The 70,916-nt window shown below is 51.4% G+C and overlaps 1 protein-coding gene across 11 annotated transcripts; it reads right to left on the bottom strand.

Moving 5' to 3' along the window:
• Positions 1-12,268: 12,268 nt before the first annotated feature.
• On the bottom strand, positions 12,269-69,732 carry LDB3 (LIM domain binding 3; the record flags this gene model as incomplete). 11 transcript variants are annotated; one of them, XM_079696673.1, is made up of 15 exons in its annotated part: positions 12,269-12,358; positions 17,695-17,810; positions 22,962-23,082; positions 23,698-23,878; positions 25,070-25,484; positions 31,139-31,281; positions 46,929-46,965; positions 47,461-47,630; positions 50,146-50,160; positions 52,191-52,394; positions 53,482-53,504; positions 59,058-59,133; positions 59,616-59,767; positions 69,409-69,524; positions 69,617-69,732. In XM_079696673.1, the coding sequence occupies 14 exons, from the start codon at positions 69,499-69,501 to the stop codon at positions 12,269-12,271; spliced, it is 1,836 nt and encodes a 611-aa protein (XP_079552799.1). The 11 variants fall into 11 exon arrangements, with proteins under 11 accessions (XP_079552799.1, XP_079552797.1, XP_079552798.1 ...); XM_079696671.1 differs by lacking the exon at positions 69,617-69,732 and adding an exon at positions 34,427-34,609 and having other exon boundaries at positions 69,409-69,501; XM_079696672.1 differs by lacking the exons at positions 50,146-50,160; positions 69,617-69,732 and adding an exon at positions 34,427-34,609 and having other exon boundaries at positions 69,409-69,501.
• Positions 69,733-70,916: the final 1,184 nt, after the last annotated feature.

The raw sequence follows: 70,916 nt of genomic DNA, 5'->3' as shown, positions 1-70,916 counted from the left end.
GCTTAAAGAACCAGCTTTTTAAAATTATTATTAACATTATATATCTATATGTAACATTATATATTACATAGATATAGATATAACACTGCATTTTATTATATAACATTATATACCTTTCAGGGCATTTGGGGGAAATGAAAGTGGCAAGATGAATATTTTTTAGAATTAAGTCAATTAGAATCTCATATAAGATGTGTAATTAATCAAAATGTTCATTTATTTGATCAATGTAAATGCTCAATAACAAAACTTATTCTGTTGTTATACTTGCAATAATGCATCATGCTAATCAAATTTTATATATATACCAGATTTCATCAAAACTAAGATACCATTAATTATAAGCACTGTTATTTTATGTATGTACAACTAGGAAAGAAAAGCACTGCCAATTAAACTATGTTACATCATTAATTGTAAAACATCCTAATTTCAGAGGTGATAAAATGTCAAAAAATGTGCATCTAAGAATTGATGAAATACAGTGTGTATTAATGCATCTAAAAGGCAAAACAACACCATGCAGTCCAGTAGTTTGAAACGTTAGGTTTCTGGGGTTTTGACATGTAATTTATTTGTTTATTATGCATGATTCTCGAATAGCCACACTATGAATGTTAACCACAAGAGCAGAGACAGTACAGTTCAACTGCATATAGACACATAAATCAAAAGTGAATAACTTATGATTCAGTCACATAAAGTTTAGAAGAAATACTAGCATCAAGTCACATGCTTGGATTACATTACAAATAAAAAATTAACTTTCGGACAGCTGTTTATACTGAAAACGTGCAATGACAAGAGGAATGGACATGTTTTTATCTTTGGAAAAAGTCAAACTAAACAATCAGAAAAATCTCAGCGGTGCAGTAGAATGACTTTACATTTATTCTGGAAGTTGAACAATAGTGCTTGCTGCTTATGGGGCCATCAGGAAAAGCCAGCTGTGGATTTCTTTCTAGCACAATTAATTGCTTCCGCTGTATATAAAATCGAAAGAATCGGGTGCTTTAGTGCGGAAAAAGGATATCCTGCTACACTGCTCCTATTTCCTCACAAAAGCTATTATTGAGCCTTTTGCCATTAATTCACAAGCATTGGATTATCCTGTGATGAAAGAGACCAAGTGGCTTTTCATTTTTATAGTCTCTTATCTCCTATTTATTTGGCACCTCTCTGGAGATACCAGCTCTTCTCCCAAGACTGGTTAATTGCTAGGATGTTAGAAGGTAGCTAATGACTGACTTCCTTTTCTGAGACTAATTGTGAGCCCATCTCTATACTTTTTCTTGGAGTGGCCTTTCTCACTGCTGAGAAAAATTCCGAGTTCTGTTATTACTTGAAATGACAGAGGCATTTTCAGTGCCAGCTTTCAATCCCTGCCCACCGTTTACTTTGAGACCAGCAAGTGACTCTTTTGTAAATCCTCTGTATAGACCTGCACTGTCCAGTATGCAATAGCCACTTGCCATGTGTGGCTATGTAAATTCTGAATTAGTTAAAATGAAATTAAAATTTTAAATTCAGTTTCTCAGTCTCGGCTCACTAAGTGCTCAACAGCCACATGAGGTTAGTGGCTACCATATGCGAAGGGTGCAGAGATAGAACGTGTCCATTTTCACAGAAGGTTCTATTGGACAGTGTTGCTATAAACTGTGACCTGCTCTGTTCAGGCCTCCTGAACAGTATCTGAGCCCATCTCCTGAATTGATATTTCTTTGCTCACCATTCAAGACAAGTGGTAGAAAGGCTACTTTCAGGATCATCGGTACAGTTTGTTACTTGAGAAGTTTCTCTGAACATGTAGAGTACCAGAAATAGGGGGGTTGCTGTTCAACAGGTATAAGGTTACAGTTATGTAAGATGTGTTCTTACCACAATAAAATAAATAGATATATATGTATATTTCTTAACGGTAGAAAACTGACCAAAATGTTAATAGTGTTTGTGGCATCTCCAGGTAGTGGCACCATGATTACTTTTTTCTTCTTCCTATTTATATGTGTTTTGGGGGGGTTTATTCAATAAGCACATATTCCTTTCTTAATTAGTAAAAATCACAATTAAGATACTTAAACCCATTCATTTTTTTTGTCACCAGTTTCAAACTAAGGTGGTTTTATCCAGCCCCTGCCTTTAAAGAGAAGAAGTAGTCATTTTGAGCAACTGTTTCTTTAAAAATTAAACTCAGCCAACAGCTTTTAGTTGCGAGATCTGTATTCCCTTCTATCCTAGCATGAAAAGCATCAGAGAACCTGCCCTAGAATCTTGCCAAATAGAATCACAGAACATCCCTCTGGAAGAGATGGTTCACGATCACTAGCAATTGTCTCACGATCACTAGCAATTGTCTCACCCAGGCATTTCTTGGGCATTTTGCCAGGATCCATGCATTTCTAGACTATAGTTCAGAGTCTCAGAATCAAGGCCCAACAGGTTAAGGAGGCTCATGGAGCTGAGGAGAGCTCTATTTTTACCACTGAAAAGAGAACCATAAAAAAGAAATCCTTGTTTCCTAAAAGTTCAGGCATGATCATACAGGTTTAATTAAGAACAGCAAGCTGTTTACAGCAAAGTATAAACTGCATAAAGCAGACCTCAGTGAACACTCCCAAAGGATGTCCCACAAACCCTTACTTCTCCAAGTCCAGATTCAGCAGATCTGGCTTGGTGAGGTAGGGTGCCGCAATGCCAGCCAGAGGAGTATCCCAAAAGTCCCCTTCCAGAACTTTCCATGACCAAAGGAGAGGGTCAAGAGATCATGGAAAGCCTCTGTTTTTCTTCCCTTTTGTCCTTGAAACTTGAAGCCAATCCACAATTTCCTTGACTGCTACTGCACCCGCCAAGTAGAGAGACACTTCAGATACAAGCTAAGCAACGTTATATGGTGGGAAGAACACCAACTTTGGAGTCAGAATTCTGGCTGAACTTCCTAATTTTTGACCTTGAACAGTTTGTCACCCTCTCTGAATCCCAGTTTCCTCATCTATAAAATGAGGATAAATAATACCAATCTAATGAGGCAGATGTGAGAATTAACTGAGTATTCGGAAAACAGTTGGCACAGAATCCACACTCAATTAATTTCACTTACCTTTCCTTTTCGTTCTAGGAAGTGATTGGTCCATTGGTGTTCTATTGAAGGGGAAGGAAAACAAACTGTAAAACTCTTAATGAGCCTTACTTCAAACACAGCCCAGTGCCGTTCAGTAATTAGTATATGAGTTCTGCTTCAGCTTGGGCTGGGCTCCAGTTCTTCGTTCCAGCCTTGGCTCAGGAATTTCCTTCTCTAGAAAGCCTTTGCTGCCCACTCCCAAGCTGATTAAGTGTCCCTCCCGAGTAGTCCCGTGGCCCCCCAAGCTTGTTTCTGTCCTATCATTTACCTTGCATTCTACTTCTCAAACAAGGGTACCCAGCATTGGGCATGGAGTGTGGGATGTTATAAGGCATCTTCTCCACAGCATCAATTTTATCTAATAATAAATAAAACAAAGGGCATATATATATATTTTTTTACATTAAAAACTTTTTTAAATTGAAGTATAGTTGATTTGCAGTGTTACAGGTGTAGAGCAAAGTGATTCAGTTATATGTATTTATATTCTTTTTCAGATTCTTTTCCATTATAGGTTATTAGAAGATATTGAATATAGTTCCCTGTACTATACAGTAGGTCCTTGAAGAATTTTCTTAATAAGATGTTTTGGTTTTTTTAATAGAATTAGTTCATGAAAAAAGGAACACAGAACCCAGCTAAGCGATAACAAGGATGGCATCCTTTTGTCATTTTGGTTCTAAATCTCTCCAATCTAATGCCTAACTGTAGATGGAGCCCTCATGATCATTATTACTCAGATAACCTTTAAAATGTATTTTGGAGAGGTTTAAGTAGGATCAAACAGTGAAGTTCATAGTTTAAAAAATACACTGTTTTAAAAAGAAAGCAAATCTCAGAACAGTATATATAGTATGATTCCAATTAAGTAAACACAAAGTGTGTGTGCAGTTTGTGTGAGTGTATATACAAGAATAGGTCTGTGTTTCCCAGATTTCAGAAAACAACACTGTGCTGTATCCACACAGAACTAATGTTTCCCAGATTTTAGACACTGCATAACACCGTTTTTTTTTTCTTGGCCATGCGTCGTGGCTTGTGGGATTTGAGGGATCTGCGGGATCTTAATTCCCCCACCAGGGATCAAACTTGGTCCCCCTGTAGTGGAAGCACAGAGTCCTAACCACTGGACTGCCAGGGAATTCCCTGCATACAAACTTTGCCCGTATTCATCCAGAACTGCTTGATGAACAGCTTTGACATTTTTTTCAGAAGTCTTATAGGAAAAATAAAATGTATTCTTCTCCCAAAAATGAAGTCCTTCACTTATAGTCAAATATTTATTTCATCTCTTTGCAACTGGCAGGCATTAGAAGGCATCATCTGGCCTGCCTTACCACAGGCTCCAAGGGCCTCTGTGCTCTCTTCCTCCTCTCCCGCTGCCCTCTCCTCACCTCTGCTCTCAAGCCCCGTGCCTTCACTGTGCCCAAACTGTACCCTGAAAGCCTCCTCATTTCTCTTACCCTCCACTTCAAATTTTGGTGTGGTTGGTTTCTGCTCAACATTCAGACCTCAGCCCAAATGTCACCTCCTCATCAGGGTCTTCACTGACCACCCGACCAAAAGTAGCTTACTCCAGCCCCCAACACATCGCTCTGTTTTATGTTCCCATAGCACTCACTAACTTATAGTGTATTGATTATATACTACTTGTTTATTGCTTGTCTCTTCCCTTTAGAGGGTAAGCTTTATGAAAGCAGGAACCTTGTCTGTATTGTCATCTTCCATCCCTACAACAAAGCCTAGCCATTTAGTGAGTGTTTGTGGAATGAAAAGTTATACTTCTGTAATATTATTCAATGCTAAAAAGAAATGAGCTATCAAGCCATGGAAAACTGTGGAGAAGAATGAAATGTATATTGCTAAGTCAAAGAAGCTAATCTGAAAAGGCTATATACTGTAGGATTCCTACTATATGACATTTTGGAAAAGGAAAAACTATGGAGACAGTAAAAAGATCTGTGGTTGTCAGGGGTTAAGGGGGAGGGAGAGATGAGTAAGTGGAGCACAGTGAATTCTTAAGCAACTTTATATGATATTATAATCGTGGATACATGCCATAATACATTTGTTCAAATCCACAGAATGTGCAACACCAAGAGTGAACCCTAATATAAACTACTGACTCTGGGTGATAAGATGTGTCAATGTAGGTTCACTGATTATAACAAATGCACCACTCTGGTGGCGTATGTTAATAATGCGGAAAGCCATGCATGTGCGGGGACAGGGGGTATATGGGAAATCTGTTTACCTTCTGCTCAGTTTTGCTATGAACCTAAAACTGCTCTAAAAATAAAGTCTATTAAAAAAAAAAAGGTATATTGCCCAAGTTGTTGATGGTTTAACTAAGTGTAAGTGGAACGTTGAGAAAAATTATTTGACATTAGGATTGTCCTGGGAAAGTCAGAGCTCAGGAAAGCCTAAACCAAAACTTTAGGCAATGTTTCCCAAATTGGAGTTCCATATTCTGTTCTCAAATAAGTTAAACAGGTTTCTTTATTGAGGGACTCAGCACCCACACAGCTCCCATGTGTGTTGTGAATCTCTAGGGTGAATAGCATATGCAGCTATTTCCTAACATTTGATCCAGAACCCATTCTTCATGCCATGTTATAATTCACGAGCTTAAGTCCAGCTGAATGCCAGTGCCACTGGGCAGAGCCACTTTAAATAGTCAAAATATTTCTCCTCAGAACTAACCCAAAATAATTTAGTCATTTACCTAAATTATTAGATACATAATTTGGCTGATTCCATTCCATGAGAACAATGTTTTCTGTCTATTTTATTCACTATCACGTTCTCAGTGTCCAGAGCAGCGCCTGGCACACATTCGGTGTTCAATAAATATTTTTTGAAAGAATGAATGAACAAGCAAATGAATAAACATTTTTTATTATTTAAGTTTCAGGTGTACAGCATTATGATTCAACATCTGTACACACTACAAAGTGATCAATATCACAAGTCTAGTTGCCATCCATCACCATACAGTTGACCCCCTTCACTTCTTTCACCCAGCCCCCCAATCCCCTTCCCCTCTGGTAACCACTCATCTGTTCTCTGTGTCTGTGAGTTTATTCTCTTTGTTCATTTGTTTTTTTTTATATTCCACATATGAGTGAAATCATATGGTATTTGTCTTTCTCTGTCTAGCTTATTTCACTTAGCATATATCTTCAAGTTCCATCTATGCTGTTACAAATTGCAGGATTTCATTCTTTTTTATGGCTGAGAGTATTCCATTGTGTGTGTGTATATATACAAACACACACATATATATGTGCATATATATCACATCTTCTTTATCCCTTCATCCATTGATGGACACTTGGGACACTTAGATTGTTTCTATAGTTTGACTATTATAAATAATGCTGCTCTGGCACTATTTACAATAGCCAAGACACAGAAATAACCTAAATGTCCATTGACAAATGAATGGATAAAGAAGATATGGTATATATATATATATATATATATATATATATATATATACACACAATGGAATATTACTCAGCCATAGAAAAGAATGAAATAATGCCATTTGCAGCAACATGGATGGACCTACAGATTATCATACTAAGTGAAGTAAGTCAGAAAGAGAAAGACAAACACTGTATGATATCACTTATATGTGGAATCTAAAATGCAACACAAATGAACATATCTACGAAACAGACACAGACTCACAGATATAAGGAACAGACTTGTGGTTGCCAAGGGGGAGGAGGGGTGGGGGAGGGAAGGATTGGGAGTTTGGGATTAGCAGGTGCAAACTATTGTGTATAGGATGGATAAACAACAAGGTCCTACCGTATAGCACAGGGAACGATATTCAATATCCTGTGATAAACCATAATGAAAAAGAATATGAAAAAGAACATATATCTGTGTGTGTGTGTGTGTGTGTGTGTATAAAATAACTGAATCACTTTGCTATACACCAGAAACACAACATTGTAAATCAACGGCACTTCAATAAATTTTTTTTTAAAAGCTGCAGTAGGGGCTTCCCTGGTGGCACAGTGGTTAAGAATCCGCCTGCCAATGCAGGCGACACGGGTTCAATCCCTGGTCCAGGAAGATCCCACATACTGCAGAGCAACTAAGCCCGTGCGCCACAACTACTGAGCCTGAGCTCTAGAGCCCACGGGCCACAACTACTGAGCCTGCGTGCCACAGTTACTGAAGCCTGCGTGCCTAGAGCCCATGCTCCACAACAAGAGAAGCCACCACAATGAGAAGCCCACGCACCGCAACAAAGAGGAGCCCCCATCACCGCAACTAGAGAAAGCCCGCGCACAGTAATGAAGACGCAACGCAGCCAAAAATAAATTAAAAAAAAAAAAAAGCTGCAGTAATGAAAAAATGCTGCTGCTGTGAACATAGGTGTGCATATATCTTTTCGAATTAGTGTCTGTGTTCTTTGGATACATACCCAGAAGTAGAATAGCTGGTTCATATGGTGGTTCTACTTTTAATTTTTTGAGGAATCTCCATACCGTTTTCCACAGTGGCTGCACCAATTTACAGTCCTACCAATGGTGTACACGGGTTTCCTTTTTTCCACATTCTTGCCAGCATGTTATCTCCTGTCTTTCCCATAACGGCCCTTCTCACAAGTGTGAGGTGATACCTCATTGTGGTTTTGAGTTGTATTTTCTTAATAATTAGTGATGAATATCTTTTCATGTGTCTGTTGGCCAGCCATATGATTTCTTTGGAAAAATATCTATTCAGATCCTCTGCCCATTTTTTAAATGGGTTGTCTGGCTTCTTATTGTTGAGTTGTATGAGTTCTTTATGCATTTTGGATATTAACCCCTTATGGGACATACAGTTTGCCAAGTATGGCCTTTATTATGTTGAGGTATCTTCCTTCTATACCCACTTTGTTGACAATTTTTCTTATAAATGGATGTTGAATTTTGTCAAATGCTTTTTCTGCATCTGTTGAGAGGATCACATGATTTTTAGCCTTCCTTTTATCAATGGATTTATCATGTTGATTGATTTGTGGATGTGGTAACATCCTTGTATCCCTCAAATAAATCCACTTGATTGTGGTGTATGATCCTTTTAATGTGTTGTTGGATTTGTTTTGCTAATATTTTGTTGAGGATTTTTGCATCTATGTTCATCAAAGATATTGGCCTATAATTTTCTTTTTCTGTGGCGTCCTTGTCTAGTTTTGGTACCAGGGTAATGCTGGCTTTGTAAAGTATTGAACAAGCAATTTTTATTTGGTCCACAGTTCCTTGGTGAAGAGGGCAGAAATTTTGGTACCAGGTAATTATACCAAATTCTGATTCACATGGTTCATACTTCTGGGATATTTGTGGAATATTTATTCTTGCTGCTGGTTTTCCCAATGTACTTTTTCTGGATGGACAAGTTGAAGGCATTAAGAAAATCAAGCAGGAGTGAGGAGTTCTGAGCCCACTCTATTGGTGATAATAACAAGGAACATTTGCATTGCAATTTTCTTCCAAAAGTTATTACATTTGGTTCTCAAAACAAAATGCAGGTGTTATTACCTTCATTTTCAGGTAGATATGCAGGCTTAGAGAGACTCTTCTGATATCACTCAGGTGGTATTAGATTAGCCTTGATCTAGCCTTTATAAGACACTGGTCTTATCATGTCAAAGTCTATGTTTATTTCATGGCACCTAGCTGCCTCCCTAGCTGGTTGTGTATATGCCGGGAAGCCACTTCCCCTTTCTGGGCCTCGGTTCGTACATCTGGAAAATGCCCAGGTGATCTCTTAGGTTCCAACTTTAAGTTCTGTGACAATGAGCCTTTTTTTCTCCATCATCTCTTTGAAAAATTGCTATAGCTTTACAAAGACTAAAATAAGAAGATTTTATTTCTCTTTGAAAATCTATTAGGGTACTAAAAATCAAATAAATTATGAAAAATATCCCTTTCTTTTAAAGTAATGCCTAGAAATAGAATACCTTGAAAAAGAATGAATTGGTTGTGTTAAACATAGTACCCTCCGAGGGGTCTTCATTATTTTTAAAAAATGCCGTGAGAGGATTTTACTCTAGCTTATTTCAAGACAAAAGATATGGAAGAAAATATAGCAACTTTTCTAGAAATCAAGTCATTTAGAACAGAAAAAAACAAATCTGAACTAGCTAAATAAATCTGAAGTAGCTAAATAAATAAATCTTTCCAAAAGGAAAAGGCCAAGCCTGGTCTTCAGGTTATTATTTACTTGGTAAATTCATTTTGTATGCAAAACATTTGTATTATCCGCATATCCTTGTCTGTTTAAACAAGACGATTAAACTGCTGTTGGGCCACACAGCCAAAAGAGCAAGTGAGTTATATGTTTCTTCTCCTTAGGGCATTTTGTTTTGTCTCAAACTTTTATTTGCAGCCATATAGAAATAACCTACTTTTGGTTGTCACATGAAGAAACTTTACACAGAAAAATCTGCATTTGCACATCTGTTTTAGGGTTTTATTTTGCTAAAAAGAATTCACACAGGCCAAAAAAAAAAAAACCATGCAAAATATTTTTGTGCACACTTCTAACACACTATATTCCACTTCTGAAATGTTAAAATTTTAAAAAAATATCCCAAAGCAAGAGTACTTGGGTTGAAAAGTTAACATTATAAAAGCTAGATTCCTAACACAAACACTGCAGACATAAGTCACTCAGTTGCAAAAAGTTAATGTTTATAAATGTTAAATAAATGTCAACAATGAGGAGACAAGAACTGTAGATCCAAAGTGTACTCCCCACCATGAACTATTAAAAATTGTGTTTGGTGTTGTAGGGACATCCACGATGTTAACTTGAAATAGACACAACCTTAACCCAACACTACGCCAAACTTACAAACATCGAGGGAACCATATTCAGACTACCTCCTTTTCCTGCTACCTTTAAAATGTTTGTTGCTGTTGTTGATTTTGTGTTTTGGTAAATAAAAGAGTCCCTCAGAATCTGCACTAGCTCTGAAATGCAGAAAAACCGATGCAATAAATGACTATGATGAAGTTCTCCTTTGAGATTTTACTTTTCTTTTTCATGATCATACACGTTTTAATGGGCACACTTGTGTGTGTGTATATGTAAAATCTTTTAAACGATATTTTTGGAAACAACTCTAGGGAAATTTTTTCCCTTTCCTTGAGACCAGTCCCTGATAATTTAAACGTTGTGGGGGTTTATGTTTTTGTTTTTGTTTTTTAAGAGAAAACCTGCCTAGAGCCTTTCTGTACAGTCAGCAACCTCCTTGTTCCTGTGTATTTGAACTTTCCAAAAATAAAAGAATGCTTGTTTGCAACTCTTGAAAAATCTCCAGGCACTCCCTGCAGATTTTACTCTGCCTGGTGCTTTATATTGACTTTTTCCCTGCACCAGAAGTAAAGAAGGGTCCTGTGGTAGGAGCACGCTTATGTCCCTCCTGGTGCTCCCTGGGGGATGTTGGTGACTTCACCCTTGGAAAAAAAACCTCGGGCCTTTTGTTAGAGACACATCTAGCTGCTTCCTTCTCCCTCAGGTAGAAAGGCAGTCCCCTGGAAGCCTCAGTTCTCAGAAGAAAAAGTATTCTAATGCATTCTCATAAAACATTTCAAACATGCAAAGAGAAAATCCAAAACAGGACTGAGGAGAGAGTAGCAGTGATTTGGAAGAGAGCCTAAATATTGTGCTCAAGTGAGAAACATCCACTCAAACCACCTGCTTCAAGGCCATGTTCAATGAGCATAATAACAGCGCTTCCTAAAAGGGAAAGAGACTATACCACTTCCAACCTCAAAAACTAAGCTTCTCTCTTTATCACCAAACAGCTTTAAAATGCTTACTTAACTCAAACTATCACTAATACTTTAAGGAAGTTTGAAGACCCAAGTCTATTTCAATAAATGCTTAAATAATTGCTAGATCAACTCAGCTCATACTTTTTCAAAATATTGGCCAAAATGGCAAACGTGTATATATCATATATCATCTTTCCCTTCCAGCAGTCAACACAATTGTATATAATCAGTGTACTGCGTTTAAAGGAAGATACGAGAAGGATGGAGCAGCTCTGAAGTGGGAGGTCCTGCCAGCTCGTGCGTTCTTACTGAGGTTGGCAGAAAGGAAGGTCCCTCTTCCCCACCCAGAGTTTGGGCATGTTCTCAGCCTCTTCTGCCATCCTGTTTCAGACACTGTCTCTCTCTTCTTTTCCACAGGTCACTAAGCCTGTTGGGGGGAGGGGTGCTGAGGAAGACTTCAGCAGTGAGCAGTCATAGTATTGGGAATGAAACATGCACAAGACTAGACGTTCATGCTAATGAACCTCGTAAAGTCAAACAGAGGCCAAACACAGCCCAGAGTCGTTTTAAAATCTCCTCTCACAAACAGCAAAGCAAAACTGGAAAAACCCAATTCCACCTTCCCACCACAACTCAAAAAGAAGCTAAGCTTTCTGGGGACATTGGATGTTTCAGACTGAAAGAGGGTAGCTGAAGAGCCCTTCTTTCTTCAGCTGTCTGTGGTGCAAGACCGACCCTTTCCTGAAGCCCTGTCGATTGCCCAGAGGCTCCCAGAAGACATCCCTCCGATGTCTGGGCTCCCTTGAGAATGTTCAAGCCTGTGCAAGGTCTGAAGTCTGATGCGCAGAGGTAGCTCCATGACGGGAGTAATGGAATAACACTTCCTTTTTTGGTGAGGAAAGCCCAATCGGTCTTAGCTAACAAGCACTCAGCTATGGCTCTAAAAATACCCTGCAGCGAGGGCTGTTTGGCACTTCATTTTGTTTGCTGGAGAAGCTCTAAAGAACTCCGCAGAATGCTTCAGATTCTCCATAACTGCTCTGAGCTCTGTCCCTGCTCTGGTGACCTCAGGGAAGTGTATCGCGTGGGGAAAGTTACTTTTTCTTTTTCACTTTTGAGTTCTTGGAATTCTGTCCTCAGTGTTTGGAGTACAATTCCAGTCTTGGATTAATTACTAGCTTGGTTCAGGAATCTTCATTTGGCTTCGAGTCTGAACTATGCAAATACACAATCTGTGTGCAGAAGAAAGGACTAAAATTATACTTCAAAAGGGCTCAGTCACTTCCTGTCTTCTCCCTTTTCCCCCCAAAAAGAAACATCAGCCTCCTTGAATCCTTCGTTGCCAGCAGACACCCTGGGCTCCCTACACATTGATGGCGTGTGCATGCTTCTTGCACAAGGGTTTGTCCTTCTTGGAGTAGAATGGCTGCCCCTCCAGATTCACATGGCAGACCTGGGACAGAGAACAGATAGGCATGAGACAGCCCATGAGGCAGGCGGACACAAACAAAAGATCTCAGCCACCCCTTTAAGACAAAGTGCTGTCACAGGCAGACGGGAGAAAAGGCAACAGCCTGCCTCTCCCTACCACAAGTGCTTGACAGCTAAAGCAGTGTAGATGCGTTGAGCTATCTAAAAGTCAAGACTTCCAAAGAGGAACACGGAATAAACTCAAGTTAAATTAAATTAAATTAATGGAATACGAACATATACACAATAAGGTGATCAACTGATGCTATCCAAAATTTACAAGGAACCAATACAAATTCATAAGTCAATATCCACAGAAGTGATTAACACCTAAAGAAATATAAAATGTCAGAAAAATGATCCTCACTAATAATTAAAGGAAAAATTAATTAAAACCTCCATGAGATATCACTAGACACCTGTTAATCTAGCAAAATAAATAAAACAAAAAGCCTCAATATCTTCTCACCTTTAACCTTATATGACTGGAGCCAGAAAATGAAAAAAAAAAGTAATCAGTCAAAAGTCAGCAATGCCAAAAGGGGATCAGGCCTACTTGTCACTGCTAGGGACACATGGATCAGCCCAGCCTTCTGCAGGGGATGTGGCAACACTGAAGAGAAGCCATGAAGATGTGCCTGCCCTGTACCCCAGTAACACCACTCTGGAGAATTTCATCTTGCAGCAACTATTGCACAGAACAGGAAAGCAACATATGCTCAACTACAAACTGAAAAACTACTAAGATTTCTCTCAATGGGGAGATGATTAAGTTAATTTTTATGGTGCATTTTTCCAATGACAGGCCACCACGAAAAAATTAATCAAATATGGCAAAGTATATGCAGGAAAACACTGACTGAAAAAAAAAAGAGGCAAAATTATATATCCCCATGGTGACAACATATGAGTGCAGTTTGAAGATGCTGACAAAACAAAAAGAAGGGAGATCAGTAATATTTGTTGAGACTACTGCGGGTCAAGTACGATGCCAGACACTCTGTATACATGGTCTCATTTTTTTTTTTTAATCTTATTTTATTTTTGACTGTGTTGGGTCTTCGTTGCTGCATGCAGGCTTTCTCTAGTTGCAGTGAGCAGGGGCTACTCTTCGTTGTGGTGCACAGGCTTCTCATTGCGGTGGCTTCCTTTTGTTGCAGAGCATGGGCTCTAGGTGCACGAGCTTCTGTAGTTGTAGCATGTGGGCTCAGTAGTTGTGGCAAGCGGGCTCTATAGCACAGGCTCAGTAGTTGTGGCACACAGGTCCAGTCACCCCGCAGCATGCGGAACCTTCCCGGACCAGGGATCAAACCCACGTCCCTTGCATTGGCAGGCGGATCCTTAACCACTGCGCCACCAGGGAGGTCCCTACATGGTCTCATTTAATTCCCACAAAAACTTTATGAGATAGGTATGACTGTTCCCCATTTCACAATTGAAAGCTGAGGCTCAAAGAGCCCAAGTGTCTTGCTCAAGTCACAGACCTAGTAAGTTGTAGAACCTGGGCATCCATATTCAGGTCTGCGAGACTCCAGTTCTAAGCTCATTCTCCCCACACCTCATAGCAGAGAGGGGCTATGTTTACTTGAAATTGTTCTGGGTTTATGGACTTGTATCGAGGTAGTTCACTAAGCTTGCTGGACTACCAGTATGAGGTCTGGTCCTGGGTGGGCAATCTGGCAATTGCCAGTCAGCTGGGAAGTCACATAGGCTGGGACAGGCCCTAGCCTCAGAGAGGGCACTGAAGATCCCTAATGGGGAGCAGAATTGGGGACCACATCCAGGACATTGACATGAGAGGAAGTGCAGGTGGAATTCCCAGGTACAGGTAGGCATGAGGATACAGAAATCACCCTTCCGAGATGAGCTTGGGCCACTGAGCATGTGTCCACTCCAAGAAAGCTGGAAAGAAAAGTGGCATCATGGTGGTCCCAACTGTGAGGCCCTGATGGCCCAGTTGAGGATGTTATACCTGAGATCACACAGGGCTGCTAATGGGCTCTGGAAGCCAATGACCTGAGAAAGTGTCTCAAAACATCCCACGTAGATGCAGTGATATTGAGTGTAACCAGGCTCCTGTGGTGGCCTCAAGCTGTGGTGACAACTTGGAGACAAGTCTAAGATGGTGGCACCCAAGATCCAACTGGTGAGGATGGGTTTTGGGAGAGATAGAAAGGCAGCTCTGGAATGAGTTGGCAAGGAGCTGCTGGTCGACAGCCGGGGCTCTGGCTAGGAGACCCTGCCTGGTCTGAGACAGTGCTGGTTGCTTGTGAAAACTCTGGATGAGTCAGGCTGGAGAGGGTGTTGGGAGACTGAAGACCAAGGAGTGAGGAAAGGCCAGAGCCTCAGAGGTGGCTCACTGATAAGATGAGACTGAGGGCAAGAACTGTCATAGGGAGGTCGTACTCAGTGCCTTGGGCCAGGAGCCTGCAGGTGGGATGCAAGGGGGCTCCATGGTGGAGGAGGCCTCCAAGCTACCCATCACAGCGGCACAGCAGGGATGGTCCAACCCCCAGGCTCTGTGGTCAAGTGGCAGCAGGGCCTGGCTGGGAAGGAGTGGTGGCCATAGACTGCTGACGACAGAGTGGAAGGCGATGAAATAGGCCAGCTGCAGAGGCCCCTCGACTGCCCACAAAAGTTACACCACAGCACATCCCTTCCTGGTACCCACACCAACTAGATACCGACTAGACTTAAAGGAGAAGGTCCAGTAAGACATCTTTCCCCAACTAAGGTAGGACTCACATCCTTTCCATTAGAACTCAAGTGCCAAAGCCAGACAGGAGGTAAACCCTCACCCTGACCCACACTGTCCTTCTCAGCCTTCATTTTATATGCTTGGGACTTTAGAGATGTTGTTTTGTTCTGTTCATTAATTGCTCATATATGTCAGCTTTGTTTTCCTTTCAAGATTCTAAATTCCTTGAAGGTAGAGACTTGTTCTGGGAGACTTTTGTATTCCCAAAACTCAACTGAATTAGTCTGAAGTATGTGCTCCCCTGAGATCTAACTGATGGGGAAACAGCATGTCAGCTGGAAGACCTAGTCCTGACCTTCCTTTCTTACTAGTTTTTTTTTTTTTAAGTTACAGGAAAATATATGCTCATTAAAAGTGATTTGGAAATACAAAGTGATGGAAAAAGGACCAAAGGAAAAAAAAACTGAAAGTTTTCCAATCAAAATATTGCTTTCCAAAAATCAAACCATATTCCACTTTGATATAGTTTCATGGGGCAGTGAGTGCTATTCAGGGCTAGTTTGGGGGAAGGCGTAATGATTCTTTGTGCTGATTCTCCAGAGGACGGGATCTGACTGGTTTCTTTGGGCAGACCCTCTGGGCAGTGCTGTGGGTCTTTCACACCTGACTGGAACTTATCTGTAATCTCAGCCTGAACAACCCCAGGCTTTACCGCTTCTTCTTGTCTCTCTCTGGGACTTGTGCCATCATGACTCAGCCAAACACAGCAAGCTTGAGGGAGCAGACCCATGCTCACCTTTGCATGATTCCCTCTCCATGTGACACAGACCTCTCATCAGCCTGCCTTTGGAGAACAGGCCTCTACGCCTCTGTCTTCCCTGGACCTCCTCCAAGTCTCTTAGATCTTTCTAGAAGTTGGGTAACCAGATTTGCAGGCAGCATCTTAGGATCAGACAAGCCATGGCTTGAAGGTAAGGGTCAGAAAGCCCTGTACGGTGCCTCGCTGAGCTGTGGCTCTTCAGGGGACAACCCCAAAGCCAGTATATTTATATTGTTGTCCCTTTTTAGAGGGGAGGTCCTGATATAGTTTAAGGACCCTAAAAGGCAATTAGAGAATCTGTTCAAAGGGCTGGAAAAAGTGTTATGGATTGAACTGTGCTGCCCTAAATTCACATGTTAAAGTCCCAACCCCGAGTACCTCCAGCCCATCCAGCACAGGGACATAGCAGTGACCTTATTTGGAAATAGGGTCTTTGCAGACTTAATTAAGACTGAGGTTAAGATGACGTCATATGGAGCACGGTGGGCCCTTAATCCAATATGACTAGTGTCCTTATAAGAAGGGAAGAGACACAGAGACAGACACCTGCACAGAGGAGAGTGTCATGTGAAGACACAGACACACAGAGGGAAGGCAGCCTTGTGCCATTGGAGGCAGAGATTGCAGTTATGCAGCTACAATTCAAGAAACACCAAGCATGGCTGGCAACCACCAGCAGCTAGGAGAGAGAACAGGTCCCTGCTGACATCTTGAATTTGGACTTCTAGCCCCCAGAACTGTGAGAGAGTAAGCTTCTGTTGTTTAAGCTATTCAATTGTGGTACTTTGCCACGGCAGCCCTAGCAAACTAATATATGGAGTGAATACAATGCACCCCACAGATGGGAGGGGATGTAGAAATGAAGCATAAAAGCTGAAGTGAATTGCAGTAAACTTTATACCTATGGTTGTCCTATGTCATAAGTCTATAATAATTGTTCAAGTTTAAACTATATAGACCTTTCACACGTTCCCAAAATTTACCTTGAGCAGCTCTGGTTAAAAAAAAAAAATAGCAGTAGTAGTACATTGATTTTCCCAAATAAAGTTTAGTCAGTTATAGACTCACATTACGGGGCTTTATCAGGGACGACTGTTTTCGAACTCTAATGCAGACTCTAAATGTCGGCAGGCCCATTGCCCTGTCCCTTCCCCAACCCAAAGCCCTTGGAAGGAAAACGTCAATCTCACGGTAAAAATGACCTGGCTGTTCAGCAGAAATAAACTGCACGTGGTTAATACTTAATCTAGGGCTTATCTCCTGGCAACTATATATCGAGAACAGGACCATTTAGGAAAATGAAATGATACTCAGCCCTGATTTCTAAAGGTTCAGTCAAAAGAAAACTTATCTCAGCTTTTCATAGGATTAGTCAATAAGCTCCGATCTGGTGTTCATGGTGAAAATTTAGGGGAAAACCGTTGAATCACGTCATCATATCTTAAACGACCTATAACCATGGGAAGCCACCTGCCCCTATTAAATCCCAACATCATTCACTCCTCCCACCTATTGAGAGCATCGCTGTTGAGGAAAGCTGCTAGTTTGCCAGATCCTAAGACATTCTTCGGTCCTTAATGAAGTGGAGAGTAACAAAGCCATATTGCTTAATAAATCATTATTAGTAATAAAACTTTGCTCAGCTGTGACATACCAAGGCATCATGATATTTGCTGGCTTTTAAAAATGACAGAATATTAGAATGCCAGAGTTGAAAGGGATGTAAAGGGTTGGTCATCTGGCCCCACTTGGTCCCTCCTGCCTCTTCTCAGAAAGTCAGAACCCCAAGCAAAAAACATACTGCGCAAATGAAGCAGGTGTCGTGCCAAGTATGCCCCAGGGCTTCGATAAACTTGTCACCGGCCTCCACGGGGAAATCGCAGCCGTGACACTTGGTGCTGAACAGATTGATGTAGTCTGAAATGAAAGGCAGAGAGTAAGGACCAGGCATCCAGGCAGGCTGGGAGGAGTGTCCCAGCCACATCAACCCAATGTCAGAACAACCCCCCAAATCACTGGGCTGGGGGCAGTGGATGAAACCTAATTGGTTACTTGTCATCTTCCAGACAAAATATTCAGTTACATGATTGGTTTTTTCCTTTTCCAATAATTTGCACTGGTGTGGTGCAGATTCAGGTTTAGTCACCACCCTGTGCTGGTTTGATCTGCAAACACTTTCTGGAACTGTCATTAACTTTCTGCAGGGTGATTTTCTCCTCTGCTCTGTCAGGTCTTATGGTCCAAACAGACCAATCCCAAAAAAGAAAAAAAAAATCCTATTTCCCAGCAGCTCTGCTTATTTTGGACGAGTGAAAGCCTTTAACATTTTTTAGAGTTGTAGCATGTTCTTTGCTTGATCATTCTTCTGTCATTGGGCATCTGTGTTGATAATAAATTTTCACTACTAGAAGCAATACCTGAGCTACTTTGTTGGGACATGTTCCCCTCCCCCAGCCAAAGAGATAATAATACCAAATATTATTTACATAACGCTTTACAGTTTACCAAGCATCCTCACATAGATTGTATTATTTGCTAGTATCTCAATGTCAAGGTCTACGTATTAGGTTTTTTTTTTTTTTTGCGGTACGCGGGCCTCTCACTGTTGTGGCCTCTCCCGTTTCGGAGCACAGGCTCCGGATTCGCAGGCTCAGTGGCCATGGCTCACGGGCCTAGCTGCTCCACGCATGTGAGATCTTCGCGGACCAGGGCACGAACCCGTGCCCCCTGCATCAGCAGGCAGACTCTCAACCACTGTGCCACCAGGGAAGCCCTATGTATTAGTTTTCTTTGTACTCCCAGCACAGTGCCTGGCACACAAGTCAGTACCCAATACATATGTCAAATGAATGAGTGAATGGATGAATCACTGTATCAATAAATTAATGAATAAACTTAATCTTGGCGAAATTGTTTTTGTTCTGTTTTGTGGATGAGGCTGGAAGAGGTGAAGGGCCTAGCCAGAGCCACACAGGTGAGACAGTGGGCCAGGCCTGTGCTTCTCAGCCCCAGTTGTCCGGGCCTGGTAGTGGGCAGCACTCCCATTGCACTCACTGTAGAACTCTCCTAGATTCTTCTAGAAGAACCTTGATGCCTTTTACAAAGCCTTCATTCCCCTAGAAGTGTACTTGTCTCTCCACAGCTCTGCCACAGTTGGCTTTTTCTTACAGAGGTTTTCTGCTCAGATCTCCTTGTGGACAGTATGCCTAGTCACTGTCTCAGACCACCTGCTGAGAGTCAACGTGAAGTGGGGGCTATGAACTTAGGTTCTGAAGAAAGAAAGACCTGGGCTCAAATCCCATCTCTATCCAGGAATTGTTCAAATCTGGGGCAAGTCACCTAACTTCTCAGTGCCTCAACTTTCTCATCTATATAATGGGAATAACTATACTACCTAACTCATGGGGCTGTTATTCAGTTATCTATTTGCCATGGAGCTTTTTAGATAAGTTAAATATCTCTTGCATACTTTTCCAATGTATGGTTTCCCCTTTGGGATTTAATTATAGTTTGTCATGCAAATGCTCTTATATACATCACAGTCCATCAATCTTGTTTCTGACAAAATACTTCATTTCTTCAGTGGGAAAAAATCTGTTGCCTCACCAGAGCTAGGAAAACATCATTCTGCTTCCTTTAGAGAATTATGGCAGGTTTATGGTTCACTCTGTGCGCTGTAGGAACTTACTAGTGTGGGGTGAGAAGCAGGGCTATAGGCTAACCCATCGCCACTCAAGGGCAAGCCCTGCAGCCCACTTCTGAATTCTCTCTCATTCTGCCCAGTTGGTCTCCAGATGCCCTGGATTCTCTCCTCCATCTTCATGCCACTGTATGAACTGGATCCTGGGCTTGGAAAACCCTTCTCACTTTGTCTACCTGAATCTCTGCAATCCTTTGGGCTGCCTTCCTTCTGGGAAGACCTCATCCCCATCCCACCCAAGAGAGATGAGACAGCATTCCTGAGGGCTTCTCCTGGGCTTCTCTGCCTCCCCATTCATTCATTCATTCATTCATCTATCTATTCATTATCTCTTAACTGTCCATTTATGTGCCAGCATATCAGGCATTGATAGGTCTGCTTGAGGTTTTTCAGGGCAGAGTCCTGCTCTATGCTTAGCGCCCTTCACAGGAACTGGCACACATTTGATGGATAAATGATGAGTGAACAAACAAAGATATGTTTCAGAAAATCTTGTTAAATAGTGATTCCTTCTCCTGTTGTGCAGCCTACGTTTTTTCACAGATTAAGCTCTTTCAATGGCTCAAATTTATTTCTGGAATGTCTAGTCCTGCCTACTGATTAGTTTTTTTGCTTTCAACTTGATTTTGTACTATCTGTAAAATTGTCACTTTGTTTTATAATTTGGTATCACAGGTGTGATCCTAGTACATTTTTTAAAATTAATTAATTTATTTATTGGCCGCACCCCACGGCCTGTGGGATCTTAGTGCCCCAACGAGGGATTGAAGCCAAGACCCCTGCGTTGGAAGCGCAGAGTCTTAACCACTGGACTGCCAGGGAAATCCCCTAATACATTTTTTTAAAAAGCTGGTATTTTCCTCATTTATTCTACAAAAGGGGAATGTAATTGGTATTAAATAAAGTTTGTGCATGGGCCTTTCCCACCAGGAAAATAATCTAGTTTCTCATTTATGTATTCCTTCCTTTATTTCTCCTATTAGGTCTTTATAATTTTCTTTGGGACTAGAGGGAGACGGGCAAAGGGGAGTTGTTTAATTGGTATAGAGCTTCTTATTTGCAAGATGAAAAAATTCTGGAGATCTGTTTCAGATCAATCAACAGTATGAATATACTTAACACTACTCTACTGTACACTTAAAAATGGTTAGGATGGATACATGTGTATGTATGACTGAGTCCCTTTGCTATGCACCAGAAACTATCACAACATTGTTAATCGGCGATACTCCAATATAAAATAAAAAGTGGGGCTTCCCTGGTGGCGCAGTGGTTGAGAGTCCGCCTGCCGATGCAGGGGATACGGGTTCGTGCCCCGGTCTGGGAAGATCCCACATGCCGCGGAGCGGCTGGGCCCGTGAGCCATGGACACTGAGCCTGCGCGTCCGGAGCCTGTTGCTCCACAGCAGGAGAGGCCACAACAGTGAGAGGCCCGCGTACCGCAAAAATAAATTAATTTTAAAAAAAAAGTGAAAAGCCAAAAAAAACACAAAAAACGGTTAGGATGGTAAATTTTATATGTGTATTTTTTCCCCCACAATAATTTAAAAAAAAAAAGACAAGGTCAGAACCAAACACAGTGTCCCATGGTGCAGGGACAGGGGCTGACTCTGATATTTTATCTCTAGGGCAGGTTAACCAACAGGCTTGACTTTACCTCACTATTGGATCATCTAGCTCTCCTTTCTTTACTTTGTTTATAAGAATATCACCCTTTATCACATTCAACAAGCATATTAAATTTCTAATGCTCTTTCTAAAATAAAAATTAAATTGTGTTATTTCTTTACTTAAAACATCACAGTGACTCCCATTGCTTAAGGAAGTGGTTTCAAACTGTGCTTCTTGGAGAGCTGTGGATCTCCCAGAGCCATTACAGAGCTGTGCACCCATTACCTCAGTTAATCCTCACAACAGCCTCTGAGAGTTAAGTGAAAAAGGAGAGACTCAGAAAGGGAAAGCATCCTGTCCATGGTCACACAGCCTGGAAGTGGCCCCTGCGGGCCTTCAGTCAGGGTCTCTCAGTGTGCCTAAGGCTGAGGCTAAACCTGCTTCCTTGCTGTCTTTTCCTAACAGTAGACCATCCCTCTCCTGGGTCTTCTTAATCAAAACATCATTCTTGAAAATCTTTTTGGGGCGGTGTGCTAGGGAGAGGAGCACGGGTAATAGTGCTAATCTATCATTCTTTCACAAGCCTCACGCATAAATTGTGGCTTATCACACATTATGAAAGTTATAATGCTTTTAGTCGACTAACAATAACAATTTGTATTGGTACCACGGCACTTTTATTAATTACCAATCATCACCATTTCCTCCTAAGAAGGGATAAGACAGCTGTTATCTTCTCCCTTTTACCGATATGAACTCTGAGGCCAGAATGACTGAGTGACTTATTTAAAGTCATTCAGTGAGCCTCAGAGCTGGAAAGAGAATTCCAGTACCTCAGAACCCAAGAAGTTTCTTTTATAATTTATTGTCAGGGGAAAAAAAGTTTTATTTTGTTTTCCTTTTCCCCTTGAAGAACTGGAATGTTTTCTCCTTTCTGGTTTTTAAAGTCAACTAACTTACTGTGTTTCTCTTTTTGCTCTCACATTTGCTACCCAGTCAGTGCAGCTCTGCTATTCTTCATAATCAGCATGTTTCCTTTTCCCTCTTCTACTTGGTGCTGCTTTGCTAGTTCTATTGTCTTAATTTTCATGTTTTTGTTACCTTTGTTAGAACCTGCCTCAAATCCTTATCTGAAAGAGGCAGGCTATGAATAAATGAGCGTGTGAATCTGTGAGTGACTGAATGGCTAGTTAGCCAGGATGCCCAACTCTAACAGGTGGCTTTGTCTTCAGAATTTACCATAATTGACTCCAAGTTATAAGATAACATATAGCGTATGGGGAGAACAGAGAAACTCCAAATTCAGACAGGGAGTTGGCTGGACTCTGAAGGAACATCAGAGTCTGGTAAACATCACAGGAGCTGGGAGGGGACCTGCATGTACTTGACGAGTTCCGAAGTTTCTTTGGTTTAATCCTCACCACAACTCTGGGAGGCAGGTGTTGATCTCCCCCTCTTACAGATGGGGAGAGTGAGGCTCAGAGAAGTTTAGTAACTCAATCAGAGTTACAAAGCCAGCCTGAAACGAAGCCTGGAACAGAACCTAGGACAAAGGCCAGAGCCAAAGCCTTTTCAGACAAGACCTTGTGGTCTTCAAATCAAAATCATCTGAAAGGTTTCCCAAGCGGTCACAAGATGCCGACTTGTGGTCTACATATTTGGTGCAGCGAAAACAGCACAGATTGAATGTGTGTGAAAGGGAACTCCTACCCCTTTCTCCCAGACTGTGGGGCCTCCCCACAGCACAGAGGTCCTACCTTTCTCACAGTAGGGCTCCCCATCTTCCATGTGGAAGAGGCTGTTCCCGAAGGGCTTCTTGCAGGCTGCACAGACAAAGCAGGTGGTGTGCCACGTCTGTCTCAATGCATGCATCACTTCCTGGGGAAAAGAGCCTCAGCTCAGGACAGAAAGGTCCAGGAGGGAGAAGAAGGCAGGCTTAACTTCCACACCAGCCCCGGTCACTGCCGGAGCATCCCATCAGGGAGCGGGGCAGGAGAGGTCAGGAAGCGGGCCTTGGACACACCGAGGAAGGCTAGGGGCGGCAGAGGAAAGGCTCCTACTCGTGCAGCACTTGCTGGGTGCCAGGTTCCGTGTGTGCTTCCATAAGCTGTGATGCTTCACCCTCCCACCCAACCTGGGAGGGACGTACTACGTGTTACCACCATTTTACCAAAGGGGCATCGAGGGTCAAAGCCACATGCAGGTGCACGGTGAGGTCAGGCTATGAAGCAGTAACTTGCTTTGCAGAAGCTCTGCCACCACTTCAAGCTGGGTGGCCAGGGATGTGGCCCACGGATCTCTTGCTTCAAGTTCATTTACTCCCTAGTTCATTGGTGGTAAACCAACTCCCTTCTAGGATAGAAATGGAGTTGTTCTTGCTCTGTTAGCACAGCAACTTCTTGGCTTCCAAATAGGACCCCACAACCTTGCGGAGGAGGAGAGATTGGTTGGAAAAGAGACAAGGGTCAGAGGAGAGGAATGCGGCCCACTTACCCCCATGATTTTGGTGTTGCACTTGGCACAGACCGGGGCAAAGAACTGCTCGTAACACCGCTCACAGTAAACGTTGTTCTGCTCCTCCACAAAGCACACGTCTGCCAGGGAGGTCTTGCAGTAGGCACAGTTGAACTCTTCTGGGTGCCAGGAGCGGCCCATGGCTACCAGAAAGGGGCCCCTGGGGAAGCAGAGAATAGTACCTCCTCTAAAGCAGCCCCCAAAGCTTAAGACCAGATATTTCAAAACGCTCAACAATATTCACACTTTGACCCTATGACGCTATAACTTCTGTGACTGCTCTAATGAAATAACAGGAAATTCAGATAAAGCTCCATGCAAAAAGATGTCGCTTCATCACTTGCAACAAACAGAGATGGGGAAGCAATTCGAACATCCACTAGCAGGGGACTGGGTAAGTATATTATGGAATATGCATTAGGTTGACTACTGATCATTGTAGTAAGAAGAGCAATGATGACAGTGCTAATGGCTAGAGCATTTATTAAGTGCTTACTCTGTGCCAGGGACCATTCAAGAAGAAATCTGCATTATTTAACGTGTTTAATTCTCACAACAATCCTATGAAGCAGGTACTATTAGGATATCCATTTTCAGATAAGGAAAGTGAGGTACAGGGATGTTAAGTAAGTTGTTCAAGGCTATAGGGCTAGTATGGTAGACCCAGGACACTAATCTGGCTCCAGATTAGTAGTCAGACAGTGGGACTGAAGAAACGCTTTATGTTTTAATTTTTACTTTTCTGAATTTTCTAATTCTTCTCTAATGAGTATATTTTTTCTAATGATACTTTATTTTTAAATAAAAGTGTATTTTTCATATACACAAGCTCACCCCCCACACACATATGCACACACTATAAACATACTATATACTCAAACAAGTACCACCCATGATCCTTGGCCTCTAAGCATGAAATGACTGTTTTCCTTTTAGTGTGGCAGATGCCCACCAAAGCCCTGAGCAGCACGGGCTTGTCTGTGGACAGACCCAGGAGCACCTCGAAAGGACGGAAAGCTGGGTCAAAACTAGCACTGTCAGCCAGCTTGCAAGAGGCCCAATAAATCTACCATCCAGACCTGCAATTCCCAGAACCCAGCCTTAGCCCAAGGGGGCGGTGCTGGCACAGGCACCATGCTGGGAGCTTCACCCACTCACCTCGTGGAATCCTCTCAACTCCCCAGGGACGTGGGTATCACACAGGTATGGAAGCTAAAGCTCACAGAGGGTCAGACCAGATGGCAAGCCAGAGGGACCTGAGGCTGTCCTGCATGCGGTCTTCACCCTACATCTGCCTTCCCGTCCCCCTCTCGTCCCAGCACCCCAGCACAGGGGCACAGCTGGCCCTTACCGGATGATGCTGTTGCAGTGGCCACAGAGCGGAGTCCTGCTGCTGGCTGGGAAGCGCTCTGCCCTCTGGACGGTACCCCTGGCAAGGGGGGACACCTGCGGAGCTGGTGGTGGGCTGTACACAGGGGCCCCTCGGGGCAGGCCTTGCTTGCTGACAGTGGTGGTGCTCTTGCCAGGGGCAAACTTCTGAGAGAAGCTGTCGTCTGTCACCCATGGGGGACGGCTGGCAGACTCCGCAGGGCCCCCGCTGTAGGGTGCAGGATTATAGCTTGGGGCTGGCGAGGGGGTATAGGCTGGTGCTGGGGAGGGGGAGTAGGCGGGGGCAGGGGAAGGGGTGTAGGCGGGGGCAGGGGAGGCGGTGTAGGGGGTTGGACTGTAATTGGCCCCTGGGGATGGGCTGTAGGTAGATGCAGGCACTGCAAGCCAAAAATACCCAAAGAAAAATGTGTCAGGAATTCATTTCTCCCAGCTTCCCCCGCCCCCAGCCAGAGAACTGGAAAAGACAACTTTAATATTAGAGCAGCACAATGCCAGTTTTTACAGGAGACGCTTCCCTGAACTTCTTGATGGCCTCGATTTGAAGCTGCAGCAGGGAGCCAAGGGAGATAAACAGCCGTCGGAGCAGAGCCCTCGGGAGCTTGGACAGGGCTAGGAAGGGACAGGGCTATAAATATCTGCAGCTGTGCGGGGTGCGGCTCTGCCAGGCCTTGGCTGCCAGAGGCCTGCAGGAGACAGGGACGGGGGCAGGGGTGGCTGGGCCAGGCTCATATCTGGATCCCCTGGGCCAGGAAGAGGGTGGGAGGGGGTCAGCTTGGCCTTGACTGGAAGATGCCTTTGTTTGCACTCTGACCAGTGATTTGACATCTGAAATGCCTCAGTCACAAGTGTTTGCGGAACCTGGACCTAGTCCAGCCTTTGGGACAAAGCAGATGATGGGACAGTTAGGTTTTCAGGTTCGGGTTTCAGGTTTAGCTACAATCGTTTTCTTGAAACACAGCTTGGCTTGATTTGTACTGGGGGGAAATTCCATTTTGTTTTGATTTGGGTGGTGGGTCTTGAAGGCAGCATTCAGAGGGAAGCTGGGCAGAGATGCTGGGGTGACAGAGCCTAGGTGTAGCTGCTCCCTCAGCCTGTGGCTGCCTCTGGGGGACACATGCTCCCCCTCATCACTTTGGTGGAAACTGAGAGTATGTCTGAGTAACTGCGCGGAGGTTACCAAGGAAGCCAGAGTGCAGGATGAGAATGCACTGCCCCGCTTCTAGCAACTCCCTCCTCCAGCCCACTGAGAGCTGAAAACTCTTTTAGGGTGGCAACACAAAGGAGCATAGCAGCTGCTCACCCAAAGCCCTCCGAGGCCTGGGCCCTCAAAACCCAGGTTTCTAAGTTTTGCTGCCTCCCATTGCAAAGCCAGCCGGGGCAGAACCAGCTGTGTCCGGCACACGTGGTCTCACCAGCTTCCCCTCCTAGGGAGGGAGGTTCCAGAAGCCTCACCTCAGCTTACAGCCTGTTCCTCTGGAAAGAGGCCTCATTCCCCCTACCCCAGGAAGTGTGTCGGGGCAGCCTCCCTTCCCATTCCTGAGTCTGGCCTGGTGAATGGACTGTGCTGATAGATGCTGAGGCAGCCCCCATCAGGCTCCAGCCTGGAAAGGAAGGACATTCTCAGGGCTAAAGTTCCCGGCCTGGCCTTTGGTCCCTCCCCACCTGGTTCCCCTAGATTACCTTAGGTGGTCTGTGGCCTGCTGCTCCAACCCCATACCTTCTACTCCCATATGATTGGCCCTTCAGAGGTGGGTGACATGGAAACCCCCGTGCTGGGAATGGATAGGGACCAGGCCTGTGTTATTGAAAGCAGAAGGGGTAAAACCCTCCCCAGCCCTGCCCTAGAGCCATCCTGGGAGTGACGCTGGCTTCCAAAGGTAAAACTTTCTCCATAAGGAAATCTACTTCCCACTTACTAAGAGGGTAGGCTAGGCACATAACAGGTCATCTGGGTTAACCTCTTTTACAGTTGAGGTCACTGAGGCTCAGACAGAGCTAGTAAGTGGCAGAGTGAATTTCCAAAACCATTCTTTCTATCACCCCAAGCTGCCTCTGTAAAAAACATGAGTCCAAGTTCCAGAAGATTTGCGTGCACCACGTTATGGAGGAGTACTTATCAGCCTGGAGGAGGCTGCATGGTCTGGCATGTAGCACAGCCATCAAGAGCCCTGGGTTCAGGTCCCAGCTCTACAACAACCTGGCTGTGTGTCCTTGGGCAAGTTCCTTAACGTCTCTAGGCCCAAATTTCCTCGTCTAAAAATGGCTATAATAATTCTTAGTACCTCACAGGGTTGTTATAAGGATGATGGGAGATAAGAACTATAAAGGCTTAGCCTTGTACCTGGCACTGTGTATGTGTCATTAAATGTTAGTGAAGATGGTGAGGAGAGTGACTCCTGGGTCTCGTGGTCCAGATGAACTGTCAGCTCATCTCACAGCTTGATGGTCACCTGAGGGATCCCAGCCCAGGGAGACTGTGGGATGTAGGCGGTGGGAGATGTGGCACCCCTGAAGTCAGTAACCTGGGACTGAGTCTAATCATCAGTGGTGGTAGGTATGACATCCCTGCCTGCCTCAGAGGGTGAGGACCTACTGGAGTGGCATGTTGCATGCACTAGTAAACCTGTGAAGCCCATATTTGAGGTGTTGTTACCCTCCCTAACAAGCTTGCATAGCTCCCAAGTGCCTGGAACAGAGGGTCTCAAAATGCTAGAGCAGCTTCAGCCCTCTCTGAATAATGGGGTTCTGTGCAAGATCTTATTTCCTTCTTTTTGTTTTTGTAAAGTTGGGGGGGGGTGGATCTCTGCTAAAAGGGATTAAGAATGAAAGCCCTAATCCTGTGTTATCCAATACATAGCCCTATGTGGCCATTAAGCACTTGAAATGCAGCTAGTCCAAACTGAAACATGCTATAAATATAAAACACACACCAGGGCTTCCCTGGTGGCACGGTGGTTGAGAGTCTGCCTGCCGATGCAGGGGACACGGGTTCGTGCCCCGGTCTGGGAAGATCCCACATGCCGCTGAGCGGCTGGGCCCGTGAGCCATGGCCGCTGAGCCTGCGTGTCCGGAGCCTGTGCTCCGCAACGGGAGAGGCCACAACAGTGAGAGGCCCGTGTACCGCAAAAAAATAAAAAATAATAAAATAAAATAAAATACACACCAATTCTTAAAGACTTAGTACAAGAAAAGAAAGTAAAATATCTCACTAATAATCTTATATTGATCATTCATTGAAATGATATTTTGAATATACTGAGTTAAATAAAATATATTAAAATTAATTTCACCTGCTTCCTTTTACTTTTTAAAAAGTGTGGCTACTAGAAAATGTATTGTTGTTAGACAGTGCTGTCCTAATCAGAACAACGGTTACCAAGTACTGACTGCTTCCACATGCCAGGGCCTTTATGTGCACTATTTCATGTAATACTCGCTGCAATCCAATGAGGCAAATAATATTTTCAAGTCCATTTTACAGAAGAGGAGTTGAGGCTTGGAGAATTTAAGAAACGCCAAGCTGAAACTGGCACTCAGGCAGCAGGTCTCAACTCCAGATTCCCTGCTTAACCATTCCCTAGGCAGCAAAACAAGCTTTAGCACACCCCTTCCAAATCGGACCCTTGCCCACTTCCAGCTTCCCTCCAGCAACACTAACCCTATTCCCTTTGCCTGGCAGCCATTCTCCTCCCTCCTCGGAAGGCCTTCCAGACTCCATGATCCACCCCCCTTTTCTACATCCCCACCACACGAAGGTCTCAGCAGGTCAGAGGCACCCGGCATCCGGGCCCGGGTGGGCTGCTTCTTTGCCCAAGACTACACCCTCCCAGAGCGAGGGCCCTTCCCTTCTTCGAGGCGCAGGCCGGCAGCTTCCCTCAGCCATCAGGTCCCCGGTGAGGGAGCAGCTGCTTCCCAGTTCCCTTCCCTCTGCGCCCTACAGCCTGGCTGGCCCCACCATCCCCGACGTGCCAGGAGAGAGACTTGATATCCCATCTGCGAGCCCTGGGCTGTTGCTATTTCTGCTTGACGGAATAAAGCCCGTCCAAATTAGAAGGTGATATTTCATTTCTAATTGGCAAGTTCAAAAGCCCCTATCGCGCTCGTTGGCTCGGGAATGTGTAATTAAACAAGGTGATTTCTGACTCACTCCAGGTCGGGCCCGGCTCCTGCGAGCGCACAGCCCCGGCGGGGGTGGGGGTCGGGGTTGGAGAGGGGGGGTCCTCTGCCCACGGCCCTCTCCCGGGCCCCAGGTGCTCCGGGGAGCGGCCGCCCAGCCTCGGCGCAGGCGATAAGATCTGGGCTGCGAACGCCACCCTGGACCCGGAGGAGCCCTCGCGGGGAGCTGCAGCTCGGACGGCACGCGGGCTCCCCGCTCTCCCTGGGGTCGGCGGAGGAGAGGAGGGGAGGGGCCCGGGTCCACGATCCTCGTTTCTCCCCAGACCACCTGCCAGCCTCCCTGGGACCCCACCCTCAGGAGAGGGGACAGAGGCAGGCCGGCTCAGGCGCGCGCCGCCCGGCTGCCTCCTTCCCTCCGGGCAGGAATGAGTTAACGTCTGCAAGGCCTGGGAACTCGGCGGAGGCCGGCAGCTCCAGGGCTCCAGCACGTCTCGCCCCGCCCCGGGCTCCAGTGCCGGAAGGAGGACGAGACGGGCTCCAGTGGGGGGGGGGGGGGGGGGGGGCTGGCGGTGCGCGCCCCCGGAGCCGTGCCGCCCCCTTGCGGGCCTGCAGAGGAGAGCCGGCGGCCCGGGCGGGGGCGCCGAAACCCGGGGCCCGCCCCGGAAGATGCCCAGAAGGACCTGCCTGGGAGCGGAGCCCGCACTCGGGCGGAAATACTTTCCCTGCGCCCCCTCCAGACGCCGCTGCTCCTCCAAACTCCTTATCACCCTCCCTCCTGTGCCCCCCATCTCCGCAGAGCAGCTGCTTCCTCTACCTCCATCCGAGATTTTTCACCACAGCAGCCCGCTGCAAATTGCTTCCTAATCCTGTGGACTTTTAACCTCAGAACTTTGTGTTCTTGCTTCTGAAGAGACAGAGAAGGGCGCCTCCTGTGTGCCAAGCACTCTGCTGGGTGCTTCATTTCATCCCCAGAGCACCAGGTGTACATAATATGCCTATTTTTTAAACGAGGAAATACAGGCCTGGGAGATGAAGTACTTTGCCTTAGATATCAGAGCGGAGCCTGGCACCGGCGTCTGATGCTAAAGCCACGTCTACACACTCAGCACTAATGTCAGAGTATATTTTATAAAACAGAGGGCTGATTGTGGCTCCTCTGCCCTACACATCAAGTCAACTCCCCCAAGCAAGGTGCTTGCTGCCTCAGTCCCTGTCTTATCTTCCCTTAAGTTCACTGAGCAGGCGCATGCAGGGGAAGGAGGGGTCTAAGCCAGCCCGAGAACCGCCCTGGAGCTCTGGGGAGAGGCCCAACTTTGCCTAGGAAAAGTGAAGACACAGGCTGAGCCCTCGTCCCCGCAGTGTTGAGAATGGGGACCAGAGCGATGGAACAGACAGCCAGTGAGGCCAGCCACCGGGAGACCCTGTGTGGGCCACTCTCCCGCCTGTCACACGTGCTCTGCATGCCTCTAGTTAGCCTGTCCCAGCTGAAGAAACCAAAGACCAGATAGGTGAGCAGTTTGCCCAGCATCACATTATGCAGTAGGTCTGTTCAAAGCCCGTGGCATTTTTGTTACAGCTGCCTATCCTCTGCCTTGAGCCAGATCCAGACTCCTGGAGGAACAAGCCCCTCCACTCTAAACCCTCTCTTCCTCACCTGGGGCCTGGAAATGCCCAGGCAGGAATGTCCTCTTCCCAAGAGCTGGGAGGCTCCATCCCTGCCTGACACTGGCCACCTGTCTCCCCAGCACCAAAGGCAGCTTCCATAGGATTCTGGCCCACACTTGGAGGAAGGAAGGCTGAAACCTCATTAGCAGCGCCTCTATAACCACCATCCTTCAGGGGGATGTGGCTTTGGAGCTGACCCCTGGAGCCCACGCCCAGCCTAGACGGCCTCCCTTCCCACTCTGCCTCTCACCTGGCTGGTAGACAGAAGGCCGGATGCTGGCAGTGGTGACAACCCGGGGCTTGGGTGCAGGGGCAGCTGGGGCCTCGCTGTATGTATGGGCAGCAGGTGCTGGAGAGGTGGCCACAGCGGGACTGTAGGCAGAGGCCTGGGGCCTGGAACCAAGGGGGTAAGAGTTAACAGCCAGAAGGACAGCCCCACCCGGGCCCTGGGGCCTGGAGCCACAGCAGGCTGGCTCCCAGATCTTTAAGGAGCCTCTCAGGAGGAAACCTGACAAAGATGTCCCTGGGGAGCTGCCAGAGGCTGTGAAGGAAAGACCATGGAGGTCTCAGGGGGAGGAAGCTGCTCCTTGGGTGCTGAGTCATGGTGAGTCTGGTTAGAGCAGCAGAGACACCTTGAGAAATACAGCCCGTTGCTGGTGCCACCGCCTTAGGAGAGAGAGAGTAGAGGCACCAGCCAGACAGGAGCAGTGAAAACCCTTCACCCCCTGGGTAGACACTGTGGAATGAGGGGGAGCGGGCGGAGGCTGGGGCAGAGGAAGGCGAGAGGGGAGATGGAGATGTTCAGAGCTACCCTACTCCCTCCACCTCCTGACCTTCTGGGGCACCTCACAGCCTCAGACCACCTGGCCTCCTCCCCCTCCCCCTTCCTACTGTTGCTGGAGGGAGCAGCAAAGTCTCAGGTTTCTGGGCAAGAGTGCTCCGGGGAGGTCTCATGGGAGGCCAGGAGACCCCTCCCCTGCCCCCCCCACACACACATAGAGGCTCCTCTTCCATACAGGATTCTTGTTGCCCTCCTCCCAGTGGAATAGCTGCCAAGAAGCCTAAAGCAGCCCTTTCCCACTTGTGACCCAGGGACCATGGGACCAAAGAGATGGAAAAACAAAAAAGTTCCAGTTCGTTGCCCTCAGGAAATGCTGTGCTTGGCCTCTCCTCTTAGAGAACTAAAGGCTCCAAGAACTCCTACAACTAAGCAGTCTGTTTAACTTTGTCTGATCCAGTGTTTCCCAATTCCATTAGTCAGTGAACCCCCCCCGCCTTTTTTTTTTCATTTACAACTAATGAAACCTTATAGAACATGTCCCTGGTCTCTCCCTGCATCTTTCACATCCTAATGGGGATGACATGACCACCCCCAGTGCAAGTGGGGCATTGATGGGAGCGCTGGAGAAGTGAGCCCCTTAAAATATACTGACCCCTGCCCACCCACGGCTTCCTGCCTGCCTTCCACCTGTTGCTCATGGGCCAAGGGCCTGCCCATTTCTGCTGGGCAGAGTCACACGATAAGGGAATACCTTCTTCCCTAGGGCTCTGGGAGTGGGTTGCCCTGAGCTAAGAACCCACCGCCAGGCTCCTAAATAGATTCAGAAGGGTCTGTGGTGATGTCCCAGACAATTGGAGGTAGAATGAGTCTCAGAGAGCCAGTGTCCCAGGCCTGGGGGCTTGCCACGCCAAGCTGCCGTGTTTCTGGCTGAATGAGGGTACTGACTCCCCTCCCTGGGCTTGCCCTTCTCTGATATACACCTGTTAACACCAGTGGAGTAGGAGCCTCAATGGAAGAGAAAGAGGCCGTGTCCAAGAGGTGCCCAGCTTCCACTGGAGGATGTTTTCCCAGCATCCCAGGAGCTACAGGTCCTCTGTCAGAGACTGGTGTTGGGGCCGCAAGCAGAGACTTAAGACACCCAGCAAGAATTCTGAGGCCATGTTGGGTGTCCATTTGTCTCCCATTGGCTCCCTCCAGCTCCATCCCAGCCCGTGTGCAAGGAGGGAAGGTAGCTGGGCCCAGAGCGTGGTCCCCTGGCCCCCTCTGCTTCAGCCTGATGCAGGGAGCCCTCCAGGTCCTTCTCCAACCTCCGTCCAGGCCTCACATCTCTTTGCAAGGCAAAGTAGAGGAAGGGTTTGTCCTGTTGAGGGAGTCCTGAGGGCCCCCAGACACAGAGGCCTGGAGCGGGTAATGGAGCTTGCCCTTGAACAGGGCTGGGGCCCCAGGGATGAGGCTAGACCATCCACGGGGCCGCAGCATCTAAAGCCCCCCCTTCAGACTAGGGAGGCATCTTCTCATTAGACAGCAGGGATATATCTTATCCTCCTCAAGGTTTCTTCTTTGTGCAGGGAGCAAGGCCTGAAGAGATTCTGAAGAGATTACCTGAAGAGATTCCGGTGTGCAGAAGGGAAGCAGCTTGCTAAATGTCCCCAGGAAGCTGGGGTATGAGGAGCCCTGGAAGCTTGGGCCAGGTTCACCCTTGACCCTTGAGTTGGGCTGGGGAAAGGCTGGGCTCAGTACCACCTGGGTCACTGTGGAGCCCGGGGGTAGGGGCGCAGCACACAGGCCACTTTGCTGACCCTTCATGGGCCTCAGGCTGCACCAGGGAACTATGCACCCTGACCTAGAGCCGTGTCTTTCCAGCAAAACCCTGGGAGGGGAGTGTGGCGACTGGGAAAGCTGGCTCTGACCCCAAACACCAACTTGGCAGCTCCACACAGCCCAGAAAGAGCTGGGCCTGCCTGGCCTGTTACACTGCCTGGCGGCTCCAGAATGACCTGTCCAGCCCACCCGCTCTGCCTCCCCACACCCTTTTCAACACCTCCCTCCCCCATCTTGGCTGAGTATCCATGAGGGCAGGCAGGAATGCAGTAACCTGCAATACTTGAGAGCATATTATGTGCTAGGTGTTTTACGTACACTTTTTCTAACTGGACCTTATAAAATACGCATTGCATTAATGTCTTAGCAGATGAGGAAACTGAGGTTCAGAGGAGTTACGTCACTTTCTGAAGGTTAGAGACAGTAAGTGGTAGAGCAGAGATGTAAATCCCAATCCACCAGGTGCCTCTGGAGTTAGCATGCTTCTCCATCAAAAGAAGGCAAGGTAGTTGCTAAATATCTGCCCAAATCTGACCTTCCTTCAGTGGGTTACCGCAGCCTCCTCCACGGAGGCCTCCTTGATTTCCTTTCTTTCTCTGTAATCCGAGCTCCAGGAACACGGACTTTCCACACAGTCTCCCTTTGTTATTTAACTTCGGACGTGTGTGTGTGTGACTCTCACCTTTCTCCCTAGAGCATGTGCCCCTGGGGCAGGGAGACACGTCCCAGTGCGCTTCCCTGAAATGCACCTCCAGTTTCCCCTTCACTCTCAGCACCAAGCAGTGCAGAGCCTTGGTGTCCCCAGGGCCCTGGGGTCCTAACCACTTTGGATGGGCCTTTCTGAGGGCCCAACACAGCTGCCAACAGATGGACCCGGGGGAGGCCTTTCCTGCCTCCCTTCCCCACAGTCAGGGCTGGCACCTGTGGGCCAGTTACCTTGGACTGTCCTCAGGGCTTGAGGCAGGGGCTGCGGCAGAGGCGGTGGCAGCATGGGCAGCGGCTGTGGCCAGGGGTGGCGAGGCTGCGCTGGGAGAGGCAACAGCAGGCGGCTGGGCAGAAGCGGGCAGCAGCGGGGTGGTGGCCTGGCTGGTGCACACTGGAGCATGCTCAATAGGGGTGCTGATGAGGCGGACCAAGAAAGACAACACGTCAAGGGCGCCCCTCTGCTGGGGGGCGGTGGCTGCAGAAGAGGCAGGCTGGGCGGAAGGTACCAGCCTTACTGCCAACAGAGCAGGATCTTCTAGAAGTCCCGTCCCCAGGCTCAGGGAAAGAATACCCCCACCCAGGACCCCAAGACGGAAGGGCTCAGACCACAGGGAGGATCACAGTAACATCAAAAATATTTTCAAGCCTAGTGAGATTCCCCTGCCTCCCATTTTTGGGTACTTCCTAATTTGACTTTCTCAACGTGTACTATAAAAACAGTGAGGTCAAAAAGTAGTCTAAATGATCAACCAAGGTTTCTCCCCCATCCTGTTTTCCATTCTTTCACCCTTCCTCATTTAGTCAGAAGCATGCTTTGCCTTTGAGAAGGGATGATATAATGAAAAAAGCAGAGGTAAGATATTTTGTTGTCAAGGGCTTAAGCTCTGAAGTTGTGACAGCCTGGGCTTTAGGCTGCGAAGCACTCAGGGCACTGATGATACATTTGGAAGATGGGTGAAAGCTACCATGCCAGACAGATCAAGGTCATCTGGACCAGAAAGGGGGCAACGTGGCGTGAGGGATTCAAGAATAGAGGCAGCTGTGCCCGTTTTCTGGGCAAACCCTGGGGAAGTGGCAGGACCCCAGGGTCCCCTATGCCCAGGCCCATGGTGAAGGGGCAGGCAGGCCTGAGGCAGCCCAAAGACCTGTAGGCCATCCTGTGGCCTGGGGGTTGTAGACGGTTTCCCACACACCTGAGAGTGACACGGACGTGGCCCTGAGCGCCTGCACATCTGAAAGTCCCTGTACTTGGGAACATGAGAGGTGACTGCTCTGCCAGTGTGGACCAGTGTGACCAGATGGATGGAGATACCCCAGCAGATGCCAGCACAGGTAGACCATGATCAAGGACCAGGTGCCCAGACTCCCCACCCCACCCTCCTTGGCATTCTGCAAGCCCCTCTTCCCCAAAACCACCCCAGACAAGAGGAGCATCAGAGCCTGGGTCGATGAGATTAGATTTCGGCCACCTGTGAAATGAGGGAGGGAATAAAAATTAAATTATAGGAAAGCAAAGAAATGTACATGGGTTGTTGGACTAAGATCTGTACTTGTTACAATGGCGACAGGATACTGCAACTCCTATAGGTGGGAATGATTTTCCTTATGCTATGAAATTCAATTATTGACCTCCTACTATGTGCCAGGCCTATGTCTTTAATCCTCACAAAAACCCTCTGGTGTGGGTATTATCAATTCTTTTTAATAGGTGAGGGAATGGAGACTGAGAGAATTGAATTGCTCGAGCTCCTAGAACTTATCGGTAGTGACAGCAGGCTCTGACTGAGGCACGTGGATTTGAAGCCTTACCTAGTACCTCAAGTGGTCCCTCATACAGGAACAAAGAACCTTCTTCATGCAATCAGTCAAGTAGAATCTTTCCCCAACAAAAGGCTCTATTCTTATTTGAAATAATTAGAATAATCCTCTTCCCTCTCTGAGTGCTTACCATATGCCAGGCCTTGCACTAAACAGCTGTATAAGTGGCACCCCATTACTCCATTTGATCCTTTCAACCTCACTGGGCGATTGGTATCAAGATCCTCATTTTACAGATGAGGAACCTGAGGTCCAGAAAGATTGAATCTCTGCTAAAACATCACATTGCTACCAACTGGCAGAGATAGGCGTGATCGCTAACCACTATACCACTTCTCAGACTTTAATATGCAGGCAAATTGTCTGGGAATCTTGTTAAAATGCAGCTTCTGGCCCAGTAGGTATGGGGTGGGGCTGAGAGTCTACATTTCTGACAAGCTCTCAGGTGATGCTGATGCTGCTGGTCCGTGGACCACACTTTGAGTACCAAGGTACTACAAAGGTCTGTCCCAGGTAGGGATGCCAGCGGGCCATGAGCTGTTTACCAAAGCATCACGACGTGCTTTCCTCCATCCAGTGAAATGTATGATAGAGAAAGGCATGAAATAGCATGAGAGGGTCAGGGAAGAAGAGGGCTGGAGAATAGGCAAGGCTGAGTTGACTGCCTCAGGGGAGGGCACACCATTCTTTTCTGTGACTGCATAGGAAGCATCCAGGGTGGACAAGGGCAGTGGCCATGCCCTGTGCAGCTCCTTCTCAGCTTAGTGGTTCAGAGAGGAAGCCTTGGACAGCCCAGCTCTTAGGCCTGTGGTGGTACCCAGCCCTGGCTCTTCCATGAGGCCACTTCCTCACCCTTCATGAAAGAACCTGGCTTCTGGAAGCCATGCCTGTGAAGTGGCTGCCTCAGAGAAACAGTTGCACGTCCTGACACCATACTGCTGAACTGGCTGCTCAGAGCCCCATGGCGTGGACACATATGGCCTGGGAAGGCTCCGCCTGACAGAGGACACCCCTCTCCTTTATCTGTTTCTCCCTGACACTGCCACATGCTTCCAGTGGGCTTCTGGGAATTGAGGACAGCAGTGATGAAAATACCCAGGCTGGGGAAAGTATTCTGCAGGGCAAATAGGAAATTGGCTTTGCCTGTCTCCTGTGCTCCAATTCCCTGTCAGACCAGCTTACCTGCAGCTCTCCCCAGGCATAGCTCCACGTGAACCCTGGATTCTGTGGGGGTGAAGTTGGAGCTGGATGTGGCCCTAGGAAAACTCATCATCTACCATAGGGCAGGACCAAGGACATGCACGTGAGCCTGCTGCTCGGGGTTCTGGCTGAGGGGCATCCTATCTAGGACCGCTGTCTGCAGACACCAAGCAACCAGGGCCTAGCAGAGGTAGGAGTGGCACTGAAGAGCATCCTGAAGGATCTTGGGTTCTTTTCCAGGTCAGCTCCTGCCTGAAGTTCCCTGAGCCCCCAGAAACCCCAAGGAGCGGGGTGGGGGGGTCTCAGAAAGCAAGCACTGCAGAGAACTTACTAGACCCTGGCTTCAGTCCTAAAGACAGTACCCGTTAGATCATCCCAGCCTGGTCTAGGACTCTATAGCTGCCTCCTGCCTTGGTCATAATTCACCTTAAACATCTAAGCAAAAACCAACCCAACCCAACTATATTAACTGCTGGTGGCTGCATGGGGAGGGTGTGGCCAAAGGAGAAACACAGCCTGGCTCCAGTCCCCTTTTCAGCCCATCCCTCTACCCAGTTGGCATCAGGGTGCAGTGTGCTAACCCTGTGCCCTGCTCTGTTGTGGTAGCCTTCGGTTGATGCTCTTACTGATGACAATGGTACTGTGCATGGAAAGGACAGAGATGGTGTTGATGGTGGTGGTGCTGGGCCTGGGGGTTTGTAGTCCCTGGGCCCAGGCTGGAAATGTTGACGATGGTGGAGGTGCTGTGACTGATGGTTCTGGGCGCCATTACTGGGGTGATGATGGAGAATGGAATATGCACATCTCTGTTGATTGGATGATGATAGAATGCCAGTCAAGTGGTTGGTCTTGAAATTGTTCATGCTGCCACCCGCCTACCTAGCATTCCACCTTGCAGCCTGATGACTATTGCTCAGGGCAGCCCTGACCATGTCACTTTGCAGCAGGGCTGTTGCCCTGCATGACTCCAGGGGCCACACTGACACTGTAGTCTAGGTGATGACACCCCTCAAGAACTGTGCGGTCCGCAAACGATCCCCACAGGCTGTAGTGTGACTGGTGCCCTGCAGCTTTCACTAGTTCCACATTGTGTTGGAATACAGTCAAAATCCAGAGCCTGGCATTTCAGCTCCAGACCGCTACTAACCATAACGTCCTCGGCACGCCCTCCATTCCAGCCAAAATGATTAAGTCAGGGTTCTGGGACACTGACCCAGCACCTCTGCTCTGTCTGCTTAGAGTACCTGTGCAGCCTTCCATAACTGCACATGCCCCACTCCTAACTGTTCCCGAAGATCAAACACACAGACCCCTTCTTCCAGGAAGCCTTCTCTGATCCTCCAGTCGGAGGAGCACTCCCTGTCTCTGGACCTCACATGATCAGCCTTGCATTACGGTCGGCCACAATCACATCAGCTTTTTCTGATTCCTTCTGCACCTACGGCAGCTAGGCACAGCGCCTTGACTAATGCCCATGGACACAGAATGCTGAATGAGGACATCTCTCCCATTTACTCCAGAGGGCTTTACACAGAACCCTGGCCTGGGGCCACCCAAGGTGCTGCATGCAGCGGCCTGGGGTCACTGGGGAGGTACCAGGCAGGCTGGAAAGCAAACAAGAGCCTTCCAGGGCTTCAATCAGGTGGATCCAAGAGGGCTCCGACAGGCCGGGGGGATGGGGACAGGGGACGGGGAGGCCACCAGCTCTGATGTATTGGCTCAGGTCCTCTGCCAGCCTTAGGACACCCACTACCTGGGGCCTCTCTCTGTCTGGCAGCCCTTAACCCCCAACCTACCCTTGGCCTCAGAAGTCCTCAATAAAAGGTCAGCTAAATATGAGTGTGCTCCAGGATGCCTAGATGCAGGCAGAAGCACAGCCCCCCACCACCTCCCCAGTTGATCCCCTAGCCAGCCTGCCTCGCCTGGTCTTCGCCTTGGCCTTGGAGTCAGACTTCTAGAGGCAGGAAGAGATGGGAGGCAAAGGTGGAACAGGTCTGTGGGGGGCTTTGGGGAGCATCTCAAGGTGGTAGGCAGGACAGAACAGTCTCCCTGGCCAGCTCTTCTAGACGGGATTGCCAAGATCCCCAGGGTGAGAAAGAGAGCCTGTGCCCAGGCAGCGGGGGTGGGCACGAGGCTGTGGCCCAGTCCAGCCCCAGGGGTGGTGAGGGAGCCCTGAGGGATGGGCCTCAGCACTTGTCATTATTTGCCAAGTGCTGACGATCTCATGTTCTCAGCTTGTGGTTCCCCCAGTCAGGGGTGAGGCTGATGGGCAGACAGGTGGGTGGGGAGGACATAAGCCTGCCAGCCCGGCCCTTCCCAAACGCTCAGGACCAGGACAAGGCCATAGGTGTGTGGAGGCCAGGAGCAAGGGCCTTCCCCTCCTTCCTGCCACCTGAGCAAGACTCCACCAGGCATACCTTCCAGCTCCTCTCCCCTGAGCCGGGGCCCAGCCCACGGGGGACCCCCAGCATTTCCCCTGTGAGCCGCTCCTTAGTTCAGGTGTGTCTCCCTCCTGGACCAGGGCTGAGCATGAGCAGCGCCTTCCTGGGCCAGGGGCTTGTGGCACGCTTTCTGCTGGGGAGGAGGGATGGCTTGGCCTGCTGGCTGTGGCTGGGTGTGGGAGGAGAGGCGGGGGCATTCAGATCCCGCTCCTCTGTCCACGCACACGCTACCCCGAAGGAGGCTAAGGCTGCCCGCCAGCCCGCAGCACAGATTCTCACCTGCCGTCCTCTCTGCCTGCGCCCTGCAGCCCTGGGCAGGGCCCTAGGGGCAGGAAAACAGTGGTGGGCAGAGCTCACCAGGTCCCAGCCCCGGCGGGCACTGCCCCTGCACCTCTTCTGTAGGTACCTATCCTCTCCCCGTCTCAGACCTGCCCCCTTTGGTGACATGCACACAGGCACAGCAGGACTGGGGCTGGTTTGGTTCATTTCAAATCCTCTTTATTTCAGAATGAGCATGCTTATATGTACAGGAGAGAGAACTAGGGAGCCAGCACACACAGCACAGAGAGGAGAACACTTGCTCCAATCTCACCACGGCCAGGAAGGGCCTCTACCTCATCCACCCTGGGGCCTCCTCTTCCTCTACAGGGAGCCCTGTCCTGGGCTGCCTGGGCTCCAGAGGGCACGAAGGAGTGAGAGGGGCCGGGGAATTGGCCTCTTCTCAGGACCCTGATCTATGGGCAGCTTGTTCCAGGATGGCACTAGGCCAGGCTGCCTCTCCCAGGAGCTGAGGTTGGTGGGAAATGGACCAGTGACAAATTCTGTTTCCCTTGGTTCTGGGGTGTTCTGCCAGCAAACCCCATCACGTTCTCTCTGACCTACAGGAAGGTCCTGTACAGGGGAGCAGAGGCTTGGGCTATCTGGGGGGCGGTGAGGGTTGCACTGAAAGGTGGGGGTAGAGTGGGTGCGGTGCTGCGTGGGGCTGGGCCTCGGCCATCAGCTCTAGGGCGGGCAGAGAGCACAACTGCTGCAGGTGACTAGCGAAGGTGCCCCCCAGCACAGCTATACATTCTCAAGCATCACCGTGGGGCTCACATGCCAGATCTGTGTGGGGGGAAGGAAGGAGGGGGTCCGGCCTGAGAGGGGTGAGGGGCTCCAGACAGCCTTTTAGCTTTTAACATTAAGGATTTGGGCCGAAAGGCCATGGTGCCAGTTGCGCAATTTGGCAAAACGTGGGCTGTTACGTTCCGTTTCAAACCTTTCCCTGTGGCACAGAGAGAGAAACAGAGAGACAGAGACAGAGAGAGAGAAAGGAAGAAAGAAAGGGGTTAGGGGGTGTGTCCGCCATCACCCTGTCTGAGAGCTGGGGCAGAGGGCATGGGAGGGAGGAAGGGATTCGGCTTGGAGAGGCTTTGCCACCCAGGGGGTACTTTCCAGGGGGTCAGGCAGAGTCGCAAGGACCAGGAGGGAGGGACTGATGTTCCCGACTTGAGTGAGCCATGGAGAAGGGGCCTGGCTAAAGAGCCTGAGGGCAGGCTGGGCAAATGGGGGCGGTCTCTGGGTTCTCCCTGCCCCACGTGGTTAGGGCTGGGCAGGGCTGCTTTGGCTGTGGGCTCTCGGGACTGAACCCCATAGGCGGGTAAGCCTTTCATGGTCTCTGTCCCCTAGCTGGGCATCAAGAAGGAAGAACTCCTGTCCCCGTGATGAGGCTTGGTGAGCAGACCTGCCATCTCCCTGTGCTGCCCCAGTCTCTCCCAACCCTTTTCTGTCCCCAGAGAGAAGCCTTCAAACACCACTGACTGCCCCACCCACCTAGGCCTGAGCATAGCCAGGCACACACGTGCAAACGCATACTCACAAGGCCGCTGGCACACATACTGAGGGCCAGAACTTCCCGCCAGCAGAGCCTCTGGGGCTCAACCCACAGCCTGCTCAGCTGAGGGCATAGGACAAAGCAGGTAAGGAACGGCCAGAAATGTAGAAATGGAGAAGAAAGTGTGCCTGGGAAACGCCAGGGCTGCAGATGCCAGAATCCTAGATCCTCCAGGCCAGTGGGGCCTCTAACATCCTCCAGAACAGAGGTGCAAATTGGTGGCCCAGGGGCCACATCTAGCCACATACGCAGTGTGTTTAACCTGGACAGTGCTGAAAACTCATTTTAAAAGTTAATTGCTATATCCAGATGATGGAATACTACTTGGCAATAAAAAGACATGAATGAACCATTGGTACACTCCAAAACTTGGATGAACCCCCAGAGAATTAGGAGGACTGAAAAAGCCCATCCCATAACGTCCCAGGCTGTATGATTCTATTTGCATAACATCCTTGAAATGACAAAATTATAGAAACAGAGAACGGATAACAGGTTAGTGGTTGCTGTGGGTTAAGGACAGGGCATGTGCAGTAGGGAGGTGGGTGTGGTATGAAAGGGCAACATGGGGGGATCCCGGGGTGATGGAAGTATTCTGCATTTGACTATATCAGTGTCAACACCCTGGTAGGGATATATTGTACTATCATTTTGCAAGACGCTACCATTGTGGGTAAAGGCTACATAGGATCTCTCTGTATTATTTCTTATAACTACATGCCAATCTGCAATTGTCTCAAGATGAATAGTTTAACAAATGAATTGCCAGCATATAAAAATCAGGAAGATCGGCTTTAGGTCTTTAAAAGTCAGAGGATGGGGCAATGCTGGTCTTACATTTCTGTATGGTAACAGTTCTGTGTCCCCACATGTACATCTGGCCACCTTCCCACATCTGTATTACCTGACAGACTCCCCCCTACACCTTAAGTCCTGCATATGGGTCTCTGTGTAAGATCCTGTTTGACAAGAGGGGTCCCCTGCTAACATATTTGAGAACCACAGGTTCAAACTTTCCTAATACCAAGAAGAAGCCAAGGCCCAAACACATCACACGAATAGCCTAAAGCCACATGGAAACTCAGAGGCAGAATCACGATCTAAGTGCCAGGCATCCCCTGCTACTGCCTCTCCTAGGTTGGGAGAAGGGGCAATGACGGCAGAAGCCCAGGACCTGCGGCGGAGCCCACATACCCTTGCAGACAGCACCACAGGCGGCAACAATGGACCAGCCCATAGAGACCACCCAGGACACAGACGCGGCCAGTTTGTCCAGCCAGGCCCAAGCCTTTTTCATCAATGCTCAGTGACAGGGTCAGGAACAGTCCTAGAGAATCAGTGAGGGTAGTGAGTCTGCTCTGCTTGGAGCTGTTGGGAAATTCACAGCTAGCCAAAGAGAGGAGCAAGAAGAGGAAGGAAGAGAAGAGACGGGAAGAGATTGGAGAGTGGGTGAAAGAGAAAGGGAGGGAGGTCCCAGGACACAAACGAGGGCTGCTCAGGTGACACCCAGGGGTGTGCTGGTCTCTCCAGTTGTGAATTTTGATCTTGCTAGGCTGGCAGAACACCAAAGACTAAAAATCCACGAAACTCTCGCTACCAGCCCTGAGCTGCGCCAGCACCAAGAGAGTCTGCCCGTGAGCCGGGACAGAGCTGAGCGTGCACAGGGAAGAAGGAGGACACTGACATGCCCAGGGAGGCTGCAGGGGGAGGAGGGGGAAACCAGTGAGTCCTGGTGCTCTGTTGGAAGTGGGGGTGGGGTGGAGAGGAAACAGAACCTTGGACGGTTGCACATCGGAGAAGGGACTTCAGAGGGTTTTTACATTGTTTGCGGATGCACTGTTGTACAACGTAACCCTCACCTTCAGCTCCTCTGGGAACTGGTCACTAAAATCAACATTTTCCTTAATGCTTGGGGACCAGGAAGAGATGCGGAGTTCTTTACTGAGGTGAACATTATGTAGACATAGAGACTGGACGTGTAGATAGCGGCACCACAAGGTGGGGGCCAGAAGATGCCTGAGTTACACACTGGGGCCCTCCAGGATGGTTACGCCCAAGCAGTGGGATCCAGGTGCCTTGAAGATTCAAGCCCTGCCTAGGATGAAGCTAGGCTTGCCTGTATTCCCACCCCTGTCAGGGCTGCCCAGTGTGGACCCAACCTTCTGAGCCATCTGGGCCCTGGAACGCCTTACGGAAGTCAGACAGAAGCCGTGGTGACCTCTCTGAGATTAGAGGTTCAGCTTTGGATGGGGCTCTGCTACTTCAGATGAAGGCTAGGAGCCATCTGTACCCATGTTGAACCTGGCAGTAGGCTGGTGTTTAAGCCCACCTGGACAGTTTGCTAAGGTGCTGGGTCTTTCCTGGGAGGTGAGCCAAGTCTGCAGCTGATGCCTGGACTGTTCAGGGCGTCCCCTGCCTCCCTTGTAAAGATAGAGTCCCTGGAGATTAGGCCAGCAGGTGGGCACTAGAGCCTCGGAGGGAAGCTACTTGCTACCAGATACAGAGACAGCGTCACAGTGCCAGGAGCCAGGGCCGGAGAGGAGAGGAGGGGAGGTCAGGGCGGGGCTCTGAGCTGCTCTGGGACGCTGCGGGGGCAGGCCTCGGAGGTGGAGCAGTGACAGGTGAGGGGCAAGTTTGCAGGGTCCTCTAACTTGCAGATTACAACTACCCTCGAGGCCACCAGGGTCCTTCCTGGTACAGAACACCTGGCATCCCTGCCAGCTTTCCCAGCACACAGCAACAGGAAGGAAAAAGCGCCCCCGCAGACGTATAAGCCTGTATAGGCTGCCACAGTGCCCAGGTTGCTGGGCCCTGGGTTTGGCAAACTCAGGCCGTGCCAGAGTGAGCTACCTGGAAGCGGGGTGCAGTGAAGCCTCTCTGGGGAGGTGCAGCCTTTGTGAGAGACCCTCAGATTCCCCACTGCGAGTCAGGCTAAACTGGGAGGGGGAAGGGCAGAGGCCGTGTCTGCCCTCAGCCAACAAGATGGATCTGGGGGTGCAGATTCCACCTTGGAGGGGGGACGGATATCAGTGGGTCTCAGACCCCCAGGGAGCAAGATCCCTAACCAGCCTGGACCCAGGGCAGGGGTAAGTGTGTTCCCTTCTGCTCAGATGGCCACTTGGATGAGTCTGTGACCCCACCCGTGACCAGTGGCCAGTCGCTACTTTGGGCATTAATCACAAACAGAACTGAACCACTGGACCCACTGGACCCCCCACCTCTCACCTCTGGGCCACAGGCTGCTTGGGATTCAGGGAAATCAAAACACCTACCTTCCTCCTGTGGCCATGGAAGGAATGGGCATTTTAGGGGAGGCCATGAAGACAACCTTCCAGAAATTAAAGTCAGGAACAAGGAGAAGGGCAGCAGGCTTAGGCCCCTCCAGTCCTGGGCAGAAGGCTTGCTGGTTGGCTCAGAGCCTACACTGCAGGGCCAGAGACCCCAGAGGGAGGGGCTGACAGTGGCACAGGGCCTTGGCCAGCGGTGGTGGGGGGAGCTGCTTTCTCAGGATGGGGGCCTGAACAGAGGGAGGGAGCAGGCTAGAGTTTCTTCTTGGCGCCCCCTTTCCAGCTCTCCCTCCAGCAAAACCCTGCAGGGGCCGGGAGAGAGACTCCAAGACCTGCAGCAGAGTTTTCTCAAGACCCCCTGCCTTCTTCTTGGATCTGAATGGAGCTAGTGGGCAGTTAGGCCCCAGGGGGAAAGGGCCTACAGGACCAGGCCGAACAAGCCCCAAGAGATGCTTCTGAAAGGAGGGAAGGGGAAGGCCAACGCCAAGGCCTGCGGACCACCCTTGATACTGCCTTTTGTGTTCTCACTCAATAACTTCACAGAGCCTGCAAATATTCCAGGGAAAATACGAAAGACAAAGGTTCCCTGTAATCTGCCTCCACCAGTACCCTTCCACCTTCTAAACAGTGTCTGGTTACTGAGATGCGAACTTAGAGTGACGGGCGGGAGAAACATAAAGTAACCAGAAGGACTGAGAGGGGGTGACGGCGGCTGGAAAAAAAGTGCAGGCCCCTGCTGGCTTCCTGATGGAAGGGACCTGGAGATTTTTGAGCGGTTTGCTATGGGGTATGTACTGTAAAGCCCCTCCATCAGATCTTCAGTAAAGACTACATTGCCCACTGGAGCATCTCTGTGAGTGGCTCCGAAGAGGAGGTGAGACAAACACAGAAATGGCGCAGGAACAGAGGACCACAGGATGGGGAGAGCTGACAGCTTAGTCACGCCTCCGATGGCTCCATACGACCATTTGCACTAAATCAAACACCATCGCATTTCAGGCTTTTTACAGACACACTGCAGGCACCGACAGGTTAAGAACCACCACTGGAACCGCATGCCACTATTAGCAGGCCAGGGAGGACCACACTTCAGGATTGGTTGCCCCAGCCAAAGAGTTGGAGCAACTTCAGTTGGCAGAAATAGAGGTTCAAAAAGAAAATCCACATCAACTCAAGCTGACCCCAGAGTCCCACTCTCCACACAGTCCTGTGGCCACTACACACTGGTTAGCAAGAACAGAAAGCTTGGCCCAGGGTGGAAAGGCACCTCTGGGCCCCAGCCCCTCACACGGAGGCCACCACAGGATGTGCTGGCCCAAGGCAGACTCTCCCAGGAAGGACATGCAGATGACACATTTGCTTCCAGAAGTGTAAGCACAATCACACTGGGCCTCATGCCTCCCCATGGAAGGCCCTAGTGGGTTCCAATGGGTTCCAGGGCAGTATGCCCCCTTCATGCACAGGGCCATGAGCACCTGACAGGCCAAAGGTGTCAGGCCAGTGGCTGGGGCCTCAGGCCTGCCACCATCGGGGTGACCATACTCAGAGACACCTAGCCCTGCACAAGGCACTCATCATACCCAGGGCTTTGCTTCCTTGCAGCAGCTGTGGTGCTTTGAGCAATTTGTGGAACTGATACCTCAACATGGGTCTAGAGAGTTGAGTCCAAGGGTCAGTCACCCCCGCCCAGCACGGCCCTCTGCGTGCCTGCTTCCCAGTGCCTACCCTTCAGACTCACAGGGGACAGGCCCTGAGATGAGTGGGCAGGCCAGGCAGCCGGCCCGGTGCCTCACAGGGAGAGATGCCCTCATTCTCAACAGCCCAGCGAAGGCCAAAGCAGCCCTGCCCGCTGCCCAGGGACAGAGCCGGGAGAGCCCAGAGTCCTCGTTCGTGCAGCCCGGGCCCAGGGGATAGAGACTCAGCTCCAGGCACCCACCTCACTGACCCGGGATGCACGCCCCAAGCCAGCATCTGCCGGAGCCCTTCAGGGGTCGGGAATTTCCAAATGCATTAACTTGAGACGTTCCTTCCATGAGTCGTTTGACCTAGGGGCTGCCCTGGGAGGGATGGGATCAGAACGGGCAAGGCCACAGAGCCTGAGTCCAGGCACTTACCTTGACCTTCGCAAAGCTTCTTCATCAGGGTCTTGCACTGTGGGTAGAAGTTGCAGGTCAGGAGGAATCACAGGGAACATCAGGAAGAAAAGCTACTAGAGCTCAGTGGGCACGGAGTCCCCACCCATGATGGGACACTTATTGCTCCCTACCTGTGACCTCTGGAAAGAAAAGACTGTGTGCTGGGCACAGGGCAGGGGGAGAAAGGGGTCATGAGAGGAAGAGGCGCAGGTGGGAGGGAGTAGCCAGAGGCGTGGCCTGCAAAGTCCTCTCATCCCAATCCAGAAAGCACCACAGCCAGTCCGCTGCCCACCGCTGGAGTCCAGGAGCCGAGCAGCAGGCTGATGTCACTGTGCCTGCCCCAGGGGCCCAGAAGGGGCGCAGCAGGCTGCTAACTATCTATCAAGGCCAGCTCATCTTCAAGGGTGGGGGGCTCGACTCCCCGGCTTCCGTGGGACTGTGGAGTAGGGCCCAGGACCCTCGCTGGCCCTTCATTGTCGCCCCTTCCTGCCACCCCACAGCCCTCCCTTACTATATTCTGTCCCCGTCATCTGGGCCAGGATGCGGAAGGAGCGAGACTGCAGGCTGGAGGAGCGGCGTGCCCAGTCGTCAGCCTCGTCTTCCGGCTTGTTCTGGTTCTTAATCACAGCCTGATACACGGGAGAGGTGCTGTCTACGGTGAGGTCTTTGACAGGAAGGCTCCTGCAATGCGGAGAGAGGCCATGGGCAAGGGCAAGGCTGGAACCCTGCCCCCGACCTCTGTGCCTCCCCCTGGCGCACCCCCCATGCATGTGGGTAACCCCCATTTGTCCGGATCCACCATGCCCTTCTGAGAGCCTGCAACAAGGGCTTGACCTGGGTCCTCAGTGCTCAGGGTGGTCACAGCGAGACAGTGAATTCTGCTCACGGAGGGTCAGGAGACTCAGACCCTCCTGCCAGTACCCGCCCCCCACCAGGGCTAACTCTAGACACAGGCCTGAAGACACCCGCCCCCAGGAGCTGTATCTCCTTTAAGGAAAGAAGAGGCAGCAGAGGTCTTCTGGAAGTAATTTCAACCTCCCTGAGCAGGTCCTGAGTTTGGGGCTGGGTGAGGACAGGCCATTTGGGGGACTCAGAGGCTTCCTCACGGTCTGTCCCTTGGCCTCCTCAAAGCTTGGGATCCAAACAGGGAGCCACCAATGTCATGACTGCCCTGGAGGAGGACTGTGGGCTCCCACTCTGCAAAGACAGGGAAGCTCGGTGAGGAGGCGGTTGGAGAAACAAGGCAATCAGGCCCCTAAAGCCTGGCATCACCCACGGATAGCACAGTTTCTCGCCCGAGGGAACTGGGCGGAGAGCTGCAGGGAGGGTCACTAGTCCTCTGCCCCAGGGCAGCACAGCTTTTTGAGGGGGACCTGGTGACCTTCCCTTAGACTCCCAAGGTCTGGCACATGGTAGGTGCTCAAAATGTAGTTGAATGAACAAATCCTAGATCAGAATCAGAAGGGACCCCAGAGCCCCTTGAGTCCAGGGTCTCTCAGCCCAGATCAGACTGCAGGGCAAGATACATTAAAAGCTTTATGGATGACCACTCATCCCAACCAGGGAGGGCTGGGTAATCTAGGCTGCCCAGCCTGCCCTCTCAGGAGTCAGGGTGGGCTCAGGAGAAGCTCACAGCAATAACAGCCCGTCTCCCCAGCCTGTGGACCGGTGGCCCAGTCATCTCCTCTTACACATGCCAAAACTGAGGTCCAGAGAGGCTAGCCGACTAGCTCCAGGTTACGTCATGTAGGGGCCCCACTGAGTTAGAACCCAGGCTTCCCAGCTCCCAGCTCAGCGTCCTTTCCATCAGACCCTCTGCAGTGACAGGGCTCAGGAAGGCCACTTCTGCCCACTGGGGACTTGCACACCCCAGATGCTCCACATCTGGAGACATGGCCCAGCGCAGACACTCCCCCTGTCCAGCATCGCCCTGCCTGCTGCTATGACTGCCTCTACCTGCCCTTGCTCCCTCGAGGGCTGGCTAGCTGGAGAGGGGACCTCCCCAGTGCCCCTGTCTTCTACCCTCTCTGCAAGGAGCTGGATGGAAGAATTGGCCTAGTCTCCCAGGATTGGTCCCCTAAGTCAGCTCAGGGTGGGCTATGAGAGCAGAGGTGGAGAAAGGTGATGGAAGGTGACTGACCAAGGTTGGGTGGAGCTACCCCTACTTTTCTGAAGGCTCTGCCCTGGCCTGGAAAGCTACAGGTCCGTCAGCCTGTGGTTGGGATCAGAGAGGGAAGACCAGGGAGTGGAGGAGAAGCTGGGATCTTGCTGGAGAGGTCATTTCTGGCGTAGGGAGGAGTCTTAGGGGTCCTGAAACAGATGGAAGGCACTGGCTGCCATTTTCCTGGAACATGTCCTTGGGGTGCTCCCTGTTCCTTCCACAGCTCCAAGGGCTCAAGAAAGTGAACCCCAGGAGTGAGTCCCTTGGGAGTCACATTGTCGGCTTCCCTTCCCACAATGCTGTGCAAAGACCAGGGGCTTGCGGTGCTGCCGCAACAGACACTGGGAACCAGACGAAGGAACTGCTGTGCCTTTTGAGAATCTGGGGCTCAGGAAGAATATATACAGAGAGGGGAATAGAACAGGCCCTCCAGTTCTGGGACGCTGGATCCGAGGCCACTCTCTGGAGCCACTCCAGCATGAACTTCTTGCCAACAAAAACACTCCATGGTCCCCACAACATCAAGGTCACCGGTAGGCATTTACTCCACTGTACACTGCCCCCAAGTCTGACTCAGCTTTCGCCTCTTATGGGTGGTCCTGGCAGGCGCTGGGTCCTCCAGATCCATCTTCCATGAGGATTCTGGGGAATGGCCTCCAACAGACCCCCTTATCATCCTCTCCCCGAATAATGGCCCCGTGTGGATTCTGACATTAAGATCTACGCTGTCCCAGTGTAGACAAGAAAGGCTGGGGGGAGCCCCCGCAAAGCACAGCAAGGAGAACACGGGATACACCCCCAGCCAGTGTGATGTCATTACTCTGATTTCTATGTCCATAGTGACATTATTTGGGGAACACCCCAAAAGACAAGCACTTGCCTGTAGAGGCCGCGGGGCATGTCATTTACCTGTGAGGTGGGTGTGAGGAAGAACGTGGACAGAACCACTGTCCTCAGGCACATCCCACCAAACCCACACACCATCCCGCAACCAGACAGACGGACGACGGAACAGATACTGTGGGGTCTACTTACGCCAGCGGTGACGCCCTGCCAAGCAGAGGAAAACCCAGCAGTGAGTGCATGTCCATCATGGGAGGGCGGGGGGAGGCGCATACACAAGGGAGCAGGGTTAGGATCAGCAATGAGTTATGGCGGAGTGGGGTGGATAAAGGAGGAAGAGAGAGAGAGACAAAAAGAAAACTGTCAGTGAGGAAGGAATCATGGAAATTAACAGCAGAAACGGAACACCTCGCGGCAGACAAGGGCAGCTTTTACCCACTGGCACCACGACAGCATCAACCCCGCAGGGCTGAGTTAGAAGGAAAAGGAAGAATGTTGCTTCCCAGGCACGCAAGGGAGGGGAAAAGGATGGGAGGGGAGGGGAGAGGAAGGAGAAGCCTAGATTAGATCAACAGTGCATCATGTTAAAAAAATATATAACGGGCGACCTAGAGGTAAAGCCAAATGATTTGTAGTCTTTTCCCAAGGTGCAGAAAACATAAAGTTAGTGAACAGCAGTTCTTCCATTATCTCCCATTGTGCTTCCCTTTGGCCAATGTTACCACTTTTAAGAGCACACCAAGGACACACGTGGCAAACAAATGTTAACAGGATATCCCCGTTAACTCTTTGGCTTAATCGGGCAGCCCTGTCTTCCTGGGTACACATGAGCAACAGTTGTGTTTTTAAACTTGCATGGTCATATTTTCTGCTTTGAACGATGGGATTAAGTAAGTCAACCCTGCCCAGAGAATTCCGCAAAGAACTGCAGACCTGAGCCTGGCGGGTTTGACTCACAGCTCCAGGGCAGGCAACCATCCACCCCCTGGTGGCCTGAAGGAAGTACTGCATGCCTGAGAGGGCCAGGCTCCTTTTGACCAGGAGCGCCAGTAAGTCCACACCACGTTCCATCCTTTGGCCTCTGGAACCTGCACTTTATAACCTGCACCCTCGTCATGGCCACGAGGATTGGGCTCTACAAAGGCCAAACGCTATAGGAGTTCTCCGGGACTTTTGAACGCCTCTATCCCTCTTACAACATCTGTTTTTCCTAGTTTCGGAAAAAAGGACAACCATCATTTTAAGATTTCTTGCCTTCAGTTGCTGGAGATCCTGACTCAGGGATAAGATGTTACCACAGAGATAATCAGTTCTGAAAGTCAATACTAACAGTATTTCCAAGTAGAATACAGTAAGGGACTCGGTGTGTGTGTGTGTGTGTGTGTGTGAAAGGAAGGAAGAGACACACAGACAGAAACAGAAAAAGAGACAGAGAGATAGAGACAGAAAGAGAGACATACACAGTAAGAAAGAGATACAGAGAAGAAACAGAGACTAAGAGAAACAGAGAGAAAGAAATTCTGAAAGAGGGAGAGAGGTCCACATTAATGTTTGTACTATTACCCGTTTCATCCACAAATGATTTTCAGCCAACTCTTTCCCTACTCAGCCCTCAAGTTCTTCAACCATTGCTAACAAGCAAAGTCAGGAACCAAGGATGTCCTAAGTCCCACTGCCCTGAGGCTGGGCTTCCCTGGGGCAAACAGGAGGAGGCGAGTGCTGGGTGCTCCCCGGCTCTGTGGCAGGGCTGACTGCCAACAGCACTGTGGATGGCTGGTCCGGAGGCCCCTTCCCAAACAAGAAACCCACTCATAAATCTGAATTGCCCTCATCATTGGAAGAACACAGCAACTTCCCCCCAAAGAATGGCTTAGTTGTGAGAAGCTGAGGTATCCAGAATGTGACCCCGGTTAACAGGATTCCAGAAGTCTCTTTCTAAACCAGCCCCCTCACGGAGCCTGGGAAAATGCAGAGGCTGTGAAAAGCACATGCTGCATTTCTCCACCCTTCTCCTAAAGCTGACCATGAGATTGATTCTGAAGAGAGAACACCGCGTTCTGGGAGGCCCGGGCGAAGGCTGGCTCTCCTGCAAGGGCTGTACCCTGGGAGGATCAAGACGATGGAGGACAGCTGGTCCCGATGCCCAAAGTCTCCGATGGCGCCCAGCGGCCCGGTGCCCTCCTCGGTGATGACGCGGTGGAGGCGTCGAGCGCCAGTGGAGGAGGGGAGGCGCTTACCCACTGAAATCACTGCCCTGGGCCTGGGCCTGCCCGGCGATGGCGTCCATGATGGCGTCCTGGGAGTACATGCTGATGGGCGTGTTGTACTGCGCGTGGATGATGGTGGCCTTGCCGCCCAGCCCCTTCACCTCGATGGGCTTGTGGGTCGACAGGGCCGAGTCCTTCAGGGCGCTGGGGTTGAAGCGTTCCTGGTAGTCGGCGCTGGGGGAGGGGAGCATGGGGGCAGGGGAGCGAGGGAGGGAGGTGGAAGGAGAGAAGGGGCAACAGGTGGTGTTTGTTACACGGCTGAAGGTGAGGGCTGGTGGTCTAGGGTGTGGAGAGAGACCCCCCTAAGCCTGATCCCAGGAAGGCCACCCAAGTCCCCCCGACCGACGTGGGCGGGCTGGGTCTGGTCGGGAAAATCCTCTCACCCTCCCCAGAGGCCTTTGCGGAATGTTCTTCTTGCCCGTCTCCGCTTTCCCAGATCCCTGGAGGCCCCGGATCAGCCTGAGCTACCGCCCAGGGTCAGCAGGGGGCGCCAGGCATTGAAAGCTCTCTCACCACACCCGCAGGGAAGCAGAAACGGAAGGGGGTGCGGAGTGGCAGTTGGGATTAGGAGACAGGAGCTGGGCCACGCGTGAGAGGCAGCGGCAACCCAAGCGGAGTCCAGAACGCCCAAAGGCAAAAAGCAGCCCCACTGGGCACCCACAGGGATTCTGAGCTTGGTTCCTCCACGAAGGGACTCATCCTGGGTGGCCCGGGGGCTCTGCTCCTCCAGACTCTTCAGTGCATGTGCTTCTTCCTCGGAGCACGGCTTAGGTGCTCAGCCACGCCCCCCCGCCAAGTCCAACTTGCTGGGTGGCCCACCAGCTTCTATCCGTGGAGGCTTTTCCCTTCAACAGTTAAGCGTGCTCCCCAGGCAAAGACAAGGTCAGATACAGCCCTTCTGAGTGGTCCGGCCAGGCTAGAAATGTCTTCAGGCTCTCCGAGAACCGGCGTCAGCCCGCACTCCACCCACCGCCCACCGGAGCCAGCCTGCGGTCTAAGCAGCTGCAGCAGCTAATTGGTAACACAATGGTCTGGGGCTTCTGCCGGAGCCCCAGCGCCCCTCCCCACTGCCTCCACTCCATACTCGCAGCTCCACACACATGCAGGCTCACTCAGGGACACAAATGCACCCCCGTTCACGCATGCACATACACGTACACATGCCGCTGACACAGACGCACGCTGCCCAGCCCCCCAGACACGCGGTCGCATGCTGGGATATGCAGGCGAGCACACACACGTGCTTTCCTTTGATACTAACTTGGCTGGAGAGTTGGCTACCACCTGGGGGTGGGGGAGAGAAAAAGCAAAGAAAACAGGGCTATCAGAGTGAGGGTCCTGCCAGAGGGTTTGAGCGTAGGGACCTAGGGATGGTCCTCAGACTGGCCATTGTGGAGGCAGAGGCAGCCCAGACTGGCACTGGGTGAGGAGAGTGCAGAGTGAGGAGGGGGAAGAGCTCAGAGTCCCGATCACAGCCTCTCAGTTTGGGTCAGAGATGCCAGCTGCAGCGTAGGTCCACAGTACCTGAAGCTTTGCCAGGGAGAAAGGTTTTTTTGTCCATCTTCATAGGTGCTCATTTACCATGTACATGAATCTCCTACATACACCTTGGCTGTAGACCCCGGTGAGGAAGCTGGAGATGGAGACCGGACTAGCGATGGCTGCTCCAGGAACGGCCAAGGCCTCAGGTGCCTCCTGGCCAGACAGTAGCTCTGGACTTACCCTTGTTTAATGGGGGACAGCTCCAGGAGTTCTGTTCCCTGAGCAGGAGTTGCAGTGGTGCTGGGGTTTGTGTGCAGTGGGGTTTCTCACAGCCCCGGGAACATGCTCTCTTTCCCAGAGGAGGGTCAGGCAGCCCTGGACACTCCTCCCGGGGCACAGTAGTAAGGGGTCTGTGCAGTTCCCAGTAACTGCCCTTAAAGGCCCTGTGGATGGGCAGTGAGGCAGGATGGAGGAGTGAGGAGCCTTGGGAGAAGTGCAGGTCCTTTATTGCAGGAAAACCCCCAGACAAGGCAGCCCAGCTTGGACACTACAAGAGGGACCCCACCCTCACTCTTATCTGAGAGCCAGCCTCCTGGAGTATCATCTCCTTGAGGGAGGCATTGCCTGCATTATGTTTCTTTAAATGCAAATTCCTTGCAGTGGCAGACCCTTGTCAGAAACCTGAGGGGAGAAGAGTGCAGAAAGTGGTGTCCCTTTCCCCACACCCTGCCACTTTCCCATATCTGACCACTCTGGGCTCTGGCTGGGAGAGCCTGGGCCTCAGCTGGCCTGGCCCTGGTCACCCCTTGGCCAGGACCCTGGGGATCCAGACCAAAGCCAGGGAGACCCCCCACCCCCACCCCCACCAGTCCCAGGCGGTCCAACTCTGTCTCAGGGCTGATAAAATTCCCTCTGTCCTCCCAGGCTCAAAATAGCTGCAAGTGGAGCTATGTTAGGAAAGGGCCATCATAGATCTCCAATTCCTTCTCCATTTTTGGCCAGTGCTGACAACTGCAGGATCAGCTCTTGCCCTGACCAGCCCAGTGCCCCCTGTAGAGGGCAGTGCTGGCCTCAGGGGCTGCCTATGCCCTTCCCTGCCTAGGTAGCCAGCTCCTTCTTTGGCATTGATTCCTGCCCCCTGCTTAGCTTCTGCCTGAGGACCTGGAGGCTGAGATGCCTGCAACAGACATAGCTCAGAGAGGGGCAGCCAGGTCTTGGGGAGAATGAGCCAAAGATGTAAAAACGCCCTGGGGGCCCTCGCACCAACTGGCCTGAGGGACACTGCCCTTCAGTCCCAGCCCCAGAGAGGACAAGGAGCAGGGGGCTGCAGGCCCGGCTGTTCTTTCACCCCCTCTGTTCCTCTCCACTCCTCCCAAGGGCATACAAGCTGCCAAGGGATCACCTTGAAGCTACCCAGAGAGAGAGAGTATGGGAAGGAGCTTCCTTTTGGAGCCAGACAGGACAGAGTTCAAATCCTGACCCTGCCTCTTCCTAGAGCTGTGACTCTGGACAAGTTACCCACCTGTCTTAGCCTCAGTCTCCTCATTCATAACACTGAGAGGGTGGTGCCCTCCGCAGACTGAACAGAATCCTGAGTGTAAAGCCCCCGGCATGGGTTAAGTGTGTGATGAACAGACATAGGGAGTAGCATTTGCCAACCCTGTCTCCTGTGAGGTGGTGGCCTCAGCCCTCGGCTAGCCCAGGTCAGAGGCTCTGCCCTCCCTGCTGGGACCACAGCATCAGCCTTCACTTTGAATGAAGCACGCACCATATTCCCTCCCTAGCCCATCTTCCCTTTGAAGAAACTGTTGGACCCTGCTGCTCTGAGTGTCAAGTAATAATCTAACACTTGTCAGGTTCTGAGCAGCCCTTGTGCCAATGGGAGGGCTTGTCGGGAGTCGGGAGAAACAGGGGTGGGACAGGCAGGTAGGTCCCTGGCTCCATGCAGGGAGAAGTCAGACAGACCTGAGTGCCAGTCCTATCTGCCACTCATTAACTGTGTAACCTTGGGCAAATTACTTGCTCTCTCTGGGTTTCTATTTCCCAGCTATAAAATGAGGGAATGATGCCCCCCCTCTGAAGTTGCTGAGAGAGTTGTGTTAGATAAAGCATATGGACTGTTAACCAGCTCCCAGCCTCGACTGAGGCCTCCGTGAGGGAAGACCTTACCATCACTGCAGGTGGGCCCCATGGAAGTACAGGTCCACCAGAGCGTGACCTCCCTGCTGGGGGCCAGGCCCAAAGAGAACCAGGAAGAGCTATCAGCCCATCCAAGGCAGGAGAAAGAGTCCATTTCTACTCTGTCTTTCCCTGAGCTTTCTGGCAGAAGCCCCTTGCTGGAAAAAGCCTGGGGGTAGAAAGCTTTGCCATCTTGGTCCAGGGAAGCCAGGGTCCAAGTGTTCACACTGTAGAGCGCCCAGCTTCACTCGGGATCCCAGAAAGAGCTATGGGATCTGGGGGAGCTGGGGATCCCCAGGGGAGCAGTGAACGGGCGGAGCACAGATACCACATGCGGCTAGGTCAAAGGAAGGGTGTGGGCTTGGATCACACTGACCTGGACTGCAGTGCTGACTCATCTGTGTACCTGTTGTGTGAGTCCAGGCAGTGATGGCAGGTAGCACGCAGTGAGTGTGCCAGAACAGAGCTCAGCACTATGCACGTGTTATCTCCTTCAATCCTCCCCATAATCCTGAGATACGGACAGTCTTATGGAAGAGCCCTGAACCCCTAGCCACTGGGCCATATGCCTTGACTCAACCTGCTTTGCCTCCAGCCCAGAGACGATTATACCAATTGCATGGGGCTATGGAAGAAGTTACAATGGGATAACAAACCTTCAAGACTTGGAAGTTAATATGTGCTCTGCTGGGAGGCTCCCTCCCCTCAGCCCCTCCACAATGCCCACCCTGGCTCTGGCTCTAGGTTCTTTTAACTCCTGTGCTCCAAGACTACCATTAGCTAGACCTCGGGGAGCAGAGGGTGGCCTGCTGCTCTCCTGCAGGGCCCCTTTCTCCTCAGGGTCCTGCTCCCTTGCTTCCCCACCCTAGGCAGGGTCAGTCCTGCCACCCCACTCCCCTCACCCTATTGCCCAGTCTCTCTGTACCCAGCTCAGGTGCTCCCTCCTCCAGGCAGCCTTCCCAGACCACTGCCAGACCTAGAGAACTTGCTCTCCCACCTCTCAGGACTCCCAAAGGGGTGGTAACCAGCCTGTCCCTTTGCCCCAGAGTTTCTGGAGGTATTAGGCTTTGTCCTATTTTGGTGGGTGACCTGATGTGAAAGTTTTGGGAGTCAGAGTCTCTTGTATTCAGGCCCAGCTTGGCCACTTAGTAGCTGGACAGCTGGACCTTGACTTAACCTTCTCTGAGCCTCAGTTTCCCTCTCTGCAAAATCCGACACATCGCCCCAGCTTGTGTAAAGCAATGATGGGCCCGGCTCATGGCAAATGTCAATAGGATGATTGATTGATTTCACTGCTCTTAGCCTGCACTGCCTCATGTGCTTGGTGATGGCCAGAATGAGGCCAGTTCCTCGCTCTGACTACCTGACCAGGCCTCTATGAGCACTGAGGACCCAGATGGCCCCTGACCACCAGTGGAGAGCTGTAAGCCCGTTACCTACCCTCCTAGGAGTCCAGCACCTGAGGCCTTCCCTCGGAGGCTCATCTGATACATCTGAGCCATCTCCCTCAGGGTCTCTGCCGAGTACAGGCCAACGGGGTTGTTATACTGCCTTGGCTGGCTCGAACCCCGCGGGGCTTTCGGGCTTAGAGAGTCGAGGGCGCTCTCCAGGCTGACCTTGGCCCCCGGGCTGCCCCATGGAGGGCCAGCGTCAGAGGCCTCCGTGTGTGAGGAGAAGACGGAGGTCTGAGAGAAGGAGGAGCTAAAGGTCTGCCCGAGCTCCAGGTTGCCTGGGGTGCCCGGGATGGCCCTCGCCTCGGGGTTGGGGCTGGGTGCTGCCAGGCTGCTGTTCGTGTCCAGAGCAGGGTCCTGGCCCAGGGCAGCACCATGCAGGGGAGAGAGAAGAGAGCAGTTAGAGGCCACGCCCATCCCAGCGCTTCTGCGTGAACCTGAAACAGAAGGGTTAGTGCGAGCGCCTAGCAGCCCACCACCCTGGAGCCTGCAGCCCACTGCACCGAGGTCAGGGTAGGGGGATAGAAAAGACACCTGGAAGAGAAGGGTTTTGTCAAAAAGAGTGGGGTGAAGCTCCTGGCCCTGAAGCTGTCATCCACCTGGACAAAATGCAAAGCCCCACACAGAAAGCTAGGCCAAGCCAGCCTGCCTGCAGGGCTGGAGGAGAGGGGTTGTGGTCTCAGGGAACTGTGGGGAGACCCCTCCATCCTACACCTGTTCCCCCTTCCCCTGAATGGGGGCACCTGGTGAGCACAGCCCTGCCTCCTGCTCTGCTGACCCCGCTCTGCAATGCCCCACATGGCCGGTGAGAGGGGGCCTTCTGGGCTGGTGGTGAACAGGCAGAGTAGAGGTGCAGAGGGGAAACTGAGGAAGGAGGGGGGCTGACGTTTGCTTCCCCCAGCCTGCCTCTGCAGCTTCTCCCCAACAGCCCTCTGCCCACTTCCTCAATCTGTCACCCACCCCAGACCCCCGTCATCGTCTTCTTGTCCCCTCTCCCCACCCTGCCCATCACCCACTCTGCCCCACTGGACAGACAGGGTCAGTATGAGGTCCTGCAAGGGGGGGTGGAGAGTGGCGGGAGTGTGTAGTCCTGTAGGAGCGGTGGGGTAGGCCTCCCATGCTCTGGGTCCCTCAGGGTTGAGCTGCTTAGAGGGAGCTGGGAAGGGGCCTGGTACCTGCTGGCTGCACCAGCACTTCTGAGTGTGGTATAGGAGCGTGCAACTGGGAGGAGAAAGGGAAACGGGAGGGAGAGAGCCTGTGACACAGGAGAAACCCTGAGGGCCAGCAGGCCCCCCCATGCCTGGGAGCTCCTCCTGGGGTGATCAGCTCAAACTGGGGCCTCGGCTTTCATGCTATGGTCACCTCCCTCCCTAGTGCCCTCAGGAGGATGAGGGTCAGAGCCTTCTGGACACTTGTCCCCACTTGGCTGGGAGAATGGTCCCTTTCCTGAAAACACCGCTGCCTAAGTGGATTTCCTGTCAGCCCGCCCATGAGGCCCAGGGTGTTGGCTAAGCACCCAGGCGGGAACCCCTCCATGCAGCATTTTATGGGGCTTGAACGCTTCTCCCCGGGGGGTCTGCTCCACCTCCCCGGCATCAGCCGAGGCAGGGCAGGGCTGGGGCTGGGCTGATCCCCCCACCTTGCCAGGGTCAGGCAGGCAGACCAGGGGCTGCACTCCGGGAACCACGGCCCAGAGTAGAGTCTGCCACCCACAGTCAGCACCTACCTTTTGGTGGGGGATCACAGGCAGAGGGGACTGAATCGGGGGCGCTGACGTGGAGATGAGAATGGGACGCTTTGACCTGGAAAAACCAGAAATGAAGACAGTTGCCATTGGGTCCAGGAGCTCCTGCCTGAGGAGGACTGGAGAGGGGAGAACATCTGGAACCCAGGGAGCCAGGGCAGAGGACCTGGGTGTCCCCTGGGCCTGACGAGCATGGAGAAGTCACGGCTCTGGGGTACTTTGCAGCCACGGGCCTCTGCTAGGTCTCAGGGAGGCTGCCTGTGCACAGAGGAAGCAGGGAAGACCCTGGCTTCCAGGCCCGGCTGCCCACATACCAGCAGCGCCATTATCCACCCTCTCTGAGTCTCCTCTGTAAAGTGAGGCACAGACATGGCAGGTGCTTGATGACTTGGGCCTGTCCTTCTTCTGGTCCAGAGGCTGTCCTCACTTCCCTGTGTGGTCCGGTAGCACAAGGCTGGGTCCATGCTGGACAGCTCCTCTCCCAGGCCCTTGGTGCCCACACCCAACCTCTGCCCCCTGCTCTGGAGAGCTCCCACCTACTTCTGCAGCGTGAGACTCAGGTTGTAGCTGGCAGACTTGATCTTGTTCTGGGCCTCCAGGTGGGTCATGGTATCTGTGTTGACGCCGTCAATGGCCACCACAAGGTCACCCGGGCTGAGCTGGGACTGGGCGGCCTTGCTGCCCGGTGTGATCTGAGAGGGTAGCAGATGGGGGGTGAAATAAGAAGGGTGACCTGAGGATGGGCCTGTCCTCAGGGAAGAATCACCAGGGATCATCCAGTAGAGCCTTGCCATTTTGTATTTCATTCACTATGACCACCAAGCCTGCTTCCTTTTCCTGACACAGAGCTACCACATTTCCTGGTGCTTTGTATCTGAGTGCAGCCATGAGACTAGCTCTGAAATCAATGCACACCACTTCCAGGCCTGCCCCTAGCAACCATCTTGCCATCCTTCACTCTCTCTGCTTGTCAGCTGACTGGATGCAGAGGACCCAGAGGAGGACAGCCAAGCCACTAACTGCAAGGGACCTGGATCATGGAGTCACTGCTTGGAGGAGAGATGACTAAGGAGCACCGAATTGGATGTTGCATGAATGAGAAATAAACTTCCACTGTGCTAAGAGAACTGGGGGTTGTTTGTTACACCAATTAGCCTACTATAACATCTGCACCTTGAAAACCCATGGCACACTTTCCAGGCTCCAGAAGAATTCAGCAGCTGCTAAGACTCAGCACCACCATAGCGATGCTGCCAGGCCAGCAGGCAGGCCAAACGTACCCTCACAAAAGCATCCTAGTGTAAGTGTGTCGTACTCTACTGTGGCAGGTGTGCAGAGAGGGCTGGCAGAGCTGTCAGGCCTGCTTGTGGGAGCAAGGTCAGCTGGGACATGGAGCTCAGTGTTCTGTGGTTGGCTTCATATTTCCCAAAGGGGAGGTGCAGATGTGGAGGCCAGTTCCCAAATCTTGCACTCTAGTGACATTACAGAACGCTAGAGTCTGGGCCCTACCCCCAGTGTGATCACACAGAATGCCATGGATATGCCACCCTACCAAACCCCCATGCAAAGTCAGGAAGACCACACCCCCAGGGACATTACCTGGGATGCTGAGATGGCTCAGATTCCACTCCCAGTGACATCATGCACAATGCCAAATTCTGCATGTCCAGCCCCCAGTAATAGCACCCTGAATGCCATGGTGGCCTCCTATGCAGTGACATCCCATGAAATGCAAAATTCTGGAAGGCCTAGTGACATCACCTAAAATAGCTTGCGGGCCGGCCCCTAGTGACATTACATGGAGTGTGATGAAGCTTCACCCCTAAAGGTGTCTCATGGGATGTCGTGGAGACTTTGGCTGCACCCCCTCCTGACATCACATAGAATGATTTTATAACCTGACCCCCACGACATAATGTGGAAGCACGCTGTGACATCACATGGGGTGCCGGGCAGGGCTTGCCCCCAATGACATCATAGGAAAGAGGAGCCCCTGGGAGTCACCCCCCACCGAGCTGTGCCTAGAGGGTGTCCCTTGGCTTTTCCTCCCCAACATGCCCACCAGCCAGTCCTCCTGGCTTCTCTGGGCACATCCCAGTCACCTTCCTGGCTATACCCCAAGGACAAGGCTGGCTCCTAATGCTGGCAGAAGCCATTTTCTGGCCAAGGCTTGGAGACCATCCTAGAAGGAGCCCAAAGAGGTCCTGGGAACCGTCCCACACCCTGGGTGCCAGGCCTCGGTGGGCCTCTGGCCAGATTCTGGGCTCTCAGACCTGGATGGAAACTTCCTGCCGGGCCCCTCAGAGGGAACTCCCACCCTAACCAGAGCCCTGTAGTCACCAGCCTCCAGCCCATTCCCAGACAGGCTCTACAGGGTGGGCCAGGAACCATGTGTGTTAACCCAGTGATTATAGCAAGACCAGGAGAACTCTTGCCAATTGCTGTTGACCTGCCATTTCAGACCCAGGAACTGTGGCACCTTCTTAAACACTGGCCACCTTGTGCCCTGAGCAGCCTCCCCACCGCCCCTGGAATCTGCTGGGATGAGGCCAGGACAATAGAGAAACAAATGCCTTGATTGTCAGGAAGCCACATTGTCTGGTTTGCCAAGTCCCGCCTACTCTCCAGGCTCCCGTAGGGGCATCTTGGAAGCGCTCAGGCCATCTCAAAACACACGTCGCCTTTATCCCCAAATCAATGGCCGTACAGAGCCTCTACTAGTGACAGGAGTGTGTTGTTTCCTTTGATTTAAGCGGTTAAGCAAAGGGTAAAAAAGGACAACAAAGAAAAGCAAAACACTTTCTAGGCTGAGAGGGGACTCCTGAGGGCAAACTGAGTTGCCCAGCCAGGCCTGTCCTGCAAGAAAATCACCATTCCCTACACCTTCTAGCTTCATGTTCAGGCCTCTGCTCTTCTGGGTATTTTATTACAGACACCTTCAAACACAGTAAGGCAGAACTAATTCTACGGAGAGCACCCGAATACCCACCACCGAGGTTCTACTGTAGCATTTCATTCAACTTGCTGGTCAAGTGTCCATCCCTCTCTCCATCCATCAATCCATATTATGTTTGAAGCATTTCAGAGAAAGTAGCAGACGCCAGTATGCTCCCATTCAGGGTGAATTGCGCAATGTCTCTGCTGTCTTAGTGGACTGCCCACAGGGTTCCCCCACAGCAGGACACCCCCATGCCAGGGCTTCCCAACCCAGGGCTCCCCCAGATGCTTCTAAGCATCCACAGAGAAGGGGGCCATCAGCCTGCAGCAGGGAGCTCCCAGGCAGGGCAGCCACAGACCCCAGACAGAGGGGAGGGCCTCATGCCTGCAGAGGTGATGCCTGCCAGGCAGGACCAGAGCTGTGTCCAGGAGATCATGGGTTAAGTGTGAACAAGGACACCAGAATGACATCCGAGAGAGGCTGGGGCCAGATCAGCTAGGGCAAACCACGGGGCCATCTGGAATGCCCTCCCTTCCAAGCTGCCTTGAGGACTTATTTCTCCCTCAGGCATGGGTTAGCTAACATCATACCTTCCCACAGGGCTCCCACCTTCCCCTTGCCTGGCCCTGGCTGCCTCCCCCTCATCCTCAGGTGTAGACTGAGATGATCCTTTTCCCAGGGAAGAGCCCAGGCTCCCCCAGGCTTGGTGAACAGCCAAACCCCCTGAGGAATTTGCCACCAAGCTGGCTCCAGCCTGCCCCTGGCGCCTCTCCTTGCACCTGTGTGTGCTAGTCAGGGCTCAGCTGGCCTGACCTTTGGCTGCCCTGAGCAGGGTTCAAGACCCCTCGGGCTGGTGGGGTGGAGGATGCTATAATCCTCTTGTAGGGAGGTGCTCTGCTAGTTCTGCCCAGGTCTCCCTAGAGAAGGAGGCAGGGACTCTAAGGAGGTTGCCCCTCAGCTCTGCCCAAGGGCCGTCAGATCCCTCCTCGCTCTGCAGGAGCAGCCTGCCTGGCAGAAGGGTGCAGCCACCCTTGAACGCTTGCCCAGAGCCCAGGGCTTGTGAAGAGTGCAGTCCAGGTGTGAGGTACCCATGCACCTCTTGTCTGACTCCCTAGCTCCCTCCCTCTGCTTTCCTTGTCCCAGAAAAGACCCAAAGCCCCTAAATCCTTGGAGGATTTCTTTTTCTTTAAAGTCTTTCTAGCCCCTTTGGAGCATTTGAAAAATTCTTTGTAATGATTGTTTCATTCCCATTTCACTTTTCACCTTTTCTAGTCACCAGCCACCTCTCAACAGGGAACCCAGCCATGGGCAGAGCTCTAGGACCGAGGTCCTGTCTCAGAAGCCCCTAAGGCAGGCTCTAGGTGTTTGGGGGCCACCCTCCTTGCTGGGCCATGGTTTAGGGCACCCCAGAGGGGGCACAGGGATAGCCAGTGCCAGGGAGCAGCTGTGGCCCCCGTGACCTTCGGGTGCCTTGGGGGGAAGCAGTAGAGCAAAGACCATGGACTGTAGTCTGAGCCAGACCTGAGGTTGCAGTGCCAGCCTCCACGACCTCTGCGTAAAGACAGCAATGATGCCTTTCTCCCAGGATTGTGGAGAGGATTTCATCATTAAATAGGGCATTATACAAAGACAGTGCAGAGCTGAGACAATTTCAGGGAAGCTCCCAACCGAGGAGGTGCAAGTGCTGTCCCTGACCCCTTCCCCTGGGAGGTGCCAGGGGTTGGAGTCTGGGAGGCTGCAGCCCCCACCTCCAGAGGAAACAAGATCGGGAGCTGGCAGAGGGTGGTGTGCGAAGGGCCAGCCCTGGCTGATCAGTCCTGAGCCAGCCTCCTGTCCCTAGAGAGGCCTGAGCATCAGCTGGAGGGGAGAGAAGTTCTGTCCAGGGTCCCAGGGAAGCAAGACACCGGCTGGGGCTCAGGCACACCTATGCCCTTGGGTCCTATTTCCCCAGCTCCCTGGTGGCAGAGGGGGCCACTGGGCTCCGCAGAAGGTCCCGGCCATCACTCCTCGTGCATAAAGCCAGACAGGCCCCTGACTTCCTTTCCCTCTAGACCTGCCAGTGTAGGTGCGGCAAGGGATGGGAGCCAAGGGCAGGCAGTGGGTGCTGTGGACTGTGCAGCTTCCAGCATCTCCTCCTGACCTTCCCAGGCTGACATCCCAGGGGATTTCCAGGGAGCCCTAAGTGCATTTTACATTGTGTGATTAAATTACTGTCATGCCATGCTCTGTTCCCTTCCCATCTGGCCTCCCCTGGGGCCTTGCTCCATCCCTCGCCCTCTCACTGGAAGCTTCTGTCTTCCCATAGCCCCTCTCTCCAACCCCACCCTGGCTGATAAAAAAGCCAGAGTCTTGTCTATGCTCAAAAAGCCTCTCTTTACACAGAGGACTTTTAGGGCAGTGAAAATACTCTCTGTGATACTATAATGGTGGATACATGTCATAATACATTGGTTCAAAACCATAGAACGTACACACCAAGCATGAACGCTAATGTAAACTATGGGCTCTGGGTAATAATGATGTGCCAGTGTAGTTTCATCAGTTATAACAGATGTACACTCTGGAGGGGGACGTTGGTAATGCCGGAGGCTGTGCATGCATGGGGGCAGGGGGGTTATGAGAAATCACTTTATCTTCCTCTCAACGTTGCTCTGAACCTAAAACTGCTCTAAAAAAGTTGTCTTGAAAAAAAAAAGCCTTAGCTGCTCCAGCAGCCTCCTGCCATGTTTCTCTCCCTTTCTTCACCACCAGGCATTTCCAAGAAGTGACCAGCAGATCTGGCCTCTACAATCTCCCCATCCCTCTCACATCAGCCATCTGACTTTGGCCCCCACCACTCCACACATACCAATGACTTCCCTGTGCCAAAGCCAGGGGCCACTGGCCCCCTCTCTAGCTGACCACACCCTTCCCTGGCCTTCTGAGTCTCTTTCTTCTCCTCTTGTCCCCCAGTTCTAGGTCCTGGATGGCAAAGTCTGCTTCATGCCACTTAGAATGGTTCCTGGGAAGAGGTGGATCCTGGCTTCAAAGGGGTGGAGAAGCTGTGTTTGGGAATGGAAGGGCCCTGGGTGGGGGCCTTTCAATCATGGCTAGCCCCTGGACAAGAGGGAGATTCAGGGAACTGGGGAGATATCTCCCAGGCAGGACAGCTGCCCCAGCAGGCCCAGCAGACATCATCCAGGAAGCCCTGCCCTCCTCACACTTGCTGCCGTCTCACAGCATCTTCAGCCCGAGGAGCCCCCAGGGCCTGACAGTGAAGTTGCTCTTGTCCTATGTCTCGGCCCAGGACCTCAGAAGGCGCGCTCCCCAGGACCCAGCCAGCCTCATGCCCACTCACTTCAGGGACCTCCCGGGGTCAGGAACAGCTCTGTGCACCAGGGAGAAGCAGCATGCTGGGAGAGGGCCTGGCCTGGGAACCTCTAAGGATGTATTCCCCAGCGGTGGGCCACTGTCTTGTTATCTTCCCCATTCGTTCATTCGGGAGCCAGCCCTGCAGCAGCCCTCCAGAGGCTTGCCTGACCTTCAGCATGGCTATAAACAGCACTTGCTGTCAGCACTGCTAGGCGCTGCCCAAGAAACAGCACCATGGCCTCAAAATTCCAGGAATCGCCGGTGCAGCTGCCCCAGAATAATCTCAGCCTGTCCCCCTTCCCCTCTCGGGGACCCTCTGTCCTCTGCGTCGCCACCATAGCCAGGAGAGTCTGACAAATACTGGAACCGAGAACAGCAAAGGGGCAGAGGTGAGCCTGCTGGGCCTGTGGGTAAGGCCGTAAGGAGTGGAGGCCTTGGAGCAGAAAAGCAGGACCCGCCCTGGGCCCAGGCTCAGTTCCACCATTCCCCCATCCTCGCAAGCAGCCCATGTGGAAAAATAGGTGTATTTTCATAAGTGCACATTAGAAAGAACTCTCACGTGTACTTTTACCGATGTACCATCCCCATTTTACAGATGAGAAAACGGAGGCTGAGCAAGTGAACTGACTTTTCTAAGGTGACACAGCTGTGAGTAGCAGAGCCAAACAAAAGCATACGTCGCCAATATAAAGTCAAGGGCTGCAACTCGTGCGCCAAGAGGCAAGGCCCCAGACCGTGGCCCTGGCCTCAGGCCTAGCTGCCCCGACAGGGGTGGGGGCTGGGCCTTTGGAACTGTGCCCTCTTTGGCTGCTCCCACTCCTTCCCCACTTCCTGGAGGACTGGCTGGGATTGAGGGAGGGTGGGGGTGGGAGGGCAGCTCATGTTACAGGCCCAGCCACACCTGTCCAGGATAAATAAAGGCATTTCCCCTCCACCCTCCGAGTCTCCCTCCTGACCCCATTTCTCTGTGGGTCCTCAGGCTGAGACCCACCGACGGGAGGACTTGAGGGGCTGTTACTGCCCCAAGGTTGATTCTGTGGGGCTGGTGGGCAGGGTGGGGTGGGTACAGGGGCTACCACCCAGGCTGCACGTGGCCAGCCTTCTTACAGGAGGAGCTGCAGCACACAGGGGACGGCCCCACGCAGTGCTTTTCTACTGGCCCCTAGCCAGAGGGTGAGGAAGCAGGCATGGGGTTACCAAGGTCACAGGAGCGCATGAGCAAGTTGGAGCCTCAGTTTGCCCGGCTCTGAAGTGAGATGCCAATCCCAGACCTGCCTGCCTGACCACCTGCCTCAGGGTTACAGTGCGTGTGCCCAGGGGTGCCGGCCCCTGCTGAGAACGAGCCGGTCCCACCTTTGCTAGTCCCCCCACCACAATACGCCACTACTGCCCTGTCGCAAAGACTCGGGCCAGGACATCTACTGGCCCTCTGTGGGAAGCAGGTCAGGGCTGCAGTGGAAATAGGATTCTTCCAGAGAGCTCTGGCCTTGCATCCCCTTAGGGGAGAAGTTCCTGGTGCAGAAGGAACTCAGCGCTCCAGCAGGAAATACCACAGCCCTGTTGGGAGGGCAGGGCTAGTGTCCCGAGGCCTGCCTGGCCAGCAACGCTGAGCCTGGGACGCCCGAGCCCAGGGTATCAGCAGCACACCAGAGGACTTATCAAGAGGCTCCAAGCCCTGGGAAGGCCACAGCACCCAGTCCAGCTGGTTCCATGGCCTCAGTGATTTGGGGGCACGCCCCTGAAGGGAATTGAGAGACCCATCCCCTGATGCCCTGCCTGAGCTGCGGGTTCTATTTTTTTTTTTTTTTTTTTTTTTTTTTTTTGCGGTACGTGGACCTCTCACTGTTGTGGCCTCTCCCGTTGCACAGAACAGGCTCCGGATGCACAGGCTCAGCGTCCATGGCTCACGGGCCCAGCCGCTCCGCGGCATGTGGGATCTTCCTGGACCGGGGCACGAACCCGTGTCCCCTGCATCAGCAGGCGGACTCTCAACCACTGCACCACCAGGGAAGCCCATGCGGGTTCTATTTTTAAAAGTGCCCCCTAGTCGTTGGCTCTAGTACATCCTAATACACCCCCTGCCTACAGTGAGGACATTCTTCCTGCTGTCTAGCTTAAGGCCTCTGTGCTGCAATTTAAGCCCTGGGCTGGCTGGGGCCAGGTGGCGCATAGACCCCGGATGAAGTCATCGGCTATCCTGGGTGCCACTGAGCCAGGAGGCTAATTTCCACCAGCAGGGATGGGGCTGGGAGCAGCAGGTGGAGGCCTTGAGGATAGTGGGGCTGGGGGAGATCTAGGCTCAGTCCCAGGCATGGGAAGCTGGTGGACCCAAGAGAGTGACGGTGGAGGGTCCTGCCTTGTACAGGAAGGAGACCTGTAACCAAGGGTGTGGGGAGCTGTGCAGGGTCCTGAGGGCAGAGGGGGTGTGTCTGCTGGGGCTCAAATGCCCCTGTGTCACCATATCATCAGACTGAGTGTGCCCTTCTAATATGGGACCCTGGGGTCTCCAGGGCAGTGGGTCTGGAGACTCAGGTTGGAATAAGCCTGACCTCCAGCAGGATGGCGGCCAAGGCCTTCTCCCTGGACTAGAGCCAGGCCAGCACCCCAGAAGAGTTGTGAGGCTGTTGTGAGGCTATGGCTGTCGTGAGGCTCCCATAATACCCCTGAGTGGGGCTTTCTGTCTTAGGTTCCCCCCAAGTGTCTACATTTGGTTGCACAGCCAAGACTGTGCCTCCAGTGGGGACATTGGCTCCCTGCCCCCTCTGCCAAGCACCTTTCAGGCCTTCCCTGGCTGCCCACCTCAGTGCCTCCCCACCACCCTCCCCGTCCCATCCTCAGGCCCAAGGCAAGTCTCCATGCCTTGGAGAAGAACCTGTCTCCCTGTCTCCAGGTGAGCAGTGACCCAGACACCCCTGCCCATCCATCACCCTCCAGTGACAGCCTGGGGCCTCAGCCTGCCCCCTTGTGCCCATACCAGCACTGCTGGGGCTCAGTCTCAGCATACCCCACCAGGCAGGGGTTGTCTTTGCCCTGGCACCTTTCACAGTCCACCCTGAGCCTTGGGGCCTTCAGCACCCCTCTGCTGGACTTCTCTTTGCTTGATAAGTGTTGCCTGAGCACCTACTATGTCCTAGGTACTGGTCTAGGTGCCAGGGACACAGCAGTGTTTAAAACAAAGTCCCTTCTCACAGACCGCTTCCTCTCAAGCAGATCTAGCTTCTTGCTTCTCTGGACTTCAGTGTCTCCAGCTGGGCAATAGAGTTACTCAGACAATCTCCAAAGATCTGTGACATTCCCATCAGGCAGTGCCATTCCCTGATCACAGACACTGCAGAACACACAGGCCATTTCCCCAGGTGAGCATGGCAAACCAGACTTGAGACAGGCAGGCAGAGCAGCTGTAGGTGAATGGCTAGGGCCTCCAGCAAGCGAGGAAGGCCCAGCTCCACGAAGCCAGCCAGGGTGAGGTCCCAGGAAGGCGGGGGTAGAAGGGGGCTGTTGTCTCAGGTCTGGGATGGAGTGGATGCAGGAGACCGGTTACCAGCCCAGCCCAGCTCCGAGCCCTGATAGCAGGGCAGCCAACGTCAGCAGTCTGTGCATCTAACCATCTGCCCGCCTGTCACCTGACCTCTCCATGCTAGGAGTGCTCTTTCCCCAAAGTAGCTGCCCACTTCCAGGCTTGGGGGGGTACCCTGAGCCCACCCTCCCAGAGAAAGGCTTAGGAAGGTCCTGTACTTTCTGTCCACCTGCCTGCCTGGCCCGCAAACTTGGCATTTCTTTCTCTGCTCAAAACACCAGCCGCTTGCCCATGTTTCATACTCATAATAGGCCAGCCAACGAGGGTGGGCAACAGCTGTGGCCAAGACCAGGGGCCTGTGGCCGGCAGTATCCAGTTGGGTCCAGTCCCACCCCCAGACCAGGAAAGTGTACTCTGCTTTCCAAGAGCCTCAGGGAGGACAGACAGATGGACGGATGGACACACACACCCTCCTTTGAGCATGCCCCGCCCCTGGGGATTCTAGGCTGTGGGCCGTGCACACTCACCCGGGATATGGTGAGTGGCATGTTGAAGTCCTTGCCCCCCTGCAGACGGAAGCCCCAGGGCCCAGGCCCGGTCAGGGTCACGCTGTAAGACATGCCGGTGCTGACAGCAGCGGCCTCTGCGGATGAAGGGAGAAGAGTAGAGTGAGAGGACCCTCACACACCCTGCCTCCCCTGCCCGTACCTCGGCGCCTGCCCCCGACCCCCCGGCCTTGCCTGCTCCGTCCCTTTCTGCCTGGCCGGGCTGTGTGCAGCTCCTGAGAGGCTCCTAAGAATAGCTGGGAACGAATGCCATCGACACTGATATCTGCCCTCTGCTGCGCCCATAAATGGACTGTAACCCTACACTGTGCCCGCCCGCCCTCGGCCTCCCAGCCGGTCCACTGTGACTCACAAGGCTAATATAGCCCCTGGGGAGGGGTGTCCAGCACCCAGCACCCCCCAGGGGGCAGGAGAGGGGCCTGGCCAGGTTAGTGATAATGCTCTGCCCCCCTGTTCTCCTCTCCTTGCTCCCTCCACCCTCTGGAGAGCCCAGACTGCCCAGCTGCCCTCTCTGCCTGGCTGTACCCACTCCCTTGCCCAGAAGACCGTGGCTGAGCTCCCTTGGCTTGGGGCTTTGTGACTTGGGTCTTTGCTGCCCTGTGTTCCCTGGTGAGGACCCTAAAGTTGCCCCTTATCCTCATGGTGGCCCAAGATAAGGGACAACTTCAGGCCCCAGAGTTGTCCAACCATAAAAACAATCATCATAATAGCAGCAGCTCTGGGCATGGCCAAGCTCAGCTCTGGACCCTTCACGCCATTATGTCCTCAGATCCTGAGAGGCTGCCACTTGTCCCGCTCAGAGAGGTTAAGTAACTTCCCCAAGGTCACACAGGTAGTAGACCCAAGCCATACTGGAGTCTGAGCTCATTCCTATGAGGACTCGTGCCAGATAACAGGCTGCCGGTGGTGGCAGGCACCTCCTGATACCCAAAGCTGGCAGTGGGGGGCCCCCTGCCTGCACCCTCAGCGCAGGGTCTGAAAGCAGGTCTGGGGCAGGCCCCCACCCTCCAGACCCTCTGGAGCCTAGCAGTTATTCCTGGCTCTCCTGTCTCATTTGTGCTCTGAAAACTTGACAGCAGCATGGAAAGCTCCAGCTGCCAGTGTTGCATGCCAGGCCCCCGTGCCCTTTGCACCGGAATGGCAGGGGACAGGGAGGAGAGGAGGCCATTTGCTCAGCTGCTGGGACAAGGGGCCAGAAGGGGCCGGGAGGGGAAAATGTGTGTGTTGTGGTCAGTCCATAACCCAGAGACAGTATGTTCTGGATGGGGGCCTAGGCCCCTCGGGACTCCTGCCAGTGTGGTCTTTGAGCCAAGATACCTCCAGAAGCCCTTTCTCAGAAGAGACCTCAGGCTCTGTGTGGTCTGGAGGTAGATCAAGGCCCACCCTGCTCAGGAAACTGAGGCCCAGGGAAGGCAACTGGGCCCTCTGTTCTCCGCCCTCCTGGAGGTCTCTGGCCTGAGCTGGGCCCT

The sequence above is a fragment of the Hyperoodon ampullatus genome (assembly GCF_949752795.1).
Source record: "Hyperoodon ampullatus genome assembly, chromosome: 1".
In the NCBI taxonomy this organism is placed as follows: domain Eukaryota; kingdom Metazoa; phylum Chordata; class Mammalia; order Artiodactyla; family Ziphiidae; genus Hyperoodon; species Hyperoodon ampullatus.
Note: the sequence above shows the minus strand (reverse complement) of the source record. Positions and strands in the feature narration are given on the sequence as shown.